Consider the following 72,089-nt stretch of genomic DNA (forward strand, 5'->3'; position numbering starts at 1 on the left):
CCAAAGTGACCAGCCAGAGGATAGTCATGGTAAACCTGTAGGACAGAAGTGCAGCGATCTTGAGGGATGAAAAGTTTGTCTTTCTGCCAGAAGAGACCATCCTTCTCTTGGAGGTTTGTATCTGAAGAGATTGATATTCCTCGGGAGGACTGGCGAACCTGTGATAAGAAACTAGGTTGTGTTAATAAAAAATTTCCAGCTTGCAAGATAGTGTCTGGAGGAGATGAGACTTCAGTTTCTGTGAACATGCGGGATAACGCATCAGGTTTACTGTTTTTGGATTCTGGTCTGTAAGTTATATGGAAATTAAAATGAGAAAAGAAAAGGGCCCATCTTGCCTGTCGGGGCCTGAGACGTTTGGCCGTTCTGAGGTACTCCAAATTTTTATGGTCTGTGAAGATCAATATTGGGTGTGTTGCCCTTTCCAGGAGGTACCACCATTCCTCCAAAGCTGATTTTATTGCCAAAAGTTCCCGATCCCCCACATCATAGTTCCTTTCCGATGCACCTAGTTTTTGGGAAAAGAAAGCTACAGGGTGCATTAAGGACTGAGGCCCTTGGCATTGGGACAGAATGGCTCCAACAGCATTTTCTGATGCATCCACTTCCAGGGTATAAGGCAGAGCAGGGTCAGGATGTTTTAGTATTGGGGCAGATGTGAACAGTCCTTTGAGTTTATCAAACGCATCTTGAGCTGCAGCAGTCCATTGAAACCAACTTTGTTTTCTTGTGAGTTGTGTGATAGGTGCTATAATACTGGAGAAATTCTTGATAAATTTTCTATAGAAATTAGAAAACCCAATGAAACGTTGTACCCCTTTCTTGTCGGTTGGAGGTGGCCAGGATAAGATGGCTGAAATCTTCTGAGGATCCATTTCCACACCCTCAATCGATATCACCAGTATGAGAAAGTGAATGGTCTGGCGCTCAAACTCACATTTCTCGGCTTTAGCATAGAGTCCGTTTTTCCTCAGTCTGAGGAGAACCTGTTTTACATGGTCACAATGTGCTTCTAGAGAGTCTGAAAATATCAAAATATCATCCAAATAAACGATCACGAACAAATCCAAAAAGTCCCTGAAAATATCATTAACGAAATGCTGGAAAGTAGCTGGTGCGTTGCAGAGTCCGAATGGCATGACCAGGTACTCAAAGTGGCCAAAGCGTGTCCGGAAAGCCTTTTCCACTCATCCCCTTCACGGATTCTGATCAAATTATAGGCCCCATGCAAATCCAGTTTTGTAAATATTTTTGCCGACCGAAGTCTCTGGAATAATTCCAGGATCAATGGAAGGGGATAGCGATTTTTAATCGTTACCTTGTTCAAATCCCTGTAGTCCACACATGGGCGGAGGGAATGATCTTTTTTCTCAACAAAGAATATTCCAGCACCGGCTGGAGAAGAGGAATGTCGGATGAACCCCTTCTTGAGATTCTCGTCGATATATATTCTTTGAGGACCAGAAGTTCAGGTTCCGATAAGGGAAATATCCTTCCGAAGGGAATTTCAGCTCCTGGCAATAATTCAATTGGGCAATCGTAAACCCGATGTGGAGGAAGAGTGTCAGCCTTTTGTTTGTCAAAAACGTCTAGGAAACTGTGATATGTAGCTGGGACCAGTCTTTGAGCCTCAGGTGTGGGCTCTGAACAGGCAAGGACTGGGACCAAGTGGTGCGAGATCTTGAGGCAGTTCTGAAGTCAGTAGGCGGACTGAAAAACTACTTCACCAGTCACCCAGTTTATTTGGGGATTATGGGCTTGTAAGCAGGGCCTTCCCAGAACGATTGGGAATAGTGGCGAAGAAATAACGTCCAGGCGGAGTAGTTCCTGATGGTCGGGTAGTATGTTGGCGGATAATGGTTGAGTCTCATGGGTGATGGGGCCAGATCTAATGTTTAATCCATCTGCTAACCGTATGGAGAGATGACATTGCTTGGGTATCAATGATCAATTATGTTTAAGAACAAGAGCATGATCTATTAAGGAGCTACAGGCGCCAGAGTCAACTATAGCTTGGACCTGGAGTGTTCCTTCTGGAAGCTGTAAGGAAATGGAGACAGCGATGTGAATGGATTTTGTCAAAGACAATGCATTGGGTTCAAGAGGTGAAGGATTGAACTTACGGTCTTGTTTGGGCACATATTTGCATAATGTCCAGCTTCTCCACAATAGAGACAAAGATTGTTCTGACGAAGACGCTGCTTTTCTTCCGTAGATAACGGTGAATGAAGCAAGCCTATTTGCATTGGCTCTGGAGCTTCAGAAGTGGTAGCAGGTGTATGAGATGAAGGAATGGGTGAATGATTCGGGACTTTAGGCAACATCCATGTAGGACAAACTTGGCTGATTCTCTCAGATCTCCGTTCCCTGAGACGATGATCAATTTAAATTGACACTTGTATTAGGTCCTCCAAAGAACTGGGAACTCCAACACAGGCCAACCCATCTTTTAGAGCCTTGGACAGACCAATGGGAAACTGGTAACAGAGGGCGGCGTCGTTCCACTGAGTATCAGAACTCCACCGCCTGAAGTCTGTTACATAGTCCTCTACAGGTCTGCGACCCTGCTGAAGGGCATGGAGACTGGCCTCTGCAGTTGTGGCACGCTGAGGGTCATCATATAACTTAGCAATCTCATTCAAAAAAGAGCCCATGGTATCAAGCAGAGGGCTGGCCTGTTCCAATAAGCGGTGAGCCCAGGTTTGGGGTTCGCCTTGAAGTAAGGAAACAATGAATCCCACCTTTGTGCTTTCCAGGGAAAAAGTACGAGGCTGTAGCAAAAAATATAAATGGCAAGCATTCCTGAAGGCACGAAATGTTCTGCGATCTCCGGAAAACCTCTCTGGAGTAGGAACTTGAGGTTCTGGGTGTGGCACCACTACTGCATGTGCAGACGCTGAAGTTGCCGGAACGGAGGATTGGGATGCTGTGGCCCCTTGGGAAGCAGCGGTACTTGGTGTCAATGACTCCACTCTCTGCTCAAGTTGGTGATATCCATCTTGCAGGCCCTGGACTGCTTGGGTAAGGGCGGAAATTTGTTGGCACAAGGCTTCCAAAGGTGAGGCCCCCCTGTGCTGGGGGTGGCCTCTAGCACGGTTCTGGTCTCCACACCCCTGGAAGTGGGAACAGGGAGTGTGGAGGCAGCGAAAGGGTGCAGGTGCCTGTGGCTTGGAGATGAAGGCCTGAAGATACTGGGTCCTCCCGGATGAGGCGTAGGCCGGTCACTGGTGGAATACAGCGGGAGTCAAGCAGGCGGGAGGAAGACACTGCACGTCAGGAACAGGCAAGGTTGGCAACTGGCTGGCAACGAGGTACAGAAACGAAAGGCAGGTGCGTAGTCAGGGACGAGTAGGGGGTCTGGTAACATGCTGGCAGTGAGGTACAAAATCAGGAAGCAAGCCGAAGTAGGAAATCCAAGCCAAGGTCAGAAATAGTCCAGGAAACAGCAAACAGGGATAATCCGAAAGAATAGTCGAACAAGCCGGTAGTCAGGAACAAGGTCACAGGTACAAGAGTGGTCAGGTATTCCAGGGACAAGCTGAAGACGATCCAGCACTGGTATCAAGTCAGGGTCCTGTTTATATAGGACGAGATGTGCCCAGATTGGTGGACGTGGCCGTGCATGCGTGAGTATGTGTATACGTTCGGTTGGCGCGAGTGCGTCCACGTGTTTGTATTGGAGTGCCTCCGTTCGTACCGGAACTCGCATGACTCTGATGGGAACACCGAGCATGGCCCTTGGGACGAAAGTGAACCGCTGCTACACGGGGATGGACATTCACATGGTGAGTTCTCTGACAGAAAGGCAGAATAAAATAAGATCTACATACTCTTGACTGAGATTCTGCCTGAAACAAGTCCTTCACCCAATACTTTTTCTTTGCTAACTAATTCTTCTCCCCCCCCCCCAAATGGAAGTGAGGAAAGAGAAATGCACTCTGGGACAGGTGCCCTAGAAACAGTTTAGCAAGAGAAAACAAAAATAAAAAAGAAATAACTGTAATAATAATAACATACTTTAAAAATGCTATGTATAAAACAGAAAACATTGTTGGTAGTCATTTTCACAATAAAATAAAATAAATCACTGGTGTGTATTGTGAAAACGTCGCAAATCCGCGGCGGGTTCCCGCATCGCATGCCTCTCGCCGGCAGTTCACACTGTCCTATGCGGACTGCTGGGAGTGTCAGTGAAACCTTAATGACACCCCCAGATCAGTTCGCATATCGCAGTGTGATCTGCAAACTCAGACAGGAATCGGATCGCATGGTGTGAACACCCATAAGATCCGATTCTGCTGCGGACCAAAAAAAGGGTCCCGTGCGAGTTTGTGGCGGGTGCGATGCGAATTCAGCCATACTATCTGTATGGCTGAACTCGCATCGCACAGAGATCAGATGTGATTTGCACTGCAGTGCGGTGCGAATCACATCCGGTTCTCCTAGCAGCAGCAGTGTGAACCCAGCCTTAATCCTCAAAGTACAACATGCTTTGATCTTTTTATATTCAAGTATTGTATTGCTTTAGCAATTTTTTTCTCTGTTTTTACTCTATTGATGGAACAAAGTGAACTTTGGAAGAGAGTTATGTTATTAAAAGCACTTAACCTAGCATCACTAGCCTATCAATTATATCCTTCATTTATACTATACAAAGATGATGGCTTATTAGAAGTTCAAGAGGTTTAACTTTAATGAGATGTTAATTGAGTACACCTGTAGTTGGTGAAAGTTTTCATGGACAATTAAGTCAATCATTTCACCAGCAACATCCTTCAGATTTCCCTGGGCTTTCAGAGTATTAAAGCAAAACAAAAATTTCAGTGCATCTATAATTTGAAAAGTGATCAGCTGCAAATACTTTTAAGATGTCACACAAACAATTACCTTAGGGAATCCACTTGATAGTACTGTGCAAATATACTGACAGCCTCACTATCAAATACCATGTTAATTGAAATACTTTAATTAATTGTTGTCAGGTAAATAGCGCTAGTATTCATTTTGTAGCCCCTGCTCATAAACGAAGAACACAAGAATTTTTTTCATTTGATGTAGAATTTATTGCATTGTCAATAAAGGACTCTGCAAAGATCAATTATAGCAATTATTTTATAATAAATAATGGCATAGTCGAAAACAAATAATTATAATGAATATAAAACAGTCAATAAAATATAATCTATTAACACAAGATGTAACAATAGAATTAGAACTACGTTATAAATACATAATATTTGCAGTGAAGAGGAGGAGAATTGAGAAAAGGCTATACGTAGAATTTTACCTATTAAAAAAATATTCTTTGAGGACACCCTGTCATCAGACCATCATTTCAATCATGGAGGCTTGGCATCACATGTTGACTTTAAATAGTCTAAAAGCAAGTGCAAAAAAACGTTAAAAAATGGAGCGCCTCTGCTGTGTGAAATACTGAAAGTGTCCAGCCCATAGGAAAAGTAGATAAACCAGGAACCAAAATAGTCAAATAAATGCTTTAATATATTCAAAAAGTTCAATAAAAGCATAAATCCATGTATACCCACTAGTACATCTGAATGCTTGAAAAACTGATTAGTAGACAGAATTGTCAGGAATTGAATATACCCAATTCCGGATTTCTGATGGAGTGGAGAAGAGTTTTGGCAGCCACTGAAATGTGCAAACCTGTGCGACTCGGGGAAGCTCTGCAGTCTGGCCGGAAGGACATCACAGCCCGGCAGTAGAGGAAAATTGACCCACTTGGAGACAACGGAGATCTTGGCCGACAGGCTGGAACTGACTACACAAACCTGGCAGGGAGCCATAGGTGCATCAACCTCCAGGAAATAGGAGGCTATACTTTCAAGCTGGATATTTGCAACAACATGTTTTGGGGCATGGCCCTCCCTCAAGTCACAGGCGCTCCATTTTTTTTGGGGGGGGGGGGGGGGGGGTTTGTTTATATTACAATTGGTCTATGAGTATGTGAGCAGCCATATCTGGGGTATTATTACAGACTAGGCCCATTTGAAATATAACCTTTGCACCCAGCCTTTTGGATTTAAAAACAAAACTGCAGCCTATCTAGGAATGCCCACTCTTTTAGACTAACACCCATCTATTAATCCATAAAAGAATTTGGATTTTTTGCATAGCTCCTCCTAAGAGCCAGCCCAATGCTAGTACTGGTGCTAAGGGCAATTTAAAGGACCCAGGACATCACTGGATTTAATATAGGGTAGATATGAAAATAGAAAGCTTCAACCAAACAATAAAAAGTGCGCTATCCTTGTGCGAGTTTCTCTGTAACTGTAGTGGAATGACGTCACGTGTGAGGCCCCTCCCAATGTGCGTGTTTCTCTGTAACCAGTGTCGTCTGCCTCATATCCCCAGATGATGCTGGTTACAGAAAAATTAGCGCATTGGGAGCACATGTGACGTTATTCCGCAAGTCCACCTGATCGCTTGGACCTACTGGTTGTTTGTAACACATGCTGTGTAATTGCTTTAAAATTATAAGTGTCATTTTAGAATTTTATTACCATGTGGTGAAATACTACACTATGTGGATTTTCCTCTGTACTTTAACTTCCTCCATGGAGGCTATCACGGAGTTCGTGGAACCTGTGCATGCGAGTTCATAGTATTTATGGCTGCAATGCAGCAAGGCGTCTGATGGTCTCCTTGTGGGATCAGAACAGCTGGTAAGGAGCTCATTTATTTGGTTGTGGTGATTTCATTTGGGAGCACTCTTTCTTCGGTGGTGCACGTTATCAACATTCCTTCAAGGCAAAGAAAGAGGGACTATTGAGGTTTAGAAAATCTGAGCATTAGTGACGGATGAACTTCCGACAGGACATTTCACGAACGCGAACCGTGAACGCGGCCAAAAGTTTGCGGCGGGCCCCATTGACTTTAATGGAAGGCGAACCTTAAAAACCTACAGGTCATATTTTCAGCCACAAAATACTTACTAGCTGTGCACACATAGTCCCACCACATGGACACCGACATAACAAAAGTATGAAGTGAATCTGGAATCAACAACGACTATCATTCTTTTTTTATCTGTGAAATTTTGACAATTCAGGAGCGCATGAAGGCCATGGAGGAGAGGCAAGGTCAGGCCAGGCTATGAAGGGGGTGCAGGAGATGATCAGTGTCACAGTCAGGGTAGCGCAGTCCTGTGCCAGTGTCCCAGTGTGGCAACCTGTGCTTGAGTCCCTCCGTCTGCCCGGCCCTTACCCCCACTTATGCAGGGCTCCACTGCGGTGGTCCGAAGGTGCCAGTCTAGTGCTGATCCTCAGCCATGGTGCTGGCACTGCCTGCTGATTGGCTTCTCCGCTGCTATCTCCCTCACTGACACCAGCACTGAGATAGAACACTGACACCAGCACCGCGATAGAGACTGAGCACTGACACCAGCACCATGATAGAGAGCACTGACACCAGCACCGTAATAGAGAGCACTGACACCAGCACTGAGATAGAGAGCACTGACACCAGCACCGAGATAGAGAGCACTGACACCAGCACCGTGATAGAGAGTACTGACACCAGCACCGTGATAGAGAGCACTGACACCAGCACTGAGATAGAGAGCACTGACACCACACCAGCACCGTGATAGAGAGCACTGACACCAGCACCGTGATAGAGAGAACTGACACCAGCATGAGATAGAGAGCACTGACACCACACCCGCACCAAGATAGAGAGCACTGACACTACACCAGCACCGAGATAGAGAGCACTGACAGCACACCAGCACCAAGATAGAAAGAGAGCATTACCACTGACACCAGTATTGAGATAGAGAGAGAGCACTGACACCAGCACCATGATAGAGAGCACTGACACCACACCCGCACCGAGAGAGAGAGCACTGACACCACACCAGCACCGTGATAGAGAGCACTGGCACCAGCATCGAGATAGAGAGTACTGAGACCACACCAGCACCGAGATAGAGAGCACTGACACCACACCAGCACCGTGATAAAGAGCATTGACACCAGCACAGTGATAGAGAGCACTGACAAAAGCACCGAAATAGAGAGTATTGACACCACATCAGAACCGAGATAGAGAGCACTGACACCACACCAGCACAGAGATAGAGAGAGAGCACTACAACTGACACCAGCACCGAGATAGAGAGAGAGCACTGACACCAGCACCGTGATAGAGAGCACTGAGACCACACCAGCACCAAGATAGAGGGCACTGAGATCACACCAGCACCGAGATAGAGAGCACTGACACTACACCAGCACCGAGATAGAGAGCACTGACACCCCACCAGCACCGTGATAGAGAGTACTGACACCAGTATCAGGAAAGAGAGAGAGAGCACTGACACCAGCCCTGAGATGGAGAGCACTGACAGCAGCACTGATACCAGCAACTTGCTGCGGGACCCAAAAATATGACACCGCTCAACCTCTTCAAACAGGAGATTACGGGCATATAGTACGGTGTGATTTTTTTGTACAAGGAAGTGAGCCAAAGGTAGAAAAAAGGTCCGTGTGCTCTATTAAATAAATTGTTTATAGAGTTATGCATATACACGGTCTACTGGTCACATGTGTTGAATTCCTCCGAGATCCATGCCTCATTCATTTTTATAAATGTGAGGTAGTCAACCCTCTCGTGAGCTAGGCGAGTGCGCTTATCGGTCACTAGTGATGGACGAACTTCCGACGGGACGTTTCGTAAACGCGGCCGATAGTTTGCGAACTGTAACGTTCGTGGCGGGCCCCATTGACTTCAATGGGAGGCGAACTTTGCAAACCTACAGGTCAAATTTGCAGCCACAAAATAATTAATAGCTGTGCAAACATAGTCCCACCACATGGCCAATGACATAACACATGTATGAGGTGAATCTGTGGTTGACAACTCCAAGCATTCTTTTTTTATATGTGAAATTGTTGTGACAATTCAGGACTGTGGAGCGCATGAAGGCAATGGAGGAGAGGGAAGGTCAGGGTAGGCAAAGAAGAGGGTGCAGGAGATGATCACCAGCAGCGTGACATACAACAATGACACCTGCACCATGATAGAGTCATCTGACACCAGCACCGTGATAGAGAGCACTGACATCAGCAGCGTGACATACAGCAATGACACCTGCACCGTGATAGAGTGATCTGACACCAGCACCGTGATAGAGAGCACTGACATCAGCAGCGTGACATACAGCAATGACACCTGCACCGTGATAGAGTGATCTGACAACATCACCGTGATAAAGAGCACTGACATCAGCAGCGTGACATAAAGCACTAACACCAGCACCGTGATATACAGCACTGACACCAGCACCGTGATAGAGAGCACTGACATCAGCAGCGTGACATAAAGCACTCACACCAGCATTGTGATATACAGCACTGACACCAGCACCGTGATATACAGCACTGATACCTGCACTGTAAGCAGCCCCAGGAGGAAGTCAGCATAGCACAGGGATGGTGGGAGCCCTTCATAATAAGCAGCCCCAGGAGGAAGTCAGCACAGCACAGGGATGGTGGGAGCCCCTCATAATGAGCATAGCACAGGGATGGTGGGAGCCCCTCATAATATGCACAGCAGAGGTACAGCCCCAGGAGGAAGTCAGCACAGCACAGGGATGGTGGGAGCCCCTCATAATAAGAAGCCCCAGTAGAAATATAACACCGCTCAACCTCTTCAAACAGGAGGGTACGGGCATATAGTACGGTGTGCTTTTTTTGGGCAAGGAAGTGAGCCAAATGAAGAAAGAAGGTCTGTGTGCTCGATTGAAAAAATTGTTTATAGACATATACATGGTCTACTGGTCACATGTGTTGAATTCCTCCGAGATCCATGCCTCATTCATTTTTAGAAATGTGAGGTAGTTAACACTGCCGTGAGCTAGGCGAGTACGCTTATCGGTCACAATCCCCCCTGCTGCGCCGAACGTCCTTTCGGACAGGACACTGGATGAGGGGCAAGCCAACAGTTCGATTGCAAATTGGGCAAGCTCTGGCCAGAGGTCAAGCCTGCCCACCCAGTAGTCCAGGGGTTCATCACTCCTCAGAGCATCCACATCGGCCGTTAACCCAATGTAGTCGGACACCTGACGGTCTAGGCGTTCCCTGATGCTGGATCCGGATGACACCTGTCGATGGGTCGGCTGAAAGAATGACCTCATATCCGAAGTCACCAACACATCTTCAAACCGGCCTCTTCTTGCAGGCACTGTTGGATTGGTACCCGCAACTCCTTCTCTAGAAGTGGGAATTACTCCTCTGCCAGCGCACGCAAAGGCAGAATGCAGCATTTCTCGAAGCAAGGCCTGGAAGTGCTCCATTCTGACAGCCCTCTGTGATGGCGGTAACATTTCCACCATTTTGTGTTTGCCACCCAGTACTGGTCCTTGACCCTTATGATTTTTGTACGGGGGTCCCTATTAAAACACTGGAGCATGAAGGCCCCCATTTGCACTAAACTGGAAGCGGTGTGGTGGCCTGGCTCCTGCTCATCATCCAGCATAATGTTGTCCTCTTCATTCTCCTCTCCCCATCCACGCACAACAACAGGGATCCCAGAAAGGTTTACAGCATGCTCTTCTTGCTCCTCCTCATCCGCCCCGGCACCATCCTCCTCTGACTCCTCTTTAGACTCCTGTTGTTGACTTGTCTCAGATAGAGTAGCCCCCCCTGGGAATTCATCCAGCATTGCGACTTCCTCATCTTCCCACTCCTGCTTCTCCACAGCTTGATCAATGACATGACGCAATGCACGCTCCATAAAGAAGGCATAAGGTACCATGTCACTGATGGCGCCATGGCTGCGACTGACCAGTTTGGTGATCTCCTCAAATGGCCGCAGAAGTCTGCATGCATCGCGCATGAGCAGCCACTGGCGCGGTGAAAAAAAAAAGAGCTCCCCAAAACCTGTTCTGCCGCAGAGTTCATACAGGTAGGCATTAACTGCACGTTTCTGCTGGAGCAGCCTATCAAGCATGTAGAAGGTTGAGTTCCATCACGTCGGGCAATCGCAAATAAGACGTCTGACCGGCAGATTGTGTCGCCGCTGAATGTCAGCAAGGCGAGCCATGGCCGTGTAAGATCTTCTGAAATGGGCCGAGATTTTCCTTGCCTGCCGCAAGATGTCCTGGACCCCAGGGTATTTAAAACGAATCGCTGCACGACCAAGTTTAAGACGTGTGCCATGCATGGCACGTCCGTCATTTTGCCCTGTTTCAATGCGCTAAGCAGATTGGCACCGTTGTCACACACCACTTTACCAACTGTTAAATTGAGCGGTGTTAGCCACTGATCTGCCTGTGAACGCAAAGCTGAAAGGAGTGCCGGGCCAGTGTGGCTCTTGGATTCCAGGCACAACAGACGCAGCACGGCATGGCAACGTCTCAACTGGCATGTCGAATAGGTTCTGGGGAGCTTGGGCAGCACAGCGGAAGAGCCGCTAGCAGCGGAAAAGGAGGAGTCAGTCGAGGAGGAGAGGGAGGAGGATGGAGTAGGAGGAAGAGGAGAAGAAGAGCCAGGCCTGCATGCAATCCGTGGCGGTAAAACCAAATCTACACGTGTGCCATGGGTTACATGCTTGACGGCCGTCAGAAGGTTCACCCAGTGGGCAGTAAAAATACCTTCCCTGCCCGTGTTTGCTAGACCACGTGTCTGTGGTCAGATGTATCTTGGCACCGACACTGTGTGCCAGAGATACATTCACTTGCCGCTGAACATGGCCATATAGCTCTGGGATGCCCTTCTCTGAGAAATACTTCCTTCCTGGGACCTTCCATTGTGGTGTTCCAATGGCCACAAATTTGCGAAAGGCCTCCGAGTCCACCAGTTTATATTGCAGTAGTTGGCGGCCTATGAGTTCTGACAAGCCAGCTGTCAACCGTTGGGCAAGAGGGTTATCCGGCGTCATCATTTTTTTACGCTCGAAAATTAGGCCCATGGAAGCCTGCCTTTTTGCAGAAAAACGTGAGCTTGGCGTGATGGAAGGTGGAGTGGAGGACAATTGTGAGGAGAAGGAGAAGTAGAAGATGAGGCTGGATGTCTCTCCCTGCTCCACACAGCAACCTCTCCCTATAGTGACAGAAGAAAGAATGTAAAATGGCCGCCGGATTGGTCTATTTATAAGTTAGGGGGAATGTCCAAGTGTCCATGTGCTGTAATGTCTCAATTGGCTGTCCTGTACCCCATGATGGATGTGTCATCATAGGTCAAAGTTGTTTTACACAGTAAACATGGAAGTCCGCCGAGCGAACGGCGCCAATAGTCCACCGATCGGGCGGACGGCGAACAGCCGAAATTCGCCACGAAAACGACCGCCGGGCGAACCGTTCGGCCATCCCTATCGGTCACAATCCCCCCTGCTGCGCTGAACGTCCTTTCGGACAGGACACTGGACGAGGGGCAAGCCAACAGTTCCATTGCAAATTGGGCAAGCTCTGGCCAGAGGTCAAGCCTGCCCACCCAGTAGTCCAGGGGTTCATTACTCGTCAGAGCATTCACATCGGCCATTAACCCGATGTAGTCGGACACCTGTCGTTCTAGGCGTTCCCTGATGCTGGATCCGGATGAGAGCTGTCGATGGGTCGGCTGAAAGAATGACCTCATATCAGAAGTCACCAACACATCTTCAAACCGCCCTCTTCTTGCAGGCGCTGTTGGATTGGTACCCGCAACTCTTTCTCTGGGAGTGGGAATTCCTCCTCTGCCAGCGCACGCAAAAGCAGAATTTCTTGAAGCAAGGCCTGGAAGTTCATTCTGACAGCCCTCTGTGACGTTGGTAGTATTTCCACCATTTTGTGTTCGTAGCGGGGTCTAAGTACGTTGCCACCCAGTACTGGTCCTTGCCCCTTATGCTTTTTCCCTGTTAAAACACTGGAGTATGAAGGCCCTCATTTGCACTAAACTGGAAGCGGTGTGGTGACCTGGCTCCTGCTCATCATCCAGGATAATGCCGTCCTCCTCGTTCTCCTCTCCCCATCCACACACAACAACAGAGATCCCAGAAAGGTTTAAATCATGCTCTTCTTGCTCCTCCTCATCCGCCCCGGCACAATCCTCCTCTGACTCCTCTTCAGACTCCTGTTGTTGACTTGTCTCAGATAGAGTAGCCCCCCCTGGGAATTCATCCAGCATTGCGACTTCCTCATCTTCCTGCTCCTCCCAGGCTTGATCAATGACACGACGCAATGCATGCTCTATAAAGAAGGCATAAAGTACATTGTCACTGATGGCGCCATGGCTGCGACTGACCAGTTTGGTGATCTCAAATGGCCGCAGAAGTCTGCATGCATCGCTCATGAGCAGCCACTAACGCGGTTAAAAAAACCAAGCTCCCCAGAACCTGTTCTGCTGCAGAGTTCGTACAGGTAGTTGTTAACTGCACGTTTCTGCTGGAGCAGCCTATCAAGCATATAGAAGGTTGAGTTCTATCGCGTCGGGCAATTGCAAATAAGACATCTGACGGCAGATTGTGTCACTGCTGAATGTCAGCAAGGCGAGCCATGGCCATGTAAGATCTTCTGAAATGGGCTGAGATTTTCTTTGCCTGCCGCAAGATGTCCTGGACCCCAGGGTATTGGACAACGAATTGCTGCACGACCAAGTTTAAGACGTGTGCCATGCATGGCACGAGTGTAATTTTGCCCTGTCTCAATGCGCTAAGCAGATTGGCACCATTGTCACACACCACTCTACCAACTGTCAAATTGAGCGGTGTTAGCCACTAGGGATGAGCTTCGTGTTTGAGTCGAACATACGTTCGACTCGAACATCGGCTGTTCGCCCGTTCGGCGAATACCGAACGTTATGAGCCGTTCGCGCCAAATTCGCTATATTGCTGTTTTTAAATAGAGCTTGCAGTCAGTTGTAGGAGCTTGTGTGTGCTGGCTGCGTGCTCTGATCTCTGAGGACTTCCAGAGTGGTGGAGAAAGAGAGGGAGCTGATGACTTCAGTCAGCCCAGGCCAGGTGCCTGTTTCTCAGCCTAATGAAGGACGTGGAGCCCCTAAGCTCCTGGAGCTCGTCAAGGAGGAGAGGTTGTTTTTGGAGAACCAGCTGGATCTTGCAGATTGGTCTCTGAGACAGCCAGGAGAGGATGTGGAGAAATCTGCAGACAGAAGAAAGAAAGCTAAAAGCTTAATTGTAAAGGCTTCCCGCAGCTACTGCGAGAAAATGAAGGTCCTGGCGGAGCTAAGGAACCGGAGAGACAGATCAGGCGTTGTAAAGAGACAGGAGTATAAGACGGTGATAGACGGATTGAAGAAGCAGTGCAACATATTGGGTGAGCTGTTATCCAACCTGATTGACAGTGCTTCTGGTGAGAAAGACTTTCTATCTAACGTGGACAAAGCGATGAGAATTGCGTGTGACGAGGGGACCCAGGCAGGGAGACGCCGTAGACTGTATCCAGCCCCGAACACAACGCAGGAGGAGGAAATGGCGGGTCCCTCTGTGGAAGCCAGCCATGAAGAAAAGGAAAGTGCGGTGGAAAGAAAGGTGGCCAGTGACAAACCAGAGGGAAAGACTGTGGTGGAAAGAAAGCCAGCGGTGTGTAAAGAAACAGTTTTGGAGAGAGAGAGTGCTGTGAAGGCTGAAAATGTGAAGAGCATTCCTGGTGAAAAGACTGCTAGCCCTGCTAACTCCACTAATCCTGCAGAGGGGTCAGGTAAGCCTAAGGGTTGCCAGCCTATGAATGAGGCTGTGTCCCCAGAGGGCAGGTTAGACCCCGGTGAAGTGGGAAGGAGGCAGCAAAAGGACATTAAAGACAGGAGTGTTGTTAAGAAGATACCAGTGGTGCAGCTTGCTAGGATAGTAAGCAAAGGAAAAATGGACTTACCTGTACAGTCCCCAGTGATCCCAGCCGGTGGTTGCAAGCAGGGCACGCCGTCAGTTGCGTTGTCGGCTGCCACTGCTGCAAGCCGGTCTCAGGGTAAGGGGACTAGGGTATATGAGAGTCAAGCCAGCTTGGCTGCCGCTGTGGGCAGCGGTGCAGTGTCGGCCGGCGGCATGGTATCTGACAGTTCGGGAATGGCGGCCGTGAATAAGAGAACGCCGTCTTCCCGCGGGAGGAGGGGTGGTGCTACTGACCGCGAGGCCAATAGTAGCGCGGGAAGGGGTGATGACGCACTTCCGGTGCGCGAGCTGGTTCATGGCGAGAATAGCCCGCGGCCTGAAGTGACGGTGGCGGGTCTGGAAGTTGACCCCGAGGGTCGTTTTCAAAGGACTTCCGGTCTGCTTTCTGGTCAAGAGAGTGTAAACAGTAACAGTAACAGTAATGTTGAAATGTCTAATTGTATAGTGCCAGAACAAGCTACGGCCTGGGGTGACTGCCCAATGGGCGAGCTTGATGGTGAGAACCCTGCAATGACGTTCATTCGCGGCTTGGAGGGTTCTCAATCAGGGCCGAGCCAAGTGTCAGTGGATTCCTGCGGGGCCCATATGGAGGTGGAGTGGCAGGAAGCCTGGGAGGCTTTGCTTTATAGCTCTGAGGATGAGACCTATCCTAAAGTTCAGGCTGGGGTAAACGATGTGGGGAGTGTGACTTCCCATGCCGTGAGTGGGGGGGCTGCTTCTCATGTTGTACCCCCAGTGTCTGTGGCAGAGGCTCCTCCTCCGGGACCCGTACTAAGGGGGACACCGGAGGTAAAGTTGCTGACGGCACTTGGTGAAAGGCGTTCCTACGCCAATGTGGCTGGGTCCAGTGTGCCTCTGGACCACCTGTACCACCAGTTTGGGGCCAGTAACTTTCGGGTACCCCCGGCTGGTCAGACCCCTGGGGCCAGTACTTGGTCTAGGGGGACAGGTGGTCCGGAGCGCAAGCGTAGGAATGTGGTCCAGCTGAGATGGGAGGGTGAAGGTCAGTGCCCCACGAGGGGCCAAGTGGTTGACATGGTCCTGGCGTTGGGGTTCAGGGTGGCTGAGCTATTTGCTGTGATCCACCCAGCTGGCACCCCTGACTTTGATGTCAGTTTCACCAACGCTGTGACTATGGAGCGTTTTATAACCGCTTTTGGGTTGGTTAAAGGGGCTGATCCCTGGAAAGGGTTCCGCCTGATTCCTTTGAGTAGGCAGGAGGAGATTAAAAACCTGACGGTGTTAGTAAGGAACGAGAGCCTGCCCCCGGAGGACATAGCAACTTGGCTGGGGAGACACGGCCAGTTGCAGTGTCCTCTAAATAAATGCTTAGACGAGCGTGGGGTATGGACTGGAGCATGGAACACCAGGATTCGTTTGAGAAGATCTGGCAACACGGTTGCACATGTCCCAGGAAGTGCTTTCCTGGGACGAGATAGAATCCTGGTGTTCTACCCAGGCCAGCCCCGTAGGTGTTTCAGGTGTGGGTGTCCAACCCACATGAGTGCAGATTGCACAGTTGTGCGCTGCACTAAGTGCAATAAGTTTGGACACTCAGGTGACACGTGTGGGTTGATCTGCTGCAACCTTTGCGGTCAAATGGGGCATCCCTTTAGCAGATGCCCCAGAGCCTACAGGGGTGAAGCTGCAGCAGGTGGTGGGCCAGGAGGGGATAGTGCACCTCCTCCTGCTGGGCAGAGTTCTGGAGGGGAAAGGCAGGGAAGCGCTCCTACGGCGGAGCCACAGGGTGCACCTCGAACCCAAAAGGCAAGTAGGGTCCCTCAAAGAGAAAAGGGGGTACGGCATGCAGATGTTGCCCAGGCCCCTGTCACTGAAGTTCAGGTGCCCGGTCCAGATATTGGTCAGGTGGAGGTAGTTGGGCCTCCCTTTTTGGATAAGGGGGGGGCACAGGGTTCTGTTTCCCAGGTTACTGCTCCCACTCCCCTTCCTCGGAGATGTAGGCCGGGCAGACGTCTGGTCACTGTCTCCTCATCCGATTCTTCGGCTGGGGATGACAGGTCTGGGGAGGAGGAGATGGAAGTCTCGGTTAAGGGGGCTCAGAAACGCCCAAAAGAAGTATCGGATGAGGAAGGTGAAGTGGCTTGGGTCACGATTAGGAAAAAGCAGGGGAAGAAGAAGAAAAAAAGGGCCCCGTTACCTGAGGTGGATCCTGGGCCACCAGAAGGGCCTAGCAGTAGGGGTGATGCTCTACTTATAAATTTTTCTTCTGGGGAGGAGGGGGAAGATGACATGTAAGTTGTTTTTTCCCTTTTGTTTGTATAGTTTATTATCTGTTAAATTGCAAAGTGTATGTTAACTGATATTTGATTTGTAATGAAAAATTTGTACGTTCGGTAGCAGATAACCATTAAAAAAATATCCACCTACATAGCTAGCTATCTTGCTCTTTTTAAATAGAGCTTGCAGTCAGTTGTAGGAGATTGTGTGTGCTGTCTGCATGCCCTGACCGCAGTATACACCGTTATATCCACCTATATAACTAGCTATATTGCTCTTTTTAAATAGAGCTTACAGTCAGTTGTAGGAGATTGTGCGTGCTGTCTACGTGCCCTGACCGCACTATACACCGCTATATCCACCTATATAGCTAGCTATCTTGCTCTTTTTAAATAGAGCTTGTAGTCACTTGTAGGAGATTGTGCGTGCTGTCTGCATGCCCTGACTGCAGTATACACTGCTATATCCACCTATATAGCTAGCTATATTGCTCTTTTTAAATAGAGCTTGCAATCAGTTGTAGGAGATTGTGCGTGCTGTCTACGTGCCCTGACCGCACTATACACCGCTATATCCACCTATATAGCTAGCTATCTTGCTCTTTTTAAATAGAGCTTGTAGTCACTTGTAGGAGATTGTGCGTGCTGTCTGCGTGCCCTGACTGCAGTATACACTGCGGTATCCACCTATATAGCTAGCTATCTTGCTCTTTTTAAAAAGAGCTAGCAGTCAGTTGTAGGAGATTGTGCGTGCTGTCTGCGTGCCCTGACCACAGTATACACCGTTATATCCACCTAAATAGCTAACTATCTTGCTAGTTTTAAATAGAGTTTGCAGTCAGTGTTAGAAGATTGTGCGTGCTGTCTGCATGCTCTGAACCCATCTGCAGGAGTTAGTGGGTGTTGTGTGTGCCTCCAGCACAATATACACTATCCAATTGCTGGTTTTGACATCTCCCTTCAGGCCATTACCATGTCAGGAAGGCCAGCAAGGAGAGGTAGACAGGCGCGAGCTGATAAAAGAGGGCAAGCAGGCTCTGTGTCTAGAGACAACAGTGCTGGTCATGGACGCGGTGCATCGTCATCATCAGCACGTGGCCATGGGACACGCTTGTCCTTCTTTTCGGCAACTGGACATGTTGAGCCGCAACATGCCAAAGACTTGGTAGAGTGGATGACCAAGCCCTCTTCATCCTCCTCATCCTCTCTCACCCAGGCTCAGGGTAATAGCAAAGCAGCTGCCAACGCATCGTCTTCCCTCCTCTCAATATCATTATCAGTGACTCCTTCCCTAGACCCACCACGTCCTCCTGAGGAGTCTTCTAAACTCTTTGAGCACAGTGTTGGGTACATGCTCCAGGAGAATGCCCAGTGTTTTGTAGGCTCTGATGATGATACTCAGCTAGAGGAAGGCAGTAGCGTAAGCGCAGAGAGAGGGGATGCTCAAGAAGGACAGCAATCTGGCAGTCATGTTCCACAAGCTGCAGCATACTGCCAGGTTTGCTCCAGCGATGAAGAGGGAGGGTATGATGAAGGCACTGACTCCACGTGGGTGCCTGGTAGGAGAGAGGAGGAGGAGGCACATGTCCAACGAGCCAGGATGCCCTCCGGGGGGCAGCTTAGGGGCAGCACACCGACTGAATCACACCGCAGAGCTCCGCCTGTGCAGGGTGCTGCCTCTGCGCGTTATTCTAAAAGTTCTTTGGTGTGGGCCTTTTTTGAGACGAGTGCATCAGATTGCACCGCTACTATTTGCAACATATGTCTCAAGCATATCTCGCGTGGGCCAAAACATCAGCCGCTTCAGCACCACATGCTTGACCAGACATATTTTGACCTGCCATGCAGCTCGTTGGCAAGCGTACATCAAAGACCCACACCAAAGAACAAAGCGGACCTCTCCTTGCTCCTCATCAGCTGGGATCTCCAACCCCACTAGACCTTCAGTCCTCTCTGAAACCTGCTCTGAGAGGATTGAAGGTTTAGAATTAGGTGTGTCACAGCCAAGTGCTTCCCGGGCACTCTGCTAGCAGTACACCCACGTCCGATTATAGCAGGCAAATGTCCCTGCGCCAGCTGCTAGACCGCCGAAAGAAGTTCACTCCCAGCCATCCACATGCCCAGCGATTGAATGCTAGCTTGGCTAAATTGCTAGCACTTCAACTGCTGCCTTTTCAGTTGGTAGACTCGGCCCCCTTCCGTGAGTTTGTGCAATGTGCGGTTCCTCAGTGGCAGGTTTCCAAAGGTCACTTTTTCTCACGGAAGGCGATTCCGGCTCTCTATCGGCATGTGGAAGGCAATGTCCATGCCTCACTGGACAGGGCGGTCAGCGGTAAGGTGCGTATTACCGCGGACTCATGGTCCAGCAGGCATGGACAGGGACGTTATCTATCTTTCATGGCGCATTAGGTCACTCTTCTGGCAGCTGGGAAGGATGCAGGACAAGGTGCAGTAGTGTTGGAGGTTGTTCCACCACCACGCCTCCAAAATGCTACTACTGGTTGTGACACACCTCTCTCCTCCACCCCCTCCCCTTCTTCTTCCTCCATGGCCTCTTCCTGTGCTTTATCCTCGAAACCAGCAGTGCTCCGTAGGCGTTCAAGGGGCTACGCAAGTACGCAGGCAAAAAGATGCCATGCCATGCTTGCGCTGGTGTGCTTGGGGGACAGGAGCCATACTGGGGCAGATATTCTGTCACCTCTGCAGGGGCAGGCTGAGAGGTGGTTGAGGCCATGCCAGCTTAAGCCAGGAAAGGTGGTTTGTGACAATGGCACCAACCTCCTCTCTGCCCTTCGACAGGGACAACTGACCCATGTGCCCTGTGTGGCTCACATGCTTAACTTGGTGGTGCAGCGGTTCTTGGGCTTACAGGATGTCCTGAGGCAGGCCAGGAAAGTCTGTGTTAATTTCTGCCAGTCATATAATGCCAGTGTTCGGCTGGCTGAGCTCCAAAAGGAGTGGAACCTGCCAATGATGTTGGCCATGCTGCAGCGGCCTCACACGCAGCAGAGGGCCATCAATGAGTACATGTGGGACTACGGCACCAGGGCAGTGTCAGGGGATCTATTTTTTTTCCCGACGCCAGTGGGCCATGATCAGGGATGCACGCACTGTCCTGTCACCATTTGAGGAGGCCACGAGGATGGTGAGCAGTGACAGTGCATGCATCAGTGGCACTGTACCTCTTTTCCACCTGTTCGAGCACACGCTGCAAGGAATATTGGACAGGGCACTTGAGGCAGAACAGAGGCAGGAAGAGGATGACTTGCTTGCCTCTCAAGGCCCTCTTTATCCAGACAGTGTTCCTGCTGTCCCGCCGATCACACAGGAAGAGGAGGAGAAGGAGGATTGAGTCAGCATGGAGGTGGAGCCTGGCACTCAGCATCAGCAGCAGCAGTCTTGTAGGGATGATTTACAGTCCCAAAAAACCTGTGGACTTTTATGTGACTGGGAGGAGGTGGCTGCGGATCATGTCATCCTTAGTGACCCAGAGGACTCCGGACCGAATGCCTCAGTTAACCTACGCTGCATGGCCTCCCTGATCCTGCAAAGCCTGCGGAAGGATCCTCATAATCTTCGGAGAGGGATCATTACTGGCTGGCAACTCTCCTTGATCCACGGTACAAGGGTAAGGTTGCGGACCTTACCTTGTCGTTGCAGAGGGAGCAGAGGATGAGACATTGCAGAAAGGTCTGTGCAACGCGTTCCCAGAGACTGGGAAGTTACAAACTCCTGGTCCTGGACAACGTGTTGCTGAGGCATCGGTCAGAAGGAGCGGTGGAGAAGGTGGCCGTCTGACCGATGCGTTCAGAATTTTTTTTAGTCCGCAGCCCCAAGGTATGATCAGTTCCAGCAACCATCGCCAGCGTTCCAAGAGACTGGGAGGTTACAAACTACATGTTGCTGAGGCTTCCGTCAGTCACAGAAGGAGCAGTGGAGAAGGTGGCCATCTGACCGATGCGTTCAGACAATTTTTTAGTCCGCAGCCCCAAGGTATGATTGGTTCCAGCAACCATCACCAGCGTCTGATTTACATGGCGCAGGAATACCTAGGGGCAAGGTCAGACTTGGACACCTTTCCCACCGAAAATCTTCTGGGTTACTGGGTCTTGAGGATGGATCACTGGCCAGAGCTTGCACAGTATGCAGTTGAGCTACTGGCCTGTCCTGCATCCAGCGTTCTTTCAGAACACACATTCAGTGTTGCTGGAGGATTTGTAACCAATCACAGGGTGTGCCTGTCCACTGACTCGGTTGATCGACTGACCTTCACAAAGATAAATCAGCCTTGGATCACCACCAGCTACCAAGAACCTGAAGCTGATGTAACCAAATTTTTTTTTTTTTAATGTCCCATCCCTTCAAGACTGCCTATGCTGATGCTGAGTGACTGTCCTGTTATGTTGACTGATTATCCTCTTCCTCCTCAATGATCCTGCTGATAGCTTGGAAGAAATTTTTTGGTTCTGGGTGCTGCCACCAGTTGCTAAGGCCCAATTTTCAGCCCCTGTGTAACAGGGGCATGTAATTACAATTTTTGATGCAATACTTTGCAGCAGGGCTCATTCCTGCACTCCAACTAGAGTATCTGTGAGGGGTTGCAGTGTCATGGCACCAGCACCAGTGCCTACGGCCCAATTTTTCAGCCCCAGTTTAACAGGGGCACATAATTACAATTCTTGATATAATATTTCACAGCAGGGCCCGTTCCAGCACCCACCAAGAGTAACTGTGTGGACTTACAGTGTTGTGGCACCAGCACCACCACCACCACAACCACCAAAGGCCCAATTTTTCTACCACTGTTCAACAATGGCATGTAATGTCAAAATTATTGATATAATAGTTCACAGCAGGGCGTTCCAGCACCCACCAAGAGTCACTTTGAGGGCTTACAGTGTTGTGTCAACACCAACACCTTAGGCCGAAATGTATGCAGAACATATAGGGCAGGCCCCAACTTACAAACGTCTCCTACTTGCAAACGGAAGGAGACAACAGGAAGGGAGATGAAAAAAGACGGACGGCAAAAAAAATTATACAGGGGTGATAACCCTTCCCTATGTTTTCCAAAAAGCTTAAAAATAGATTTTTTGACTGGACCTACGCTTTAAAAATGTACCAGTTCAAAATTACAAACATATTCTACTTAATACAACAAACCTACACAGTCCCTGCCTTATTTGCACCGCCTGTATATTGCTGTTCTGAGTATATAGGGCCTGGGGGAACCACGCCTTTTCTTTTTTTTATTTGGGTATGGGGTTCCCCTTAATATCCGTACAAGACCCAAAGGGGCTGTAAATGGTCAGGGGGTGCTACCCATGCCATTTTTCTCAATGATTTTAATCCTTATTGCCGGAACCAGACATTACATTAAAACCTCAAGCAGTTTTAGATTACTTTTATTCCCTTAAATGTCATTTTGTGCAGGGACTGTTCTAAACACGGGAAACACGTGCCACTTCACAGGCATACTATAGACACCCCCCAGTCATGATATTTAAAGGAATATTTTTCTCTTTGATAGGGATAATGTGTAAGGTAAAGTGCTCACTGCTTGCCCCCCCCCCCCCAACATAAAGTAATATTGGGGTATGTCTCCTTTGTAAATTTGAATATAGTAAACCAAAAAAGAGGACCGTTTATTACTACTTTAATATTATAATTTTAATAAATATTTTAAAAGATTTCAAGGTTTGGCTACAAACAAAATCCTGTATTTCAAACTGCATAAGTGACTTTTTTGATGTTACTTTTTTTCCATCCAGATGACGTCGCTCTGACGAAACGCGTAGGGCGTGGCCTAGGACGTGCACCTCATACTGCTATACAGGCAGCAACGCCAGCGCAGCCATTTCAAAGGCGAATTGTTTTATGAAATATTGTGAGTAGTTTGGATTTTAGATAAATAAATCGTTAACAAACAGTGTTGCACTATGGTTGTACTTCTGTTTCCTCCCTCATGCACTTGCTAAACGGACTATTTGCGGAAGTAAAAGGGCGAACATTCCCCCAGCACAGCAGGAGCAGAGCCCAAGGAAAGCTGCACAGTGGCTTATACTGTGACTGCTCGGCTAACCCTTTCAGGGTTCTCTGTCTGGTGAGCGCAATTATTTCTCTGACACTGAGTGGCGCACCGGAGAAGATTGTTCCTAACCTTTCTGCACTAGTCACTTTGGTCTACCCTTTTTACTTGAAGAGACTTTATGCGTTTTTTCGAGCAACTGTGTGATGCGATTTGAAAAAAAAATTTGTTTGGGCATTGAAAGAATTCTTTTTGTTTTTGCTGTTCTTGGACTGTCACTCTTGGGACTCATAATATAGAGCACAGTTTACAGACCACTAATATAGTGGCTTGTGGTTTGCATATGATCTCTCTCACTTAGCATATATGGTTTATTTATTTACATTTTTATGAAATATTTTCACTATTCTTTGGTTATAACACATGTGTACTTTTTGAGTTGCATGCCAATAGGAAAAAATTGTCTTTTCTACACAACACGCATTTATAAGAAGTATATATATAATATTTGGTAGGTACCACCTATAAGGTGGTCCTCAGGAGACCACACATTTCACATCAATTCACAGTATTTATTTATATTATTTTCCGGGGCAATAAACAGGGCCATCTATTTATTACACGGATTAGATCTCTACACACCTTTTTGACACCAGGATATTTGTTAGAAAAGGTTTTAGCGCCACAGCTTAATTCATACTTTACTTTTTTTCCATGTCTTTTTATGTGAACGCTTCCTTTGAGCTGATTCAACTTGAATACTGGAAAGCAGTAGCTTGAAATAGGCATTAAACGGGATGTTTAAACAGCAGGCATTATATAATTGGGACATTTCTTGGTTAATGAAACTGAACGTAGAACATGGTTAAACTATTCCTTTTTTTTTAGAAAGCAGATTGAGCTCATTTGGCTGGAAAATGTTAAGGAATCCATATGTTCCCATCATTAACTATAACAATGTTATCTATAGCATATGTCCACATTCATTACCAAATAAATGCATAAATATAATAAAGGTTGTAGAATAATCTATTCAGCAAACAAGAATAAACGTAATGCTCCACAAATCACAAATTACAATGGAAAGGTTTATGAAAAATGCAGCCTGAATATTGTGGTTGGTACCCCAAACAACCAATTACGTTACTTGTTTTAGTTACCCAGTGCTAAGTAGGCTGTGTAAGTTAAAAGTTGTTGCTTGCTTTGGAATCAGAATTATTGGGGCTTTGCTTCATTTTCATAAATAAAAAAATGTGCACAAAAGTAGTTTTTTGTTAATGCGTCATTGGGCACAGAGCCAAAGGACCTCGGCATATCAAAGAAGTCTCTATGCTGTCATTGTGGCCTCACAGTTAAGAGTCATTCTTTACACTTTAGCTGTTAGATGCTTAATGCCAAAATGATACTGCACTGAAGTCCCAGAATTCTAACATGTAGTAATATTTCATAATATCATCACCTGTTGATCCTGTTATTTCCTGTAACTGGCCAAGATGTCCAGCAAAATAGGCAATTACAGCTGTTGGGACAACCAATGCAATATTTGTCAGGGGTGTTTACAATGGTCAGTTTTAATTCATATGTTTTGAACTTTTGTTTTTTCAAAAGAAAAAAAAAACATGTTGCTATAATTGCCTAACATGTGTCCCCATGAGTTAGGATTTTTTTTTGTCTCTAAAACCCATTTTACATGTTCATCTTGGATTGCTCTGTTCACTTACCATACTGTAGTGTGATTTTGCAGCAGAGCAAACAATATTGTCACCTATTAAGGGAAGTGGAAAATAATGTATCCACTACTGGCAGGATGAACAGATAATACAATGCTTTGAAAAAAGTTTTAACGTTTTTCGATGGTTCCTTTATAAAAGACCCTTTAAAATTATAGAAAAAGGTGCAGAAATAGCAAACATTTTAAAAGTTCACCTTTATAAAAAGTTAAAGGCATATGTTTTCGCAGGAAAAAAATTGTTCATTTATTATTTTTCTTTGCAGGAGCCTGCAAAGCATTGGACTTGTGATCAGTGGATCACAGGTGCAATGTCAGGTCCCAGCAAACTTTTTCTCCAGCTTTCTGCCTTTGCCTCTGTACAGGCTGTCAGTTACATAGCTGGTGGAAGAGTCAATGGAATATGAGTGTGCTTATTACCACACTCGTAGTCCATTGAGAACTACAAGTCTGAGCACCGCACGTTATTTATTACTTTTTATGCTTTATTGTACTTCTATGAATGATACACAGAAGGTGCAGGCTTGCTGTTTGTACATATATATATTTTCTTGAGCTGACATAGTTTTAACATTTATATTTTGTCTGCCACAGTGGCAGATAGAACTTTTAGTTTATTCATTCACAGATCCATGTGAATAAATGAGACGGCACCATGTTACATCCTAAATACAGGTGTAACATGGTATAAAAGGTGAACTTAGAAAAGTATCTACTTGCAGTGATTTCCTTCCCATTACTAATTTTGTATTCACTTTTAATGTGCTTCTGAACTTGCTAGCAAATCAGACTTCTTCAAAAGAATCAAATTCCTAGCAAAGCCCTTGCACTCATAGCCCAGAACTTCATTGGAAGTGTCTCATTACTATCTGTGCTGGCCCAGATCTGGTCAGGGCATGTAGGCCACATGGAGAACTACATGCTGCTAAATTCTATACTCCTTCTTGTGAGAGTTTGCACCACCTCATGGTGGGAGACCAAATTGTTTCACTGGGCTCCACACCAAAGTATCACATCTTATTAACTTCCTGTGACATCTGTCCTGACACTGACTACGAAGTCCCTTTGAGGGAAATAGCATTGCATGCTTATTTGTCTTCACCGGTTCTTTACACATATTACACTTTACGCTTTTACTCTTCAACCCCAAGGCATGCAATGAAACAGCTGTATACATTGCCAGACCTTGCGCGCTTGTGTTCCAAACCCATCCGTAGGAAAGTTCTGCTACACAGTGGGCCCTAACTGAGGCAGAACCTCTCTGGCAGAACCTCCGCCACTGGGGACTATGGTCTTCTCTCCCAAACTGACTGTTTCTCTTTCTTTTACTCTCTCCAGTACTCAGATAGTTAACATTCAGGCATACACTTTGTTCCCCATAACCATACAGTGTATTATTACACACTTGTTCTGGACTCTCAGTAAATCAAACCAGACAATGCACCTAACCAGCATCTGTAACAGGAAAAGCAACGAGGGCGGGACTTTACATTAAGTGTGTGAGTGCAAAAAATTGATAGAATTTGGTGAACAATTGGAAAAACTTTATTTGGTTCATAAAATTGTGTAAAAACCAATGTAGCATACATAGAATATTAATAATGGAATATCAACACACATAGGATGTTAATACCAATTCCAGATAAAAACAAATATCTACAGTAAACAAGATAAAACAATAATACAAAATCTTATGAACACAAAGATATTCCTCAGTACCCCAAATTAATATTATGGTAAAACATAAAATATAGAATAGTGCCTGCATGACAGATGGCTTGAATATCCTGTGGGGTAGACATTACGTAATTATTAATATAATTAATAATTATTAATATTATATGTATGCTACATTGGTTTTTACACAATTTTATGAACCAAATAAAGTTTTCCCAATTGTTCACCAAATTCTATCCATTGTTTGCACTCATGCACTTCATGTAAAGTCCCGCTGTTGTTGCTTTTCCTGTTTTTGATCATTATAGGGATGGAAACATTTGACCTTACCAGGTCATTGTTTCATTTAAAGTCCCAGGGGATGGAAATAGGTGGCCTTACCAAGCCATAATTTCGTTAAAGTCCCCAAATCCTCTCCTCATTAACCAGCATCTGTGTTTACTGAATAAAATGCCATGGAAATAACAAAGTCTTCAGGGCTTTGTTGTGCTGTCTCATACCTTTAGCTTGTATAAATTTCCATGAAGTGGTTTACTCTCTAACCAATCTCCATAGAAAAAAAGAGCCCAGGGCATCCAACCCCCCCCCCCCCCCACTTAAATATCCCAGCTATGGGGTGTTTCACAGGCCAAATGGCCAACACCACAGCATGTTAATCCCAACAGTGCTAACACAGTAAATTAGAATTACAGGATACTAACAACAGAACTGACACTTGCCTAAAAGCATAGGGGAATTCTGTAGTTGTCACTTGCTTGGCAGCTTTGAGTCTGCTGGGCTATGGACAACATATCTGAGATTGCAGTGCCCAGCAGGAGTCTCAGGACTTTTATAGGTAAACAACATGCCAAAAAAATGTTGAATGCAAATATGATCTTATGAGAACATTGCTGTTGAACATTTTTTCGTATAAAAGGGTATCTTTAAATTTAGAAAATACATTTAGTATCACAAAAAAGTTCTGCATATATCAGCAGGACACCAAGCACATACCAGAAGTCAACTGAGCATCACCTAGCCTCATCTGATGCCAGATATTAATGAGCCGAAAATTCAATACACATGAGAGCTTAGTGAAGTATTTGGTTCACTTTGATCTAGGTTGTGTTTCTTGTAATGTGCCCCTGGCACTTGGGACATGCCTGATGCTACAGACCAATTCAATTAATTTCTACCACCAATGTTAGATGCTTTGGGGAAGCCTGGATGACATACAGGTGCTGGATGGTTCTAAAAGGCTCTGTAGATGTAGAAATAAACATTACAGCATAGCCTTATGTTCTGAGTACAAGCAAAGTTATGTACATAATTTAACTTTTAACCAGAATAAAAAAAATAAAACATATTACTAGCTATCCATTTATAGCTAAAGTCCTCTAAGTCCCAGTGCAAAATGTGAAACAGGGCCATAACATGTTAAATGGACAAAAATGTCCTAGAATATAGCAAACTTGGTGCATGAAAGCATTTCCTAACTGATAAACACACCATAATGATATCCTCACTGGAGCATTGAGGAAAAGAATCAAGAATAATTGAAGTGGAATCAGAGACCTCTAGGGATTATAGGCTCTCCTTACTCTGCCATTGTCCTCTAATTTACAGCAGGGTCATGTTACCAAAATGTAAGAATATGACCATGGAATGAGGTGCCTAAATGCAATGCTGTTTGTTTACAGCTTTTAGAAATAGGTAAAAAATGAAATAAAACTGATACTGAAATAAATCTTCACAGCATTTGGTAACAGTAAATATATACAGACAGCCTCTAAATGTCTAATAATAATCCCAAATGCTTGAAAAACTACTGTATAATACTAACCTCTGCTGTCTGTAAATTTTGCATAGAAACCCATACTGCTTAGAAAAATATAATTCTGACAAGATCTGGGATCTGTGGGATCATTCTGAGTATGGTTCCCCTCTCTGAATCCCTCTTGTGCCCAATATACAGCTCCATGTCCTCCTGTCACCACCCATCCTCCCTATCTATCTGCAGACCCAGTTACATAATGTAGCCTGGTGTACACTCTGCTGACACCCAATTGTCATTGGCTATAGCCTTTTCAGTAGTTTTCCCTGTTTTATGATCAGCATGTTTTTCTTTTTTTTTTTTCTTTTGTGTTTGATTTCTCTGACTTCAATGTACATGTCCTTTATTTGTATTCCAACAAATCTTAAATAAAAATACAATTTAACCACTTGCTTACTGGGCACTTAAACCCCCCTGGGCACTGATAAGACGGCACTGATTGACTGATGAGGTGACACTGGTGGGCACTGATAGGTGGCATTGGTGGGCACTAGGGATGAGCTTCGTGTTCGAGTCGAACGTACGTTCGACTCGAACATTGGCTGTTCGTCCGTTCGGCGAAATCCGAACATTTTAGTCAGTTCGCGTCAAATTCGTGTGCGATGGCGCAGTGCATTGCTGGCTCATGATTGGCCAAGCATGCACTGTGACCCCGCATGCTTGGCCAATCGCAGCGCCAGCAGCGAGGAGAGCCATAATTGGCCACAGGCAGGATGCCTGTGGCCAATCATAGCTCAGGCTGTGTAGTGCACGCCCCACACTATATAAGGCCACCAGCGCGGCGGCCTCGTGTAGTGTGTTGGCGTCTGAAGCAGTGGGTGTTCTGTGTACCTTCAACACAGTACACACCGATCGTTTTCGGCCGATTTTCGATCTTGCTGTTGTGTAGTGGTTATTGTCTGTGTGCCCTGACCGCAGTATACACCGCTATATTCACCTCACCTATATAGCTAGTGATCTATCTTTTATAATAGAGCTTGCAGTCAGTAGTGTTAGGAGATAGTGCGTGCTGAGTTAGAGTAGGATTTTGCAATATCAATCAATTGGATCGCTCTGCAAATGCTGTCTCATGTACCCCTTAAATGGACAAAGCCTACTTGATCTTTATGCGCAGCCACTGCGCCCATCAAGCGCAGCCACTGTGCCTATCAAGCGCAGCCACTGCGCCCATCAAGCGCAGCCACTGTGCCTATCAAGCGCAGCCACTGCGCCCATCAAGCGCAGCCACTGTGCCTATCAAGCGCAGCCACTGTGCCCATCAAACGCAAGTACTGTGCTCATTAAACGCAGCTACTGGTGCCACTAGCGGCTGGTGCTCAAAATTTTTGGGGAGGCGCAAACAAACTGAAAAAAGAAAATCAATTGCGGCCATTGTGCCATCAAACTAAGCCACTGTGCCCATCAAGCCCAACCACTGTGTCTATCAAACGCAGCCACTGTGCCCATCAAGCGTAGCCCCTGTGCCCAGCAAGTTCAGCCACTGTGCCCATCAAATGCAACCACTGTGCCCATCAACCACAGCCACTGTGCCCATCAAATGCAGCCACTGTGCCATCAAACGCAAGCCACTGTGCCCATCAAATGCTGCCATTATGCCCATGAAACGCAGCCACTGTGCCCATCAAAGGCAGCTACTGTGCCCATCAAGAGCAGCCATTGTGCCAACTACCATACCTATCAATTGCTGCCAGTATGCCCATCAATTTCTGGCAGTGTACCCATCAATTGCCGCTCCTGTGCCCCATCAAATGCTGCCAGTGTGCCCATCATTTGCCGCTGCAACTGTGCCCCATCAAATGCTGGCAGTGTGTATCACCCCGGCACTTGCCTGTCTCGTGGCGGTGTCCTGCGTGCTCCTTGATGTCTTCTTCCGTCCTCTCTATCAGGCGTCCAATCACAGCATCTGATGTTTCAGCCAATCAGGTGACAGATAACAGACCCGAGCACCTGACTGGCTGAGAGGTGGTTCAGTGTTAGCAAAGTGAATTCCTTCGCTTTGCTAACAAACAATTGAGCAGCAAACGCACAGCATTGCACCCGCTGTTCACCTTTTTGGGTGCCTATTAGAGTCTACGGCTCTAATCAGGTGCTTCCAAAAAAAAAAAAACCATCACTATAATTCAGGTGCCCAGCGCCAGAAAAGGGGCCAGACACCTGAATAGGGGGTGTCAGCGGGGACTATAAATAGATTCATGCAAGGCATGAATCTATCTATGGTGATAGAGCGGTGACAGAAGAGAGGGGGGCAGCACTCCTGCGCCCTTTACGGACGCACTGCCACTGTATGTTATACTTTTCATTTAAAGCCCCTCTCAGAGATAAAATCCACACCCCTGCCTGTTGTAGCCACTTCCTATTGGATGGGCTATGGTAAAAAAAGGTGGACGTCAGCAGAGAGGATTGGAGGAGACTGGTGGTCCCCTGGGTCGGTGTTACTCCTAACAGTGGGGATGTGGGATCTAGTTTGGGGATTTACGTGGGTATATCTGGCTTCACACAGTAAGGGGGAAAAGGCCTAATAGAAAAAGATAGTGGGTATTTAAGTCAAATAATGAAGAGGTAGAGAAAACATTTTGGGAGCCCAATGGATCCAGCAAATTATGCATTCTAATTATTTTCCTATTGCATTCTTCTTTCTTTTCTCCAGTACCACTACATTAAACTCCCACTTAAATTAATATTTTATTGCTTCATAGGCATAACAAATGTCATTTGTAATTATATGGCAGAGGTTGCAGTGTGGTGGCACCAGCACCAGTGCCTAAGGCCCAATTTTTCTGCCCCTGTTTAACAGGGGCGTTTAAGTACAATTTTTGATGCAATGCTTTGCAGCAGGGCTAATTCCTGCAATAAAACTAGAGTATATGGAAGAGGTTGCAGTGTGATGGCACCAGCACCAGTGCCTAAGGCCAAATTTTTCTGCCCCTGTTTAACAGGGACATGTAATTACAATTCTTGATATAATATTTCACAGGAGGGCCCCTTCCTGTGCCCACCCAGAGTAACGGTGAGGACCACAACCACCAAAGGTCAATTTTTCTACCACTGTTCAACAATGGCATGTAATTACAATTCTTGATATAATCGTTCACAGCAGGGCGCTCCAGCGCCCACCAAGAGTCACTTTGAGGGCTTTCAATGTTGTGGCAAAACCAACACCTTGTTCCGCCATTTCTGCAGAGCATATAGGGCAGGCCCCTACTTTCAAACATTACATTTACAAACATCTCCTACTTGCAAACGGAAGGAGACAACAGCAAGTGAGATGAAAAAAGATGGACGACAAAACAAATTATACAGGGGTGATAACCCTTCCCTATGTTTTCCAAAAAGCTTAAAAATCGTTTTTTTCATTTTTTGACTGGAGCTACACTTTAAAAATGTACCAGTTGAAAATTACAAACAGATTCAACTTAACACAACAAACCTACACAGTCCCTGTCTTGTTTGCACCGCATGTATACTGCTGTTCTGAGTATATAGGGCCTGGGGGCCACACGCATTTCCTTTTTTTAATATGGGTACAGGGTTCCCCTTAATATGCGTACAAGACCCAAATAGGCTGGTAATGGGCAGGGAGGGCTACCCATGCCATTTTTCTCAATGATTTTCAACCATATTGCAGGAACCAGATATAACATTAAAACTGCAAGCAGTTTTAAATGGTGTTATTTCCGTTTAATGTCATTTTGTGCAGGGACTGTTCTAAACACGGGAAAGACGTGGCACTTCACAGGCATACTACAGACACCCCCCAGGCACGATATTTAAAAGAATATTTCACTTTTTTTTTTTCACTTTAATCGTCATTAAAATCAGTGCTCCCGCCAAATGGGCCGTTTTTAAAACTTTTTTTTGCATTGACCCATGTCCCCTGGGGCAGGAGTCAGGTCCCCAAACCCTTTTTAGGACAGTATCTTGCATATTAGCCGTTAAAATTAGCACTTTTAATTTCGAACGTTCGAGTCCCATAGACTTCAATGGGGTTCTAACGTTCGTTCGAATTTGGGGTCCGTTCGAAAGTTCTGGTGCGAACCGAACCGGGGGGTGTTCGGCTCATCCCTAGTGGGCACTGAGAGGTGAAACTAATGGGTGGCACTGATGGGCGGCGCTGAAGGGCATTAATAGGTGGCACTGAAGGGCACTGATAGGTGGCAGTGATGGGCACTGATGGGTGGCAGTGATGGACACTGATCGGCGCTGGTAGGTGCCACTGATAGGCAGCACTGCTAGGTGGCACTGATGAGGCACTGATTGGCACCACTGGTGGACATTGATTGGTGGCCCTGATTGCTAGCACTGTTATGCACTGGTGGGCACTGATTCGTGGTACTGTGGGCACTAGCAGGTGGCACTGGTGGGCACAGATGAGATGGCTGAGATGGCATCTTCCTCTTCGGGACTGATGTCCCTTGCACAGAAGCCGGAGATCGGCTTTTTTTTCTCCTTGCGCTGTCAGCGTGAGGAGGAAAAAAAAAGATTACTGATCTTTTGTTTATATCACGTCAGCTGTCATTGGCTGACAGCTGATCATGTGGTAAGAGGCCGGTATCAGTCTGCTTGGCAGTGAGGAGGCAGGAATAGTATTTTTGGAGTGCAGATTTATATTGGTTGAAGTCTTTCTGGGACTTTGTCCTATGTCATAGATGCTCAATAGCATGGCTACTTTTTCTGAGACTTCTGGTGTCATCTGTTTGCCAGGGTTGTAGAGGTCTGGGCCTGATTCTGTGTGTAGTGAGGAGGGTGAGCTTGTCTAGGGAGGATAACAGTGAGTTGTTGTAGACAGAAGTGGCTAGGTTGGGGCAGGACAGGGGTAAGATTTTGTCACTAGCAAAATAGAGATGAGAAGGGTTGAGGTGGTGAAGGTTTCTACAGGTGGCTGTTAGACGGTTGGATGGAGAGGAGGATGACAGGGAGAAAGTGAAACTTATATGATGGTAATCAGAGAGTGTGAGAGGATTGTTGGAGAGGCTTCACAGAGTGCAATATTAGGAGAAAACAAGGTTAGGGATGAGCTAGATGTTCAAGTTGAGCGTAAGTTCGTCTCAAACATTGGGTGTTCACCTGTTCGCCAAACAGCGTCCATTATGCGATGAACACTGTTAAAGTCTATGGGACATTAACATGTAAAAACCAAAAAGTGCTCATTCTAAAGGCTTATATGCAATTTATTGTCATAAAAGTGTTTGGGGGACCTGGGTCCTGTCCCAGGGGACATGTATCAATGCAAACAAAAGTTTTAAAAACTGACATTTTTTCGGGAACAGTGATTTTAATAATGCTTAAAGTGAAACAATAAAAATGAAATATTCCTTTAAATGTCATGCCAGGGGGGTGTCTATAGTATATGCCTGTAAAAATGGCACAGTTTTACCATGTTTAGAACAATACCACAGCAAACTTACATTTCTAAAGGAAAAAAAAAGTAATATAAAACTGATTGCGGTTGTAATGAATTGCCAGGTCTCGGCAATATAGCTAAAACTCATTGAAAAAAATGGCATGGGTTCAGCCCCAGTCCATTACCTGGCTCTTTGGTTCAGGTATGAATATTAAGGGAAACCCTGAACCAAAATAAAAAAAATAATAATTGTGTGGTGGTCCCCTCAAAATCCATACCAGGCCATTCAGGTCTGGTATGGAAATTAAGGGGAACCCTGTGCCAAATAAAAAAAAATATGACGCAGGGGTCCCCCCCAAAATCCATACCAGACCGTTCAGGTCTGGTATGGATTTTAAGGGGAACTCTGCGCCAAAATAAAAAAATGGTGTAGGTGTCCCCCCAAAATCCATACCAGACCCATATCCGAGCACGCAACCTGGCAGGCTGCAATAAAAGAGGAGGGATGAGAGAGCACCGCCCCTCCTGAACAATACCAGGCCACATGCCCTCAACATGGGGAGGGTGCTTTGGAGTAGCCTCCCAAAGCACCTTGTCCCCATGTTGATGGGGACAAGGGCCTCATCCTCACACCCCTTGCCAGGTGGTTGTGATGGTCTGCAGGCAGGGGGCTTATCGGAATCTGGAAGCCCTCTTTAACAAGGGGACCCCTAGAATGTGAATTTGTAACAGGTACATTGTAGCCCAACCCTTTCACAAAAAAAGTGTCAAAAATAGTAAAAAAGGACAGGAAACACTTTGGGACAAGTCCTTTATTGAAAAAAAATTTAAAAGTCCCACGCTGTAAATTCATCTCATGCCGCTCAACAAGCCAACAAAAGAAAAAAAAGCCGCAACAGTTCCGCTACCATGGGAGGCCTGTTGATCTATAGCTCTCTCCCCCTCCCATGCTTGTCTCCAGAACTTTTCCAGAGCCTCTCTCCTATCCTCTAGAACTCTCTACTCCTATCTGTCCTATCTCCTACTCTGTCCACTTTTAGGTGAGCCCTGAAAAATCATATCTTGAGAGAAGTCTATCTAGACTTCACCTGAAACAAGTGAAGTTTTAATTTTCAACTCATCCCTCACAGTTATTTTCTTTTGTACCACTTGCCTTTCCCTATTATATTGTAAGCTCTCAGAAGCAGGGCCCTCATAGCCCTCTTGTATTAAATTGTATTGTAACTGTACTATCTCCCTTTTATAACTTAAAGCGCTATGCAAATAGGGATGGGCAGGACAGACCTCTGTTCAGTTTGCACCAGAACTTCCGAACACAGCAAAAGTTCAGACCCGAATAACAAACCCCATTAAATTCAATGGGAGCCAAACATCAAAAGTGCCCATTTTGAAGGCCTGTATGCAAGTAATTGGGCATACAATGGTTATAGGGGTCCGGGTTTGCCTGGGGGACATGTATCAATAAAAAAAGTTTGTAAAAAACTTCATTTTTAAATGAGCAGTGATTTTTTGATTTTTAAAATGAAAGCATACAAAAAAATGAAATTTTCCCTGCAAGCTGCCTTTATTTTGCTCAGCAACAGCTAGGGAGCCAGTGTGCATGATGAGGCCACAATGTAGTGCACTGGGAACAAGATTAGATTTTGGATACATTCTGGTGTCACTTTGACTTTGGATAGAAGTAATGGTTGCATACAAATTGTTTTTTGGGTGTCATGGTGCCTTCCCACCGTAACCCTATAGAGGTAATCTTGATGAAAGCAAGAATTGACCTTGCTGTAAAAAACTGCACTGATATGCACCTGTCAAACAGATGCAGAAAAATTGGTCTTTGGGTGTTGATGGTGCCTTCCCATTGTAACCCTATAGAGGTACCCTTGAGAAAAGCAAGAATTGGCCTTGCTGTAAAAAATTGCAATGATGTGCACCTGTCAAACAAGTGCAGAAAAAATTGGTCTTTGAGTGTTAATTGTGCCCATGAAACATATACCAAATCTTTCTTCCAGATGAAATAATTGAACACCCTCAAAGTTAGGCAGCCTCGATGTCTTGTAACAAATCAGTAACAAAACCTCCTGCAGCACTGAAGGCCCATTCTGAAAGCACGCTGGATACAGGCAAGCTCAACAACTCAATAGCATACTGGGCAATTTCTGGCCAGTGGTCTATTCTCATAATCCAGTAAGTCAGTAGATCGTCAGCTGGAAAGCTCTCCATCTCTGTTTTGGCTCTGAGGTAATTGTCCATCATGTGAGGTAGACGCTGCCGATGGCATGTGGAAGCTGACAGCCCTGGACGGCAAGGACTAAAAAAATTCAGAAAAGGTGGACACCTTCTCCAACGCTCTTCTCTTGACCAACAGAAGACTCACAACAATGTTTTCCACCAAACTGTAACCTACTGGAGTCAGGAAAAACTTTCAATATAATCCTCTTTAACATGTCCTCAAAAGTTTTTATCTTCTGCACTCTCTGTGGGGAGTTCTGAGATCTTCCCCTTATAACTGTGATCAAGGAGGGTTGCCAACCAGTAATCATCCTTCTCCTTTATGCTACGTATTCTTGGGTCCTTTTTGCAGGCTTTGAAGCATGAGGTTGCCCATGTGCCTCAAATTTGCCAAGGTTTCAGAAGCAGACTCCTCGGGGGGTCTGAGGCGGCCTGAGCCTGTCGTCGTGCCGTACTGGCACAGGTACTTGTTGACGGGCCTCTGCTGAATATATAGCCAGGCATGGCACATGTGTCAACTTTCCCTGTCTTAGGGCTGACAGGAGGACACCACCATTCCTGTCTCCAGCTGGCGTGGTGTGAACCTATAGAGCTGCAAGAATCTCTGCTCTGGTGTTGTTCCTGTCCCCTAAACACACCAGCTGAAGCACTGCATGGCACCTTTTAGCCTGACTCATGGAATAGCCCTTTGAATGCTTAGGGGGTACCTGATGTTCATAGGAATATTCTGCAGAGGAGGGCGTGGAGGTGGTGGAGGAGGAGAGGGGTAGAGCTTACAGGTCTGGCATCATCACCACCAGCTGTATGGAGATGTGGGGGCACAACAAGCTGCAGCACCGAGCCCTGTCCCGCATCCATTCGAGTTGCAAGCAGCGTTACCCAGTGTGCTGTGAACAAAATATATAATCCCTGCCCATGCTTGCTGGACCATGTGTCAGCAATAAGGTGAATTTTCTGGCCGACTGTCTTTCCCAATGATGGCAGAACATTCCCTTTCACATGATGGTAGAGGGATGTTACGGCCTTACGTGAAAAGTAGTAGCGACTAGGAACCTGCCATTGTGGTACAGCACATTGTGTGAATTCACGGAAGGGGGCAGAATCCACCGGGCTTAAAGGCAGAAGTTGGAGAGCCAACAGCTTTGACAAGCTTGCATATAAACGCTGGGCATGTGGGTGGTAGGGACTGTATTTTTTTTTTCCGCTGCAGCAGATGGGGCAGAGAAATTTTCCGACTACAATCTACAGCTGGTGGTGTGCTGCTGGCAGATGTGCTGCTAGGACCTGGGGCACCCTGTGCTATACCATCATCCCTGTCAGTGGAGGCTGCTGAGAGGTAATGACTCGGTATAGCAGGGGTAGACTGAAGTGGGCAAGGAGGAGGGACAGATTTGTGCCCCTTTTTTGTGGCATTTAGGTGCTCTTGCCAACAGGCTGAGTGGTTGGATGTTAAATGCCTTGTTAGGCATGTGCTACTTAAATGGTTGGTGTTTTTGCCACGTTTGATGTGCCTGAGACAGTTTGCAGATTGCAACAGTGCAATCTGCTGCAGAGGTGCTGAAAAAGGCCAGACAGCTGAGTTTTGGGGAGTGGGCCGGGAGATAACAGCTGCAGAATGTGATGGAATAGGGTGGCTGCTGTCTACTCTTTCTTGATGTCAGCCTCCTTGGGGTTGTGCCATCTCATCTTCAGTTTCCTCCTTTGCTCTATCTGGCATCCAAGTCGCATCAGTGACCTCATCATTATCATCATCATCCCCTCCATCCTCATCATTGCCTTTGGAGACAACTTGGCAATATGCTGCGGCTTGGATAACATGAATGCCAATTTCTCTACCAGTGTTCCTCCCTCTCTCTGGGCTAATGTTCTTGTCATCCTCAATCTCAAAACAAACATCTGAATCCAGTAATGGCTGGGCATCATCAAGGAGAAAGTGGCTGACACTGTGGTCAAATAACTCAGCTGACTCCTCAATGGCTGATGTTGGGGCTATGGCAGGAATATATGTGGACCAGGAGACAGATTTATCCACTCTGGCAACTGCAGGGGACTGCACAATTGTCTCTGCTTGTGTGACAGAGAATGAGGAGGATGAGGAAGGTTTAGTAAGCTAGTCCACCACCTCCTCTGCATGCTGTGGCTGGATAGCACAGGCAAACTCACTAAACAGAGGAAATGATGCCCTGCCTAAGGACTGACCACCACGTCCACCTTTGCCTGTGGACACATTTGTTACCGGCCCCCTTACAGTGCCAAGGGAACATTTGCCTCTCCTTGTTGTCCTCCCAGACATTATTGGGATGGAGGGGGTTGTGCTTTTAAGCAAATGTAAAGAAGAAGTTGAAATCTGTACGTAGATCCACTTTAATCAATGTAAAGAGGTGTTTGGGGCACTTTAATTTGTGTACTTAAGCTACACAGACACACTCCATGAATACACTATAATATACTGCAATATAATGCACCAAACATACAGTGACACACAGAACTATATGACATTAAACTGGTAGTAATGCACACAAAACTATATTGCCTTAAAATGGGCAGTAATGCATGCAAAACTATATGGCGTTAAACTGGCAGTAGCGCACACAGAAGTAAATGGCGTTAAACTGGCATTAATGCACACAGAAGTAAATGCCGTTAAAGTGGCAGTAACGAAATCAAATAAACGTGTTCAACTACACTGACACTATCTAAACTGTCCCTACTCTAGCTATACACTAATGTCAAGATTGCTGACACGGTCTGACTACACTACACTGAAACTATATGAGCTGTCCCTACTCCACACTAATGTATGTATGAATGACACGGTCTCACTACACCACAGTGAAACTATCTGAGCTGTCCTTACTCTAGCTGCACACTATGCAAAGCTGAATGATGGTCCTCCTCATTACACTCACACTATCCCTAGACTGACAATAAACTAATATTCTACACTGACAATTGAAGCAAAATAGCACAGTATAGCACACTAAACTAACTGATAGCACTGAACAGAGCCCTTTTCTATCTCTCTCCATGCCAAAATCATACTGAAAATGGCTGCCATTCAAAGAATACTTTTATATTGTGGGGCGGGAATGAGCCATATTTGGATAAAGTCATGATGACAGTGTCCAATCATGACTCTGACAGTGCTCTGTGCCCTGATTGGCTGAAGCTTTTACTACTTCAGCCAATTAGGGCTTGCAATGCACTGTTCAGCACCGCAATGCATTGTGGTCTGTTCGGGGGGGGGGGGGACAAATTACCCATTTGTTTGGCTGTTCGTCGAATGTCTGAACAGCTAAAGTTTGGCCCGAACTTATGCTCGGGCCAAACCGTTTGCCCATCCCTATATGCAAACAGTTTTAAAATCCTGAATAATATTATTAATAATAATAACATATTTTGCTTATGTTTTTTTTTTCACATACTTTAACAATGTCAACCTTAAAATGCTGATAAAATCCTTTTGCAGCCCCTATGAGCAAGTTCTGGCAAAACCCGTTGGGGTGCCTGTGATCCAGGTGGAACAGTTTGTGAGTTGGAGAATTGAATAAACTTGAATAAGACTTTTAAAAGAATGAGCGGCTTCCTTTCCTCTTCATACGTTTTGTGAATAGATCCTTTTCAGGAACTGTGTAGCATGACCAAAAGTGAACAAAACCTTAGTTTGAAGCCAATTTGTCTGTATCCACAGCTCAGAGCTTACTTAGATTCAAATGCATGAGTATAACCTAACCAATGCAAAAGGATTTGTAATGCTTCATCTGAAATTGGGTTTTACCTTCAGCAGCCCAGAGTGTATCTGATACCAGTGCTAAGATCAGGGAGAAGATAGGACAGCCTATAATGGTCTTCATAGAGCCTACACTACACTGCTCACAAAGGCAAAGATTGCAATTTAATTGCAGGGCATCGAGTTAACTCCTAGAGGTATATATTAACCAATATCACATTTTTTAAAATTGAGATTCAAATTCCTGAACCTTTCTGTTTCATGGGTTCCCTTTGAGCCCACTACTCAATTTAAATGAATCATGAGGGTTAAGTTACACTAATTATTATCGCTGAGTGTATGTACATTTACATTTACCAATTTTAAATGAATAAAATGCTAATAAACAAATAATGACTATATAAATACAGCAAGAAAACAGCATGTTTACTGCCATTTGACGCAGTCCTTTATTCATTTTAATTCAAACTCAGCACATTTTTTTTCTTACACACTTGTTCTCAACTTCTTCAAAGCGCTGAAATAAAATGGTATAATCCGGTACACCAAGATAAATGGGAATAGAAAAATGGTAATGTGACATTCATTCTCATTATAAAATATGCATTAAAACAACACACTGTATTTTTAAGTCATATATAGAAAAATTACTGAAATACTACTGAGTATAAATAAGTCTATCAGTGTGTAATGTAAAAAAGAAAAGGGGAAACACATGAACAATAAATTATAGTGACCTGTTCTAATAGTTATAATTGGCTTTCACTTTCTAATTATATTAATTATTGGCTTTCTCTAATTGTTTTAATAATCACATTTCTCTCTTGAATTATATTAATACCTGGCTTCCTTTCTTACAAATGGCTAAGTCATTAATAGGCCTTTTAAAGGAGATCTCTAAGCACAAGGACACATTTCTATTTCGTGTGCATGTACTGTTTGCAAAAAAGTGACTGGCTAAAAGGCAGTTCAAAGGTACTGAGTGACTTTGTTGGTGCTCTACCCCTCTTAGAGAAATACAGGTATGCATCAATTAAAAAAGAGATTCTAATTGTATCAAAAAAACTTTTCACAACTGGTTGATTATGACTAAAATCAGTACACATGGACACGTTTAAAAACAACTGCACAAAATAAATTTGAACAGAACAGTTTATATACAGTGCCTTAAGAATGTATTCATACGCCTTGAAAATTTTCCACATTTTGTCATGTTACAACCAAAAACATAAATGTATTTTATTGGAATTTTATGTGAAAGACCAACAAAAAGTGGCACATAATTGTGATGTGGAAGGAAAATGATAAATGTTTTTCAAAATATTTTACAAATAAATATGTGAAAAGTATGTCGTACATTTTTATTCAGCCCCCCCCCCCCGAGTAAATACTTTGTAGAACCACCTTTCGGTGCAATTATAGCTGCAAGTCTTTTGAGGTATGTCTCTACCAGCTTTGCACATCTATAGAGTGAAATTCTTGCCCATTCTCCTTTGCAAAATAGCTCAGGCTCTGTCAGATTGAATGGAGAGCATCTCTGAACAGCCAGTTTCAAGTCTTGCCACAGATTCTCAGTTGGATTTAGGTCTGGATTTTGACTGGGCCATTCTAATACATATGTTTTAATCTAAACCATTCCATTGTAGCTCTGGCTGTATGTTTAGGGTCATTGTCTTGCTGGAAGGTCAACCTCCTCCCCAGTCTCAAGTGTTTTGCAGACTCTAAAACCATGTACACACGACTGGACTTTCTGGCAGACTAGGTCTGACGGTCTTGCCGACGGACTTTCGGTGGAGTTCTGATGGACTTTCTGGACGAACGGACTTGGCCACACACGAACAGACTAAGTTCATTCAAAAGTCTGTACATTTTGAACGTGATAATGTAAGATGGGACTAAAAAAGGAAGTGCAATAGCCAATAGCTTCCCTTGCATTGTATTTGGTCCGTTGGACCAGCATACAGACGAACGGTTTTCCCGATAAGAATTTAGTCCATCGGACAGATTTGAAACATGTTCTATTTTTAGGTCCTTCGGATTTTTTAAACAAAAAAACGATCAGAGTAGCCCACACACAATCGGATTGTCCGATGGACTGATTTAGTCAAACCTAGTTTGCCGGAAAGTCCGGTCGTGTGTACGCGGCATAACAGGTTTTCTTCTAAGATTGTTCTGTATTTGGCTCCATCCATCTTCTCATCAACTCTGACACGCTTCCCTGTTTTTGCTAAGGAAAAGTATCCCCATAACATGATGCTGCCACAACCATGTTTCACGGTAGGGATAGCGTGTTCAGGGTGATGTGCAGTGTTAGTTTTCCACCACATACAGCATTTTTCTTTTAGTCCAAAAAGTTCAATTTTGGTCTCATTTCATCAGTGCACCTTCTTCCATATGTTTACTGTGTCCAACACATGGCTTCTTGCAAACTAAAAGTGAGACTTCTTTTGGCTATCTTTCAATAATTGCTTTCTTCTTGCGATTCTTCCATAAAGGCCAGATTTGTGGCTTGCACGACCAATAGTTGTCCTGTGGAAAGATTCTCCCAGCTGAGCTGTGGACCTCTGCAGCTCCTCCAGAGTTACCAAGGGCCTCTCTCTAAATAAATGCTCTCCTTGCCTTGCCTGTCAGTTTAGGTGGACAGCCATGTCTTGGTAAGTTTGCAGTGGTGCCATATGCTTTCCATTTTTGGATGATGGATTGAACAGTGCTTCGTGAGATATTCGAAGCTTGGGATATTTTTTTATGACCTAACCCTGCTATAAACTTCTTCACAACTTTATCCCTGACCTGTTTGGTGTGTTCTGTGGCCTTCATGTTGCTGTATGTTCACAAAGGTTCTATTAACAAACCTCTGAGGGCTTCACAGAACAGCTGTATTTATATTGAGATTGAATTACACACAGGTGGACTTTACCAATTAGGTGACCTCTAAGGGCAATTGGTTACAGTTAGTTAGGTTTAGTTAGGGGTATTATAGTAAAGGGAGCTGAATACAAATGCACACCACACTTTCCAGATATTTATTTGTAAAAAAGTTTGAAAACCATTTATCATTTTCCTTTCACTTCACAATTATGTATCATTTTGTGTTGGCATATCACATACAAGCCCACTAAAATACATTTACGTTTTTGGTTGTAATATGACAAAATGTGGAACATTTCAAGGGATATGAATACTTTTTCAAGGCACTGTATATAGCCTCACCTACAGTATATGCACATAAACATGTATAGTTATACTGTATTCATCCAGCTGCTCTGGAAAGGGCCACAAATCTAGCCCACCTGTTGTGCTGTATACCATCCATTTTGTAATATAACACTAGGGATGAGGAGAGCAATTGTAGACTACAGAGGGGATATGGTTTCTCAACGGGTGTCATAGATGTGCTCAGAAAAAGAGTGTTCAAAAGAGTATGTAGATAACTTTTACATAGAGGTTACAGGTAATACCCACTGACAGGAGAATAGAGAGAAGGAACATACCCAGAAAAAAAAGAAAAAGAAAAAAGGGATCCCTCAGCCAGAATTTGCAAATATATCTGATTACTGATTCATTAACCACTTCAATACCTTAGGACATCATATGACATCCTTTAGTTTGTGAGGGAATATCTGAATGATACCTGTAGCTACAGGCATCATTCAGATATCATTCTTTACAGACACCGATTCTGTGCACAATAAGAATGATCATAGTGGCAGTTCCACGGCTTGATCATTCTTATAGGCGACAGGAGGGGATGTCCCCCCTCCCGCCACCATCCAGTGTTTCTCCGGGCTCTCCCGTGTCATTGGGGGCCTGGAAAAAGAATGACTGGATGACAACGATTTCAGATGGTCACCAGTCATTTCTATGACCGTTTTTTTTCATGATCTCATGCTTTCCAGCCTAGAGGAGAGATGTGGGGTCTTATTGATCCCGCATCTCTCCATAAGGAGGACCTGTCACAATAGATTCCTATTACAAGGGATGCTTACATCACACAAGCTGATCTAGGAGGAGAACGGGACTTTACAGCGGGACTGTGATTATAGGCACAGTGAGACAGCATTATGGGCATGGTGAGGCTGCGATTATGAGCATGGTGAGGTTGCGATTATGGGCACGGTAAGACTTCATTATAGGAATGGTGAGGCTGCGATTATGGGCACGGTAAGTCTGAGATTATGGGCATGGTGAGGCTGAGTTTATAACGTGTGATGTCCTAGCCATAACAACGGTGCTAAATTAGGTAAAAGTAGTTGGATCTGTATGTGCGTTATAATTACTCGAAATTAGTCAATTAATCGATTTTAAAAAAATCGATTAATCGAACATGAAAATTTTAATCAGTAACAGCTCTACTTTTAAGGGGTAAAAATGGTGTAGCGCTCAAAATAAAATATAGAAAAAATAAATAAAGTTCATAATATAAAGTTCATATAGAAGATTCATCAGTGTGAAAAAACTAGAACCAATCAAAACAGAGTCAACCAAGTCATCCAGTGACCAAAATCCACCATATAAGGAGATATAGGACCCATCACCTTCACCCAATTTAACTGACCCTTACCGACAGTGTATGGGTTATACACATTGGATACGTTCAGATGGTGATAAGAGCAATCCCACTCAAATGGCAATCCTCTGTACATGTAATCCAAGAAGATCCTTCTCTCAATCTGCCAAAAGACAGAATGAAAAAGCCCTTCCTCAAACAGGATATATATCCAGATGTAATCCCAGGCTCAGAAAATAGCTTGATCATCATGCAAATACATGGAGCAGAAAAGAACGCTCATTACGCAAACATCCAATTAAGGGGAAATTTATTAGGTATAAAAGAGAATAAAATACACTCACATTTACAGGAGTTAATACAGGCATAAAGTAAGAAGCGACCAGCGCTTCTAACCAACTAGATGGCTGCCGTGCCTCCGTCCGTCCGCATCCTGCATCACACGTTCCGTGACTCCACCCAACGTTTTGTCATTAACATGCATCTTCAGGGGCGTGGTTATGACGTGCAACATTAACTGGTTTAAAAATGGGGCAGAAGGGTGTTGCTTTCCAAAGACCAGAAGTAAATACATAACAATACTGGAAGCGGCCATTCGCAGGAAGCTCCAGTTTGTAGATACGAATTTAACATATTTCTCAGATAAATAATAGATTATAAAGCCAAGGACAATTAACAAATCAATATAATCAACATCCCAATATAAATGGGAAAACAGATTCTGTTAAGGGGAAAAGGACAAGTGTGATATATATTCAAAATCCAATTAAGGATCTGTATACAAATGGACCGGTGATGGACTTGAGGAATGGTGTCCTCTAGTGGTAGAAATAGAAAAGTACATCTGTGAATAATAAACTGACATAACATTATTAAAAATATAAAAACTAGCATGCCTAACTAAATTTATTTATTTTTTCTCATACATAAATAAGACACAAATGCAACCATTGATGTCATATATAACATTCCATGTTTAAGAAACAGAAAAAATTAGAAAAATTAGAACATAGATGGAACTCGGCAATGTGTACTAGTCATTGCTAATAAAAGCATTCAAGTCCCATTCTATGTTCATTCCATAAGGATGATAGGTTTGAGCCTGATAAATCCACTTAGTCTCTAATTGGGAGGCCCCTCTGACCCTATTGCTTCCCCTCCAGGGCCTTGAAAATGTATAAATGCCCAAAAAAGTGATACCCTCTGGATTGTGGTCATGTTTTAATGCATAGTGCTTAGATAAGCTGTTTCGGGAAACCCTTCATAATGTTTCCCACATGTTCACCCAGCCTCACCCACAAGGACATTTGATAACGTATACCTCATTCTTGGTGGTACAAGTGCTAAACGTTTTTATTGGAAAATTTTCTTTTGTGGAGGTAGCTTGAAAAGATTCTGTTCTCCTACTCTTGATGGCATTTAACTTACAAATTGGACATCTCCTGCAGGGGTAACCCCCCCCCCCCATATTCTAAAAAAAGGACACCTGTTTAGGTGGGTCAACCACATTAGGAGCAATTCGCAAACCAAGTGGGGGAACTCCTCTATAGACAACTCAGGGCTTGTCTGGTAGGTTAGGACCAAGAACCCTATCGCCTCTCAAAACCTTCCAATGTCTCTGTATGATCTTTTTGATATCATAATGTTGGTTAGAATACGCAGTGACAAAGGAAAATTGAAAAGAGTCGACTTTGACCTTTGATTTAATAGTCAGAAATTGACTCCTGGGCACCGACTCTAGCCAAGCATTATGGTGACAACTCTTCCGATCTGTCTCCTTAAAAAAAAGTAGATGTTATAATTTGACTGTCCACCACTCCGATTCTAAGATCTAGAAAATGGATATCTGTGTTACTGGCCTCAGAAGTAAGAATGATGCCTCTATCATTAGAATTCAGGCCTTCAATAAAAGTCCAAATCACCATCCCATAGGAAGAGGATGTCATATCTTTTCCAGAATACCAGTTCCTCCCTGGGTTCCTGATAGATAACATCCTCCTCCCACTTGGCCATAAAAACATTAGCCATACTGGGGGAAAACTTTGCCCCCATAGCCACACTCCTATTTTTCAGATAATATGAGCCATCATACCAAAAATAGTTATGTTGCATAGCGTAATCCAGCAAACTGAGGATAAAAGATCTTTGTTTTATATGGAGGGTTTCGTTCTTTAACCACTTTAGGACCGCCGCATGTAACTATACATTGGCAGAATGGCACAGACGGGCACAAGCACGTACCCATACGTGCCTGCCTTCCAGCGGGTGGGGGGTCCGTTTCACTTCAGGAGTGATCCAGGATAAGGGGATGTCCATTGGTTTCTGGCCATCCCCTCTCGATCGCTCCTGGCAAATGAGATGCTTCCCCTACCTGTTTAGTGTACACACAGGCAGGAAGAAGGGATGTCACTCTCCTCGGGGCGGTCTTTTTGACCGGACTGCAAGGAGAGAAGACATAGTAAGTGTGCACCAACACTACACTGACATATAGGTACACATAGGCACACTGTCACCCCCCGATCACCCCCCCAGTCACAGTGTCGCTGATTGCAGTGATCCTTTTTTTACTGATCACTGCATTTAGTGTCAGTTGTAACTGTAAAAACTGTCAGGGCAGTTAGTGTTAGGTCCAGGGTAGCCCCCTACCCCCCCTAATAAAGGTTTAACCCCTGATTGCCCCTAGAGTTAACCCTTTCACCCCCTTTTGCCAGTGTCACTAAGCAATCGTTTTTCTGATCGCTGCATTACTGTCATTGGTGCCGCTAGGTAGCTATTTATTTTTAAGTTCACCGCCAGGTTTTTATAGCGTTAGGTACCCCCATATACTACCTAATAAAGGTTTTAACCCCTAATTGCCCCTAGAGTTAACCCTTTCACCAGCGATCCCTGTATAAGTGTCACTGGTGACGCTGGTTATCCAGTTAGTAATTTCGTTATTTAGGTTCCCCGTCAGGTTTCTATATAGCGTCAGGGACCCCCATATACTACCTAATAAAGGTTTTAACCCCCTGATTGCCCCTAGAGTTAACCCTTTCACCCCCTTTTGCCAGTGTCACTAAGCAATTGTTTTTCTGATCGCTGCATTAGTGTCACTGGTGCCGCTAGATAACTAGTTATTTTTTAGGTTCACCGCCAGGTTTTTATAGCATTAGGTACCCCCATATACTACCCAATAAAGGTTTTAACCCCCTGATTGCCCCTAGAGTTAACACTTTCACCTGCGATCACCGTATAAGTGTCACTGGTGACGCTGGTTAGTTATTTAGTTATTTAGGTTCCCCGTCAGGTTTTTATATAGCGTCAGGGACCCCCATATACTACCTAATAAAGGTTTTAACCTCCTGATTGCCCCTAGTTAACCCTTTCACCAGTGATCACTGTATAAGTGTCGGGTGACTCTGGTTAGTTAGTTTGCTTTTTATAGCATCAGGACACCCACCATTTATTACCCAATAAAGGTTTAACCCCCTGATCACCCCATGGGTGATATCAATTAGGTTTTAGGGTCAGATAGGGTCTGCGTCACCCCAAGCAGCGCTAGGTTAGTGCCAGTACCACTAACACCCACGCGCATACACCTCCCGTGATCTGATCAGATCTATACTAGCATCCCCAGCAGTTTAGGGTTCCAAAAAAACGCATTGTTAGCAGGATCAGCCCAGATACCTGCTAACACCTGCGTTTTGCCCCTCCGCCCAGCCCACACAAGTGCAGTATCAATCGATCACTGTCATTTACAAAACACTAAACACATAACTGCAGCGTTCGCAGAGTCAGGCCTGATCCCTGCGATTGCTAACAGTTTTTTTTTGGTAGCGTTTTATATTTAAATCCTGAAGGCAGTGCTTGGTTTTCGGGGTCCCGTACGCGGCTAGGCTCCCAAAAAGTCCCCCACAGGTGGTATCCCCGTACTCAGGAGAAGCAGCAGAATTTATTTCTGGGTGTAATTTCACTTATGCCCATAGCATGTGTGAGCAATATATCATTTAGTGACAACTTTGTGCAAAAAAAAAAAAAGTTTGTAATATTCCCTCAACTTGTGGCAAAATATAAAATATTCCATGGACTCAACATGCCTCTCAGTAAATAGCTAAATGTCACCTCGTGTTTGTAACGGTTCCAGGAGATTGGGTCTGTCTGTATGCGTCCGGCTGGCGCAACGGACTCAAGGCTTTTGATCTTTTATACACTGTAAGTGCAATTTTACTTTTTTATTTCTAGTAATAAAGGGTTTTACACTATTTGGAGTTCTATCTTTCTTCTATGGCTTTGATGCTCCTACCCTGAGTCCCTCTGGATCTATAAGAAAGACCTCTGGGAGTGTTTTCTTCACAACCCTTATTTGGAGTGGTGACGCAAGGAGAACACTGAGGACCCCTCTTGGCTGGAAGACGAGTTTATATCCAAAGGTTTTTTGTGACCCTCTGTAGTGGGGGGTCATGTCCTTCTGGTAAGCGGCAAATTTAATCGTGTTTTGGTGGTGGATCAAGCACTATTTAAATGGACCCAGCAGTGGATTTTCTATGATCCTTTTACGGTTTATCTGTGGAGGACTTTACTCACAGTTTTTGAAAGTAATTTGCTGTGATTTATATACACGGACTTATTGTTCATACACTGGGTGTGTGTTTTGTTTAGAGCTGTTTTTTTAGAGTCTGTACTATTATAGGCATATGCTATGTGATCTTATACTGCAAGGAATGAGTGATTTGCATGGCCTGAATTTATAACTCATATATGTATTTTACTATCTATGACATAAGTGCATATCAATTTATGTGTAGAGGATACTAATAGTTCATGATTCATTTCCCATTTTTTGCACAATTTGATGTTTATGTGATTTAGCGCGGCTTATTATTTTTTTCGAAATTGTAAAAAGACCTCTGGCCCTTAGGCTAACAATTGGTCCCGGGCTTAAGTGGTTAAGAAATGCTCTACTGCTTCCCAGCCATAACTGTGCATAATAACAGTGTAAAGTGAGGAAACGTCTGCAGTGGCAAAGATATAAGACTCTTTCCACTGCACCCTTGAGTACATTAATCACCTGAGTAGAGTCTCGTAAGTAGAAGGGAGTTTTAATGACAAGGGGCTGCAAGAAATGATCAACATATTTGCCCACCCTGGAAGTCACTGAGTCAATACCACTGACAATCAGCCTTCCAGGGGAGCAAACAGGATCTTTATGAACTTTAGGTAAGTAGTATATCACCGGTACCCTGGGGGCCGATGGAATCAAAAAAGCTTTTTTTTTAGATATAATTCTATTCTGAAAACCATAATCCACCTATCCAACAAGGTCTTTCTTGTACTGGATAGTTGGATCCCCCCTAGGAGGCACATAAGTGTCCCGATCCAATAGAAATCTTGTCATTTCGGTATGGAAAGCATCCTTATTCAAAATGACAATTCCGCCATCCCTTATCTGCGGGGCAGACAATAACATCATCGCGACTTTTAAGTATCTACTTTTAATTCATGAAACTGTTTTTTTTTCACAAAAAAGGCATTTGAAAAATTATTGCGCAAATACCGTGAAAGATAAAAAGTTGCAATAACCACCATTTTATTCCCTAGGGTGTCTGCTAAATATATATATATGATAAAATATATAATGCTTGGGGGTTCTGAGTAATTTTCTAGCAAAAAAAATATTATTTTTACATGTAGGAGAGAAGTGCCAGAATAGGCCCGGTATTGAAGTGGTTAAAGGATCGACCTTGGGACCTTGGAAAGGGTGAGCTGTTCTTCTCTTAAACACCTTATGTATAAAAGGGGACATTTTCCAGATAGTGTACATCCAAAGAGGAAAGAAAAAGATTTTCAGATCACATCTACCCGCTAATTCTGGCTGGGGAATGAAGCGTCCCTTTTTTCTGGGTTTGCTAATTTTTCCCATCCTCCTGGTGGTGGCTGTTACATGTAAACTGTATGGAAAAGTTATCTACATACTCTTTTGAATGCCTTTCTCCTGAGAAAGCACATCTGCGAAAAACACGTTGAGAAACTATAGTCTCTCTGCAGTCTACAATTGCTCTCTTCATCCCTAGTGTGATATTACAAAGTGGACTGGTATACATCCAGTGGGCTGATTTTGTGACTCCTTCTGGAGCAGTTGGATGAATATCAATATACCTGTTTGTGTGCATATAATATAGACGGGGCTATATACAAAAGGGATTCTGTTCAAATTCAAATGTATTATGTGCAGTTGTTTTTAAACTAAGTGTATTGCTTTTAACTACTTGCCTATTGGGAACTTTTACCCCCTTTCTGCCCAGGCCAATTTTCAGCTTTCAGCACTGTTACACTGTGAATGAGACTTGCCTGGTCATGCAACACTGTACCCATATGAAATCTTTTTCACACAAATAGGGCTATATTTTGGTGGTAATTAAACACCTCTGGGTTTTTATTTTTTGCTAAACAAACGAAAATATATTTTTTTAATAGTTTGATATAAAATTTTGCAGACAGGTAATTTTTCTCCTTTGCTGATGTGTGCTGATCAGGCTGCACTGATGGGCACTGATGGGGTGGCACTGATGGGTACAGATGAGGCGCCACTGGTGGGCACTGATGAGGAGACACTAATAAGGCTACACTAATAGGCGACACTGATAATGGTACTGAAGATCACTGATAGGTGGCTCTGATAGGCAGCACTGATAGGCGGCATTGGTAGGCGGCACTGATGGGTATGGATAGGCGGCATTGATAGGAGGCACTGATGGGCACTGATAGGCATCACTGATAGGTGGCACTGATGAGGAGGTACTGATGGGCACTGATTGGCAGCACTGGTGGGCACTGTTGGGACTGCACTGATAATCAGGACACTGATAATTAGTGCCTTGATATTCGGTGTGATGTCCCTTTAACACAACCTGGTCATTGAGTGACAAAAAAAAATAGCCGATAACTGGCTTGTGTTTACAACCATGATCAGCTGTCATTGAACACAGCTGATCACGTGATAAAGGACCACTGTGATTGTCCCTTTACCCCAATCACAGAGCGTGCTGCAGGGGTGCAATCCATGTATGCCCTCCCGGTAAAGTAAGCTTGTGCTGTACCTGTCATTCGACTATAGCGTTGGTAGAAAGAGTTTTTTAACCCATCTATATAAAACTATGCCAGCCCCTCTATTAGAGACTGGCATAGCACACAATGTCAGTAGTTTTAAAAAATGTGTGTTCTAAATACCTAATTTGAATTGTCTTCAGGCCGATCACATGTCTCATGGCCGCTTTACAGCTCCAATGGATTGCTTCTCCGGGAGGGGCCATGATCTCTCTGACATCAGATGGCTGCTCGTCTCCTCTGCAGAAGTCATGTATTGGAGCTGTAAAACGGCCATGAGTTATGTGACCGGCCTGAAGACAGATCAAATTAGGTATTTAGAACACTTGTTTTTTAAATCGACTGACATAGTGTGCTATGCCAGCCTCTAATAGAGAGGCTGGCAGTGAACATTTTAGGATTTTATTTTACAAGAATAGTGGCGGGGGGCAAGGCCGGGCCAGAAAGGACACAGAGGGTAATGACAAGTAGGAAGGAGGTGGTGAGGGGAGAGAGAAGAGACCAAAGGCAAATGAGGCAACAGATACGTATGATGCAGGGATGCAATAAGACCACTGTGGTTAGGGAGCAGCCCTAATTTTTCATGGTCTGTTTAGAGAGAGCATACAGGAAGTGGATAGTTCCGTTTTTTTTTATTTTTACAGTTTAGAGGGGGACAGTTTACACTGCACAAGGGCTGTGCTGTGTAATCTACTTTAGGGGCCAGGATCTGCATATTTTATTTTTGGGTTAACAAACACTTTAATGTCAATGTTTTAGTTAATAGTATAGGAGATTGCATTATAGTGCTGCAGTTTCTATTTTTCTCATAGAATCACATGCAGAAATGTGAAGCCCAAATAGTTTTTTTCCCATTATTTACATGCAATATTGTTTATCAAATTTGCTTATTTATCATCTGCCTAGGGTAATTCCTTTGTTCATTTCAATATATTTTGACTAAGCTAAAAATGACCTAGCCAATTTGTTTTTCCAATCCCTTTACCCTACTTTCTTTTACTAAAGCTTGACTTACTCTTGCCCTAAGCCAGACATACTGTTTTATTTTTGACTTCCAAGATAAGTGTATCACTGTCAAGATATGACTTTCCATTTGAATTCTTATAAATTGAGAAAAAAAAAAAAAAACATTAAAGCCTATGTTTAATTTAGTTATATAAAAAATAAAAGCACAAGGGTTGGTACGTACATTTAATGAAAAGTGACGAGTGATGACCTGTCACAGACACTCATCAAGAGCAGCAGCATTTGATCCAGGGGCAGCATTTGATCCAGACGTGACACCTCACAGGACCTCCTTCTTGGTGTTTCCAATAAGAGATCCAAATAGACAGGGGACCTCCTGAGGGCCACATTTGGGGCTCGGATCCATTTTGGTGTGGGCTGTATCTCACCCCTACAACTTTAGGAATCTATAATTTCAGTACCCACACCAACTTGCACTCTTTGCTGAGGGACGTGCTAATATCCAGGGTTGTCACTAGGGACCTGCTTCTGGAGTCCAGCTGCACCTGTATTCAGTATTTTTATCTCTCATTGAGGATTGGCTCCATCAAGAGTTATCACTATATTGTATTTCATCTTACTCTCCACCCCTGATGAAAGTTTTCAAGCAAAACTGGAAACGTGTCTGGTTTTGGGGTATCCAACTCCCACGAGAGCATAAGTTACATTGTTCTATTGTTTTGTTTTTTTGTTCTGTACTGTATTGCATATTGCCATTGCTCAGATGCTAGTCATCTGTTTTTATCATTCTTTGTATTAATAAATACTATATTTTATAGTTTCTTTGCATGTGTTGGTGGTCTGTCAAAGTCCCATCTAGGGGGTTTTATTGGTCAACACTCATTAAGAGTACCAGATATGCCTGCCTTTTTCCCTTTTCCTCCATTTATAGGAGCTATACTATAGCTTCCATGAATGAAAAGTGATCTATTAATGGAAGTGGTAGACCTTTCATTCATCCTCCATTCATAGAGCATTTTTCATTCATGGAAGCTATGGTGCAGCTTCTTTGAGTAGAGGCAGGGCAAAGAGGGTGGGCATAGTTGGCACTCTTGATATTTGTCTGTGACAGTGCTCATATTAACCCAGAACTGGAAGATTTCAGCTGCAGAGGTGGGGGAAGGAGAGGCAATGCAATACAATAGAGACTGATCAGCCAATCATGCAGCCCTACTAGAAGATTACAGCTGCAGGGGTAGGGGGAGCAATGCAATATAATAGAGACTGATCAGCCAACCATGCAGCCCTACCCCATCCCACCCTATTTTGAATGCTGATGTACGGGGAAATATAGGATGCTAGTACACCTACAGATTGGATTACTTTTTTTTTTTTATTAATTCAAAATTAAAGGGGTTGTAAAGGTAAATTTTTTATTTTCTACATAGGTTCCTTTAAGCTATTGCATTGTTGGTTCACTTATCTTTTCCTTCGATTTCCCTTCTAAATGTTTTTTTTTCTTTGTTTTCTTTGTCTGAATTTCTCACTTCCTGTTCCTCCTCAGTAAGCTGTTCAGTAAGCTGTTCTGGCTGACTAACCACCAGCTCGGATGATGGTGAGAAGTTTACTGAGGAGAAACAGGAAGTGAGATATTCAGACAAAGCAAAAAAAACATTTAGAAGGGAAATTAAAGGAAAAGGTAAGTGAAACAACAATGCACTAGCTTAAAGGAAACTATGTAGAAAATAAAAAAATTACCTTTACAACCCCTTTAATTGAGAGTGTGTTAAATCTACAAATGCTTGACATTTGAATGTCAAGACAAGTGTTAAGGTGAGATTTTTGTTTTGGTTTGTGACCACTTTTTCTTAGACTACTTAAAATCTGAAAGGTCTGTACTAGGCAAGAAAGTCAAGCCAAGCCAAGCTGAAAACTACTGCAAGCTCCAGTTATATTTCTGTATGTAAATGTGCTTTAGGTGGTCTATTATCTGTTTTAAATTAAGTATTAAACTGGCTGGGAAAATACAAATAACATTTTCAAGAATTAAAACAGATCTCCATCGGCTGAGGTCATAACATTTTAAAAGCTGTGTCCTACTGGAGAGAAAGGTTCTATTTTAAAGTTTGGTGATAGCAAAATTATTTTAAATCAACATGATTTTTTTTTTATTAAGTACAGAAAACTGATACAGCACAAGTTCTGTTGATACCCAGAGCATCGTGCTTGGTGTGGTTAAAAAATCAACAGTCACAGTCAAAGCATAATCATAGCTTCAATCTGCTAGACATATTTGTTGAAATGGGTTTACAGATTCTGACTTTCCATTGTGCAGTCTTTAGTTGTGTTTTCTATTTGCCTTACCTCTGAAATCAGTGCCACAGGGTTCTCTTTGATAAGGTTGTATTATGGAAGTTTTTTCATGTTAACACGGTCCAGCAGGTTTTCTTTTGAATCATGTGGTACTGAGAGAAGAATATATTTTCTAACCTGCACACCACCCAAATAAACCCATCCAATTTGATCCCTTGATAAAATGACAGTCAGAAGTTCAGTAAAAGAGAAATATATCATGTGATGCAACGAAGTAAGTAAACTTAGCCTGAGATGTTTATCCAAAAGTAGAACTAAAGGCAATGCTTTTTTTTTTTTTTTTTTTAGATTGAGAAAGAGAGATTTATATTACCCTTTTCTCTCAATTGTAAAAGTGATTGAGTGGCTGTATGTATCACTTTGACATTAAAGAGTACGGATGGGCTGAACACCACCCTGTTTGGTTCGCACCAGAATGTGTGAACAGACAAAAACATTTTTTGAACACGCGAAGAACATTAAAGTCTATGGGACACATACATGAAAAATCAAAAGTGCTAATTTTAAAGGCTTATATGCATGGTATTGTCTTAAAAAGTTTTGGGGACCTGTGGATGCTTGATATGGGGGCACTCGGCAGGTGTGTGTGGGTGTGTGTGTGTATGTGTGTGTGGGTGTTCCTGCGGGGGCCTGAGAAGAAGAGGATCAGAGCTGCTCTGTGCAAAACAATTGCACAGAGCAGGTAAATATGACATCTTTGTTATTTAAAAAACAAAAACAAATTGCCTTTAAGCACTAGGCACCCATGTTATAGCTGAAAGATGGCTACAGCGCAGACGCCAATTGCCGGGAGGGCGTCCCTGGACGTCCTCCTATTTACTATCGTGATGTGCGCTCCCACGAGTGAGCATCGGGGAAATTCTGTGCTGGCCGTGTCCTTTGGACACAGCTAGTCAAAGATCGCTGTAAATGGCCAATCACAGCGGCCGTAATTTGTCTTTTGAATTGTCATTCAAAGTGTGAGAGCACCGAAAGCTGAAATTGGTCTGGTCACAAGGAGGGTTTAAGTGCCCAGTTGTCAAGTGTTTAATATCACTTTACAACAAATGACAATTGCAACATTTTTACTCTGGTATATTCACAAAAGGTAAATATTATGATCTGTAGCAATGCAAAAAATGTCTTTTTGCTAAAGGGATGAAATGCTTTAATTAAAAGAATCTTGCAAATTTACAAATTACAGCATCTCATCTAAAAAAATACATGTTAATGGATGTTCCTTTTTTTTTCTTATTATTTTGTATATGTTGTTATACAATTATACAATGAGTTTGAATGATGTGTTGAGTTTGATCCATGTTCCATTGGTGCATCAGATTCTTTCTGGCAGTGGATCTGGACTGAAATCTTCACATTAAGTTTGAGTGTATGTACTGTGTAATCCAAATGGATTTTCTTTGTGGTACCAGCTGAGTAATGTTTTTTAATTGGTTAGTTCACATGTAACTTAATGATGACACATTAGAGCAGTATATAGGTGATTGTAGTAACTAGTTTCAAAAAGTAATGAAAGCGCTAACTTTTGTGTAGAACCCGTCTACCTCTGTCAGCCACTTGTCATATGAAGCTTCAATAAAAAGGATTATTAGAAGTGCATCCACTCGGAATCATGTTCCTATGTACCTTTTAAACACATTTGGTAAATTATACAGTGCAAGGGCATTTTATCATTTATCTACTATTAATGGGAATTCTATAGTTAAAACTGAACTGCTAGATAAGAATAAAATACACAGACAAAACACATAAAGTATATGGTAGTTGTTTTACCTGGCAAAGGATTTGTATTTCTGTCTGTCCAGTTTTAAGATTTACACAACTCTGCCACACAGCATAGCTTTATCTGGCAATACAGAAGGCCTTTTTTTTTCTCTACAGTAATTTAGCAATACAACTCAGTCTTTTCCCTGCCTGTGGGATATGAAGCAGACTGATGAGCTCATCGTCATGTCACCCTGATCCCTCATATAGTACCTAAACTCCATGAATATTCAGTATTTCACAAAAGTCATCACTTTTACCCTCAGCTTCTTTAGCAAGGTAGTGGTCATCTTGGAGGTGTGTTTGGGGTCATTATCATGTTGGAATACTGCTCTGTGGCCCAGTCTCTGAAGGGAGGGGATCGTGTTCTGCTTTAGCATGTCATAGTACATGTTGGCATTCATGGTTCCCTCAATGAACTGTAGCTCCCCAGTGCTGGCAGTACTCATGCAGCCCCAGACCATGACACTCCCACCACCATTCTTGACTGTAGGCAAGACCCACTTGTCTTTGTACTCCTCCCCTGGTTGCCATCACACACGCTTGACACCAGCTTAACCAAATAAGTTTATCTTGGTCTCATCAGACCACAGGACATGGTTCCAGTAATCAATGTCCTTAGTCTGCTTGTCTTCAGCAAACTGTTTGTGGGCTTTCTTGTGCGTTATCTTTAGAAGAGGCTTCCTTCTGGGATGACATCCATGCAGACCAATTTGATGCAGTGTGCGGCGTATGGTCTGAGCACTGACAGGCTGACCCCCCACCTCTTCAAACTCTGCAGCAATGCTGGCAGCGCTCATACATCTGTTTCCCAAAGACAACCCCTTTATATGATGCTGAACACGTGCACTCAACTTCTTTGGTCGACCATGATTAGGCCTATTTTGAGTGGAACCTGTCCTGTTAAACCACTATATGGTCTTGGCCACCATGCTGCAGCTCAGTTTCAGGGTCTTGGCAGTCTTCTTATAGCCTAGGCAATCTTCATGTAGAGCAAAAATATTTTTTTCAGATCCTCAGAGAGTTCTTTGCCATGGGGTGCCATGAATCCCATGATGAGCTTCCAGTGACCAGTATGAGAGAGTGAGAGCAATAACCCCAAATCTAATACACCTGCTGCAAATTCACACTTGAGACCAATGTACATGTAGTGATAAGATAACATAAAGGAGAGTTCAGGGGCAGCTGAAAAAAATGCCCAACTGCTCCCAAAAGTCAGTAATAGAAGCAGTGTACACAAGGCCATAGGTGTCAGCATACCAAAACATTTTGGACAATTCCAATCCCCCAACTTTGTGGGAACAGTTTAGAGATGGCCCCTTCCCGTTCCAAAATGACTGCACATCAGAGCCAGTGCACAAACAAGGTCCAAAAAGACATGGATGAGCGAGTTTGAGAAGGAGGAAATTGACTGTCCTGACCTCAACCCGATAGAACACCTTTGGGATGAATTAGAGTGGAGACTGTGAGCCAGGCTCTCTCATCCAACATCAGTGCCTGACCTCACAAATGTGCTTCTGGAAGAATAGTCAAACATTACCATAGATACACTCCTAACCTTGTGGATAGCCTTCCCAGGAGAGTTGAAGCTGCGAGGCTGGGTTCAAATTTTAGCCAGATCCGGCTTGAAGCAGGGGTCTGGTGCGTCCTTGTTCTCCGTTTCAGGGAAGATTTAAGGCCACATTTTTGCCTGAATTTGGCCCTGAAACGGAGCCAAAGATGCACAGCACTCCTTTGCAAGCCGCTCTGGAGCCATCAAGGAGATATGTGAACTGACTCCATAGAGAACTGGTCACAAACTCCTGTCATGTGAATTGGATGCAGGGAAACCAGCATCCAATTCGCACTAGTGTGAACCCAGCCTTATAGCTGCAAAGTGTGAGCCAACTCAATATTGAACCCTACGCACTAAGACTGGGATGCCATTAAAGTTCATTACCATTTTAGGTCTCTTCTGAATGCATGGCCTGCCTGTGAGGACTGGTGAGGAGGCCTTCTGGAAGAAGCGGCCTACAGCCATTGCAGAGCGCAACTCCAACAGTTTAAGTGAGATCTCACACATAGCTATAAAAGTAGGGGAGCTCCCATATATATGCATATTGTTTGTAACTGTTTTATCAAAGTTAATTGTCCTATCAATCTATGTTGGATGACAGTAAAATTGCTGCAATCACCTACCTACAAATATATATAGTAAAATATACTTTGGTTAAGTACCTTGTTCAAGAAAGCTTGTTTTTTTCAAAAAAGAGCAGACTTACTAGGCAGATGACCAGGTGAAAATAAAAGAAAGAAAGCCTAAAAAAAACATATGCAGCCATCACATCTTAAAATTGATAAGCTGCAATATAATAAACGCTTGCTTTTGGGTTTAAATGTGCTTTATTGATTTAATGATGCGTTAATGAAAACAGAGATATGTCTTTGATATAGGCCTGGAGTTTAGCTTTAATTGTTGTACAAATGCTGATATGAATTAAACTGCATCTCAGAAAAATGTAGAGGAAAAAATGCTTTATGTACTTGTTTAATATGTTTTGGATAATAAACGGCTTTTTTCAGAAATCCAGTTTTACTGTAATCATATTTTTGTTCACATTCTTGGGGAAAAAATGATAAGCCTTAATTGCTGCATGATTTCAGTTCGGTCAGCTCAATTCAGATTGCAAAAATATATACACTGTAATATTTTATATTTCTTACTACCCATTGAATAAGATAAATACAGCTTCACATACTCTCAAAATTGTCATATCTATTTATGTATCTATCTTGTACAGGTACATTTTACAAAACCTCCTAACTTTTTGAGTGACCAAACCTCCTAACTTTTTGAGATGGAAATGAGGGACACCTATCAGCAAAAGTATGTACAGTAGGTATAGGAAACACCCCCTGCCACCCCCCCCCCCCCCCAAAGGAGAATTATACCCCAAAAATGATTAGTTAAACCCACAAGTGCTTTTTTTTAACCACTACTAATCCTTTATATAGAAAGGCCAGGAGTAAAAGAAAGAATGCAATAGATGTAGGGCTGGCATGACAGGGGTTAAAGGGGCTTGTTAAGGTACTGAGTGTAGGGCTAAAGGATAGGTAAGCAGTCTGCAGGGGGCAGGGTTTAAGCTGGGAGGAGTAAAGGGTAATTAAGCAGTGTACAGGAAGGGGAGGGCTCCAGTCGGAGAAGAGAGTGGAGCAACTTCCCACCCTCCCACCCTGAATATGGTGGATTGGAACTGGTTAAGGAATCAGATTGTCGTTCTAAGCCAGACGTGTTGGTGGCGGGTAGGGATGAGCTTTGTGTTCGAGTCGAACATACGTTCGACTCGAACATCGGCTGTTCGCCCGTTCGGCGAATTCCGAATGTTATGGGCCGTTCGCGCCAAATTCGTGTGGCGCTCACGGCCCACAATGCACTGCGATGGCGCAATGCATTGCTGGCTCATGATTGGCCAAGCATGCACTGTGACCCCGCATGCTTGGCCAATCACAGCGCCGGCAGCGAGGAGAGCCATGATTGGCCACAGGCAGGATGCCTGTGGCCAATCATAGCTCAGGCTGTGTAGTACACGCCCCACACTATATAAGGCCGCCAGCGAGGCGGCCTTGTGTAGTGTGTTGGCGTCTGTAGCAGTTAGTGGGTGTTCTGTGTACCTTCAACACAGTATACACTGATCGTTATCGGCCGATTTTTCGTTCTTGCTCTTCTGTAGTGGTTGTTGTCTGCGTGCCCTGACCGCAGTATACACCGCTATATTCACCTATATAGCTAGCTATATTTCTCTTTTTTAATAGAGCTTTCAGTCAGTGTTAGGAGATTGTGCGTGCTGGCTGCATGCTCTGAACCCAGTATACACCGCTATATCCACCTATATAGCTAGCTATATTTCTCTTTTTTAATAGAGCTTGCAGTCAGTGTTAGGAGATTGTGCGTGCTGTCTGCATGCTCTGAACCCAGTATACACCGCTATATCCACCTATATAGCTAGCTATATTTCTCTTTTTTAATAGAGCTTGCAGTCAGTGTTAGGAGATTGTGCGTGCTGTCTGCGTGCTCTGAACCCAGTATACACCGCTATATCCACCTATATAGCTAACTATCTTGCTTGTTTTAAATAGAGCTTGCAGTCAGTGTTAGGAGATTGTGCGTGCTGTCTGCGTGCTCTGAACCCAGTATACACCGCTATATCCACCTATATAGCTAACTATCTTGCTCGTTTTAAATAGAGCTTGCAGTCAGTGTTAGGAGATTGCGCGTGCTGTCTGCGTGCTCTGAACCCAGTATACACCGCTATATCCACCTATATAGCTAACTATCTTGCTCGTTTTAAATAGAGTTTGCAGTCAGTGTTAGAAGATTGTGCGTGCTGTCTGCGTGCTCTGAACCCAGTATACACCGCTATACCCACCTATATAGCTAGCTATATTTCTCTTTTTTAATAGAGCTTGCAGTCAGTGTTAGGAGATTGTGCGTGCTGTCTGCATGCTCTGAACCCAGTATACACCGCTATATCCACCTATATAGCTAACTATCTTGCTCCTTTGAACTAGAGCTTGCAGTCAGTGTTAGGAGATTGTGTGTGCTGTCTGCGTGCTCTGAACCCAGTATACCACGCCATATCCACCTATATAGCTAACTATCTTGCTCGTTTTAAATAGAGCTTGCAGTCAGTGTTAGGAGATTGTGCGTGCTGTCTGCGTGCTCTGAACCCAGTATACACCACTATATCCACCTATATAGCTAACTATCTTGCTCGTTTTAAATAGAGCTTGCAGTCAGTGGTAGGAGATTGTGCGTGCTGTCTGCATGCTCTGAACCCAATATACACCGCTATATCCACCTACATAGCTCTTCTCTATTTGAGCCATCTGCCATCTGCAGGAGTTACTGGAAGTTGTGTGTGCCTCCAGCACAATATACACTACCCAATTGCTGGTTTTCCCAACTCCCTTCAGGCCATTACCATGTCTGGAAGGCCAGCAAGTAGAGGCAGACAGGCGTGAGCCGATAAAAGAGGGCAAGCAGGCTCTGTGTCTAGAGACAACAGTGCTGGTCGTGGACGCGGTGCATCGTCATCATCAGCACGTGGCCATGGGACACGCTTGTCCTTCTTTTCAGCAGCTGGACGTGTTGAGCCGCAACATGCCAACGACTTGGTAGAGTGGATGACCAAGCCCTCTTCATCCTCCTCATCCTCTCTCACCCAGGCTCAGGGTACTAGCAAAGCAGCTGCCAACGCATCGTCTTCCCTCCTCTCAATGTCATCATCAGTGACTCCTTCCCTAGACCCACCACGTCCTCCTGAGGAGTCTCCTGAACTCTTTGAGCACAGTGTTGGGTACATGCTCCAGGAGGATGCCCAGTGTTTTGTAGGCTCTGATGATGATACTCAGCTAGAGGAAGGCAGTAGCGTGAATGCAGAGAGAGGGGATGCTCAAGAAGGACAGCAATCTGGCAGTCATGTTCCACAAGCTGCAGCATACTGCCAGGTTTGCTCCAGCGATGAAGAGGGAGGGGATGATGAGGGCACTGACTCCACGTGGGTGCCTGGTAGGAGAGAGGAGGAGGAGGAGGCACATGTCCAATGAGGCAGGATGCCCTTCGGGGGCCAGCTTAGGGGCAGCACACCGACTGAATCACACCGCAGAGCTCCGCCTGTGCAGGGCGCTGCCTCTGCTCGTTATTCTAAAAGTTCTTTGGTGTGGGCCTTTTTTGAGATGAGTGCATCAGATCGCACCACTGCTATTTGCAACATATGTCTCAAGCGTATCTCGCGTGGCCAAAACATCAGCCGCTTGGGCACCACATGCTTGACCAGACATATGTTGACCTGCCATGCAGCTCGTTGGCAAGCGTACCTCAAAAACCCACACCAAAGAACAAAGCGGACCTCTCCTTGCTCCTCATCAGCTGGGATCTCCAACCCTACTAGACCTTCAGTCCTCTATGAAACCTGCTCTGAGAGGAATGAAGGTGTACAATTAGGTGTGTCACAGCAAAGTGCTTCCGGGCACTCTGCTAGCAGTACACCCACGTCCGATTATAGCAGGCAAATGTCCCTGCCCCAGCTGCTGGACCAGCGAAAGAAGTTCACTCCCAGCCATCCACATGCCCGCTGCAGTTGAATGCTAGCTTGGCTAAATTGCTAGCACTTCAACTGCTGCCTTTTCAGTTGGTAGACTCGGCCCCCTTCCGTGAGTTTGTACAATGTGCGGTTCCTCAGTGGCAGGTCCCCAAGCGCCACTTTTTCTCCCGGAAGGTGATTCCGGCTCTCTACAGGCATGTGGAAGGCAATGTCCTTGCCTCGCTGGACAGGGCGGTCAGCGGTAAGGTGCATATTACCGCTGACTCATGGTCCAGCAGGCATGGACAGGGACGTTACCTGTCTTTCACGGCCCATTGGGTCACTCTTCTGGCAGCTGGGAAGGATGCAGGACAAGGTGCAAAAGTGTTGGAGGTTGTTCCGCCACCACGCCTCCAAAATTCTACTATTGGTTGTGACACACCTCTCTCCTCCACCCCCTCCTCTTCTTCTTCCTCCATGGCCTCTTCCAGTGCTCTGTCCTCAGAACCAGCGGTGCTCCGTAGGCATTCCAGGGGCTACGCAAGTACGCAGGCAAAACGATGCCATGCCGTGCTTGCGCTGGTTTGTTTGGGGGACAGGAGCCACACTGGGGCGGATGTTTTGTCAGCTCTGCAGCGGCAGGCCGAGAGGTGGTTAACACCATGCCAGCTTAAGCCAGGAATGGTGGTTTGCGACAATGGCACCAACCTCCTCTCCGCCCTCCGACAGGGACAACTGACCCATGTGCCCTGTGTAGCTCACGTCCTTAACCTGGTGGTGCAGCAGTTCTTGGGCAGGTACCCAGGCTTACAGGATGTCCTGAAGCAGGCCAGGAAAGTCTTTGTGCATTTCCGCCGATCATTTAATGCCTGTGCTCGGCTGGCTGAGCTCCAAAAGGAGTTTAACCTGCACAAGAACTGCCTTATATGTGACATGCCCACCTGGTGGAACTCAACGTTGGCCATGCTGCAGCGGCTGCACACACAGCAGAGGGCCATCAATGAGTACCTGTGCGACTATGGCACCAGGGTCAGGGGAGCTCGGTTTTTTCTCACCACGCCAGTGGGGCATGATCAGGGATGCATGCACTGTCCTGTCACCGTTTGAGGAGGCCACAAGGATGGTGAGCAGTGACAGTGCATGCATCAGTGACACTGTACCTCTTGTCCACCTCTTGGAGCATACGCTGCGTGGAATAATGGACAGGGCACTTGAGGCAGAACAGAGGCAGGAAGAGGAGGACTTCCTTGCCTCTCAAGGCCCCCTTTATCCAGACAGTGTTCCTGCTGTGCCACCCATCACACAGGAAGAGGATGAGGAGGAGGAGGATGATTGTGTCAGCATGGAGGTGGAGGCTGGCACTCAGCATCAGCAGCAGCAGCAGTCTTGTAGGGATGATTTACAGTCCCAAGAAACCCGTGGACGTGTACGTGGCTGGGAGGAGGTAGCTGCGGTTCATGTTGTCCTTAGTGACCCTGAGGACTCCGGACCGAATGCCTCAGCTAACCTACACTGCATGGCCTCCCTGATCCTGCAAAGCCTGCGGAAGGATCCTCGTATTCTTCGGATCAAGGAGAGGGACCATTACTGACTGGCCACTCTCCTTGATCCACGGTACAAGGGTAAGGTTGCCGACCTTATCTTGCCGTCGCAGAGGGAGCAGAGGATGAGACATCTTCGGGAGGCCTTGCAGAAAGGTCTGTGCAACGCGTTTCCAGAGACTGGGAGGTAACAAACTCCTGGTCCTGGACAACGTGTTGCTGAGGCATCGGTCAGAAGGAGCGGTGGAGAAGGTGGTCGTCTGACCGATGCTTTCAGACAATTTTTTAGTCCGCAGCCCCAAGGTATGATCAGTTCCAGCAACCATCGCCAACGTCTGATTTACATGGTGCAGGAATACCTAGGGGCAAGGTCAGACTTGGACACCTTTCCCACCGAAAATCCTCTGGCTTACTGGGTCTTGAGGATGGATCACTGGCCAGAGCTTGCACAGTATGCAGTTGAGCTACTGGCCTGTCTTGCATCCAGCATTCTTTCGGAACGCACCTTCAGTGCTGCTGGTGGCTTTGTTACCGATCACAGGGTGCGCCTGTCCACCGAATCAGTTGATCGACTGACCTTTATCAAGATGAATCAGTCTTGGATTACCCACAGCTACCAAGCACCTGAAGCTGATGTAACCGAATAATTTTTTTTGAAATATCACATCCCTTCAAGACTGCCTATGCTGATGCTGAGTGACTGTCCTGTTATGTTGATTGTCTATCCTCTTCCTCCTCCACTGATATGTTGGAAGAACATTTTTGGTTCTGGGTGATGCCACCAGCCCAATTTTTCTGCCCCTGTTTAACAGGGGCGTTTAATTACAATTTTTGATGCAATGCTTTGCGGCAGGGCTAATTCCTGCACTACAACTAGAGTATATGGGAGAGGTTGCAGTGTCGTGGCACCAGCACCAGTGCCTAAGGCCCAATTTTTCTGCCCCTGTTTAACAGGGGCATTTAATTACAATTTTTGATGCAATGCTTTGCAGCAGGGCTAATTCCTGCACTAAAACTAGAGTATATGGGAGAGGTTGCAGTGTCGTGGCACCAGCACCAGTGCCTAAGGCCCAATTTTTCTGCCCCTGTTTAACAGGGACATGTAATTACAATTCTTGATATAATATTTCACAGGAAGGCCTGTTCCTGTGCCCACCCAGAGTAACTGTGAGGACTTATAGTGTTGTGGCACCAGCACCACAACCACCAAAGGTCAATTTTTCTACCGCTGTTCAACAATGGCATCTAATTACAATTCTTGATATAATCATTCACAGCAGGGCGCTCCACCAAGAGTCACTTTGAGGGCTTACAATGTTGTGGCAAAACCAACACCTTGTTCAGCCATTTATGCAGAGCATATAGGGCAGGCCCCTACTTTCAAACATCCAACTTACAAACATCTCCTACTGCAAACGGAAGGAGACAACAGCAAGTGAGATGAAAAAAGACGGAGGGCAAAACAAATTATACAGGGGTGATAACCCTTCCCTATGTTTTCCAAAAAGCTTAAAAATTGTTTTTTTGACTGGAGCTACACTTTAAAAATGTACCAGTGGAAAATTACAAACAGATTCAACTTAACAGAACAAATCTACACAGTCCCTGTCTTGTTTGCACTGCCTGTATACTGCTGTTCTGAGTATATAGGGCCTGGGGGCCACATGTATTTCCTTTTTTTAATATGGGTACGGGGTTCCCCTTAATATCCGTACAAGACCCAAAGGGGCTGGTAATGGGCAGGGAGGGCTACCCATGCCATTTTTCTCAATGATTTTCAACCTTATTGCAGGAACCAGATATAACATTAAAACCGCAAGCAGTTTGAAATGACGTTATTTTGTGCAGGGACTGTTCTAAACACGGGAAACACGTGGCACTTCCCAGGCATACTATATACACCCCCCAGGCACGATATTTAAAGGAATATTTCACTTTTTTTTTCACTTTAATCATCATTAAAATCAGTGCTCCCGCCAAAACAGCCATTTTTGAAACTTTTTTTTGCATTGACCCATGTCCCCTGGGGCAGAAGCCATGTCCCCAAACCCTTTTTAGGACAGTATCTTGCATATTAGGCGTTAAAATTAGCACTTTTAATTTCGAACATTCGAGTCCCACAGACTTCAATGGGGTTCTAACGTTCGTACGAATTTGGGGTCCGTTCGAAAGTTCTGGTGCGAACCGAACCGGGGGGTGTTCGGCTCATCCCTAGTGGCGGGGTGCAAGGTCCATTTGTTAGGTTATATGGGCATCAAAAGGTATGGTGTAGAGACCCGTCTGAGGTACGGCTCCCAGGCGGTTAATGTGTGCCTGCTCGTTTTCTCAGAGTTGTTGTTTTTTGTGGCTGGAGGCCGGTGAAGTGACAAGCAGTTACTGTCCTGGGTTTTATGCCTATTAGGAACTTGTAGCCTTTTCTCTTTAATAAACAGTCTGGTCTGGTTTTTATGTTATTATTGTTAATTATTGGTTATTTATATTTGTTTAATAAAAAGGCTGCTATGGCCAATATAACTCCAATTGTATGTGGGCTGGTCACTAAAGCCCCATACACACTATCAGTTTTTCTGCTGAGTTTTTTCTTCAGGTTTACCCAAACCATGTAATGCAAGGGCCTGCCTGATTGCATACAAATTGAAACTCCTAGGGTTTGACCTCATATTATATGTTTTAGTAAATCTGAAGGAAAAAATCAGCAGAAAAACTGATAGTGTGTATGGGTAAAGGTGGGATTTTCTTGGTATAGCAGTAACAAGACATATTCAATACCATAATCCTGGGTTTTGACATTTACAAATGCAGCAATTTATAAATCAGATGTTTAGTACTGGTTTTTGAAAGATAAAAGTGAATTTTTGTATACAACTATATAGATCACTCTAAACAATAATATGCCTAAAAATCGCTCCCTATTGAACACAACTCAGCGCCTATGGATCCAGTCCTACGGATAAACAATTTACTTTAAAATAAAATTAATATTAATGTCTAGCAGCTGCTTTAAAATGTAGTACACCTGTAAAAAACAATATAAAATTGATACTAAAATAAAGTCCAGTTTGTATATTGTAGCAGAGCTTGTCACTTTTCTCTAAGTGAAAAAATCTCCAAATAAATCCCACTCTTAATAATGGTATAGACATGCTAGGAGTGATTGATGGGTCCTTATTGTGGTTGATAGAGAAAGCTTCCACCCAAATTTTCACCACTTGTGGCTTAGGGTTCCCCTTTGGGGATGCATTCACTAAAACACCAGAAATAATAGACCTTCAGAAAAACATCACCCTTTGTTGATTCCTCCTTATCCACTAGATGCCACTATTAGTGGATGGGTGCTCTGATGTACCATGCGAAAGGAATAAAACATAGAAACATAGTGTAATCCTGTTTTACCCTTTTATTAATACAATGGTCCCCCAATAATCATTAAGCGTACCTGAAATGATCAGTTAAACAGCAGTTAAAAATAGAGTGCACTGTGACTTTATCCCGATCCTGATTGCCGGAAGAGTCTAAAGCGTTTGCTTTACACACACAAAATTTAATGGCATCCCAGTATTAGTCCGTAGGGTTCAATATTGAGTTAGCCCACCCTTTGCAGCTATAACAGCTTCAACTCTTCTGGCAAGGCTGTCCACAAGGTTTAGGAGGGTGTCTATGGGAATGTTCAACTATTTAGATCAGACCAAATTGAGGGACACATGAGGAGGAAAGAAGGACAGAGGGACTTTGTTCCAAATCAGGGACAGTCCCTCAAAATCAGGGACAGTTGGGAGCTATGCCAAAAGACCACTGTGGCACATATTAAGCAATTGTTTTCTGCGTGCACCATTTTGGCTGCAACACAGCCGGAAGGTGATGTTCAATGAGCTTCAGTAAAATGCCGACATGTAGCATTTTACCACAGCACACAGGAAGGCACCTCATGTTATGGGGCAGCAGTGAAGTGCAGTGCTTTGTGACACTTCAAATGACATTAAAAACAAAGTAAAGCGTGCAATGCAGTGAAAAGCACATCACATTGCCCCCTCACCACAGCACGCTGTGGATAAAACTGACAGCTACCTGCACGCTAAAGTGGTGCTTGAATGAAAATGGCAAAAGAAAATTGCATGTGCTATCCCCCAAAATCCATGCCCATGGGCAGCAAGTGTGGATGATCAAAGGGTTAAATGTGTTCCTAGCCTGTGCTTTACTAAACTGTGGGAGGTTCTAGTACTAGGGGAAGGCAGAGATCAGTGTTTCTGCTTATCAAGAACACAGGAATGGCAATCTGCCTTATTTACTGCCGTGTTGCCTCTGTAACGAATAATCGGTGGGTGCCGGTGGACATCGAGTTTGCGGTACCCGCTAATTGGCTCTTTTGCTGTGAATAATCAAGTGCTGGATCACATACTAGGTACGTGATCCAGTACAGTGGAGCCACCTCGCCACTGTATATATACATTATACGGTCGGCAATCGGCTAAACATGCCATAATTACATGAATTACTTCTTCCAGTGATGTAGATTTATCGTCAATCATGATAAACATATGCATGCTGACTGGTGCCATGACAATCCTCTCCTGTCACACTCCCACCACAAATGACAGTTTCCTGGCTCACTGCTGAATGTCAAAAAAACTATCTGGAAATGCTGACTGACATAATTAAAGTAATTGTAACGTCTTGTTTTTTCCTATAAAAAATATAAACAACTTGCCATACTTACCTGCTCTGTGTAGTGGATTTGCACAGAGCAGCCCGGATCCTCCCCTTCTCGAGTCCCTCTTCTGTGATCCAGGCCCCTCCCTCCTGTTCAGTGCCCCCACAGCAAGCAGCTTGAGTCACAGCTCCCTGTTGCCATTTAGAAACAGGGTCTCAGCCTGGTCCCACCCCCTCTCTCCCCTGATTGGCACCACTGCTGTGTCTCAGCCAATCAGGAAGGAGAATCTCGGATGGCTGAGACATTTGTGGACATCACTGGACTGAGAGGGACCTCAGGTAAGTTTTAGGAGGACTGAGGAGGGCTGCTGCTAACAGAAGGCTTTTTATCTTAATGCATAGCATGCATTAAGATAAGAATCCTTCTGCCTCTACAACCCCTTTAAGCACATATGGTCATTACCATTTGTGGTTATGATGCCATCTGGGATCCCAGGGACACTTTATTTACAAACAAAAGCTGGTGGGAAGGAACTGTCATTTAGCAGGAATAGTTTTTTTCCTTCAGATGTACAATTTACATGCATTTTTAACCACTTCAGCTTCAGGAGGTTTTACTCCCTTCATGACCAGGCCATTTTTTGCTCTTCAGCACTACGCTACTTTGACTGGTAATTATAAGGGGATACCTATTGAAATTACCAAAGATATACTAGTCAAAATCTAAGACTAAATATGCTTAGGCTTGCATTTCAATAGCTTCAGAATTAAGACATACAAGCATACTGGCGTACGTGACAAACTATATACAAGATAGCGTGACTAGATGGCAGATATCTGTATGTCTCTCCAGAGGGTCTATGCAAGATATTGATATCTCAGGAAAACATCTGCCTGTGGTTTCGTCTCTATACATTTCTGAGAGGCACAAAGCTAGATAAGGACTGGTTACGCAAGAATATGGTCAGTCAGTAGATGCTGAAAGGGCAAAATAACTGTCAGGAGATTGTACTAACCTTTGACTTACATTTCAGGAATGAACTAATATCATGAGTTAGGAAATTGTCTATGTATGTGTAAATCACCCGATTGGCCCCTCACAGGGCAGGGCTTTGTGGAGTACCACATAAAAGATGGTCCACTCTCCCATTAAACTCTGTAATCATTCACCACGTACTCACGAGTGTATGTGTATTGGTTATCCGCCGGCGATTGGGACCTCCATTGAGCCACTCCAGCCTAGGCTATCCAGGGGAATCTAGAAGACGAACACCTTACAGTTTTGGTACCAGAAGTGGGGTTTGCACAGGTAAGTCATTTACACCTTTACCTCTTTTTATGGTAATTGGCGTTTATGCTTGACCTGTCCAAACAACCATTATAAGAAATTTAATTGTATATATATATATATAAACTGTGCCTTCGCAACGGACTAGGCTGGTCCCTTGGGGGGTGAAAAGGGTTCGCAGGTACTGAGGAGTCTGACTAGGTTGGTCCGACTATAAACTAAGAGAGATATTCATGATTATATTCTAACACGGGAGGTATCATATACGTCCGTGACATAAGGATTGGCTAAATGGACACCCACTTGAGAACTTTTAAAGTGCACTATAAATAATGAAATGCATCATGATGTGATTACTTGATAATGTACATATAAATTTTTTCAAGCTGAAATCTTAAACCATAAAAATATGTCTGTTTCTCTTTAGGTGCAAGCGTAAGTATATAGAGTATTAACGTTGTATAAGATATAATTATATAGAGTGGATATCTGTTTGAATAAACCCAACTGTTGTTAAATGAATACAGAGTATGAAGAACCAGATTGTAGTGAGGTAGCACCCGCCTGTTCACGCTGCACACTAGGTTTACTTTTTCTTAGCATTGATGAAAGGTAGATTCTTTTGACCACTAGACCTACAGGCTTCTCTTGCAGACTTGGTGTAAGAGGGGTATATCCCGCCACCAGGAAAGGTACCCTTCATCGTATATTAAGGGTAAATCTTCACAGTTTTATATAAGTCCATCTGCCCCAAAAGATCAGGGATCCTACTCCCAGACCAGAGACCGGATTGTTGAACAAACCGGGTGTTATCACCTGTGTCCTGCCACTAGACACATACTGCCCAGACTACTAGATGGGGAATTCTGCAGCAACCCAAGCCATGGCCACCCCATCACCCTATGAATTTGTCAGTAATATGATCCCTGGCCCCCAGGTAGAACCATTTTGGACACAAGTCCGAGAAAGGTGTCAGCAATTGGGGATACATGACCCAGGGCCATATGGTCCTTGTACTGAGGAAGACTGGCAGGAAGTAAGTAAAATATGCCAAATCCACAAAAATTCGTACCCTCCAGGGAAGTGGGAAAATATTCAATATATGAAAGATTGTTACCATGCATGGGATAAATGTCTACGCAAATATAAAAAGAAGCATATTAATAAAACTACAAAGCTTACTCCAAATATAGGACCCAGTGCTATGGCTGAAGCCACTGCACCCCCTTCACCTCCCCCTCCCCCGCCTCAATGTCCACCCCCACCTTATGTTATGGTAAAAAACGAGGATGGGACGCCAGGTCCATACCTTCAACTATATCCTTCACTGGATCCTGTAGTCCTAGCCGCCATAGCACACACCACAGCAACACCACAACAAGTGGCCCAATGGGAACAAGTAAGTAGGGGCAGAGAGGAAGAGGGGAGACAGGAGGAAGTTACAGGACAAGAAGAAGTGGGTAGTCCCGAAAAGCAGGAATTAGAGGCAAAGATAAAAGAGTTTGAAGAGAAGAAAAAGGAGGAAGAAGAGAGAATAGGGAAAAGGAGAACTGAGTTAGAAACACTTATGGAAGAACTAAAACAAAAAGAAATATCCCTCAAAGAGGCAGAAAAGGTAGAAGTGGATAGGAAAATAGTGTTAGAAATGTATCAGAAAGAATTGGAAGAAAGGGAGAAGGAATTCCAGGAGGGAAGAGAGAGAGAGGAACATAGGATGGAGGACTTAAAAAAGGAACTAGAAAAGTTAAGAAGGCAATTAGGGAAGAGGGAGGAAATGTTAAAAGAAGCGCAGGATAGGATTATAGCGCTGCCCCCCACCACTACAAGAAGCCATACAAAAGAGACACCTATTCCCAAAACTGAGGAGTCAGGTCCAATTAGTAAAAAAGGGACATTATCCATAGAAGAGGAAACTGAGGAAGAAGTAGTAGGGGCCTCATTCAAAGCACCTTTGATGACCATAGGGGACACCGAAGTGCATATACCATTACCTTTGGGTACACTCTCCAAAATAAAAGAACTATGTCCCAATCCCAAGAAGTATCCACGAGATGCAGGTACCTTTCTGGCAAAATATAGTGCAGGCACAGGGCTTGACAAAGATGACATAAAAGGTATTCTTAGCATTGTAGACCCAGACAGCCCAGAAGAAGCCCCTGTAGACGACCTATGGGCAACCCATATCCAGACCAATAAGGATTGCATATCCTTTTGGAAAGGCATGGGAGGTCATTGGTCCAAATTATACAAAGGACCA

The sequence above is a fragment of the Lithobates pipiens genome, unplaced genomic scaffold, assembly GCF_037356315.1.
Source record: "Lithobates pipiens isolate NorthernLeopardFrog02 unplaced genomic scaffold, aLitPip1_a1.2 Scaffold_22, whole genome shotgun sequence".
Taxonomy (NCBI): Eukaryota; Metazoa; Chordata; class Amphibia; order Anura; family Ranidae; genus Lithobates; species Lithobates pipiens.